The following is a 61525-nucleotide window of genomic DNA, read 5'->3' as shown; positions in this document are numbered from 1 at the left end:
ATCTTCAAGGGTGAGTATGCAAGTACTCAAGGATGTATTTGCATTTCCAAAATCAAGAGACCACACCCTCTTCACGTTTGGGAGCCATCCCATCACCCAAACCAAGCACATCCCATGACAAGCAGGTTCGTTTTCAGAGGTGGCAGGTATGGTCTTCTGATGTCCCCGAGAAGGTTCCAGCCTTACCACCATCCACCACAGAGCCAGCGTGAGGGGGAGGAGGGAAGTATGAAGTTGTACTTTGAGGTAAATATTGAAAGAGTTGGCTTAAATTAAGATAATAAAAATCCTCTGGGGCGTGGGGGGCTCTAGGAGCAGGACGTCAAGAGCCTTCAGTCCTGTCCACTGCGGTCCATCCTCCCTACCCGCCTGTGACCAGGGCTCAGCTCTCCCTGCTCAAAACCCTCCCGCGGTTGCCCAGCACCCACAGAATAAAGCTGGCCCACAAAGTTGAAATCCTCGCTGCAAGCTGCCTCGCTCGGGAAGAGGCAGGAGAGTGTTCAAATGACCTGCTCTCTCTGGAGTCTCAGTTTCTCTATGAGATGAAGTGGGGAACGCAGGGCTTTCCCCATGTTTAAGGTGAACGCTTAACCCCACCCAGATATTCACTGGCAGGTGCTGAGGCAAGAAGGGCACTGACGGGTGCTCAGCCAGCGTCTAAGTCTCTGCAGCCTCCGTGCCGGGTCCCGGCTGTCAGGACTCCGGCCCGCGGCCTGGCGGCTTGGCCGCCGCCATCAGCCCAGACCCTGCCCCGCACGTTCTCCTCCCTCGACCCCGCCCGAGCCCCCTCTTTTCTTGGTCCCCTGCCCTCTAAGTTCCGCATCCAAGCCCCGCCCAAGCCAGTTCCACCTCATCCTCGGATCCGATTCTTGAAACCGTCACCCCAGGGCCCGCCCCGCTCAGTTTCTGGTTGGCCCTTGCTCCGCCCACAGCTCCTCAGGCGCCCTGAGGCGCGAGGACCCACAGGGGCTGGCCGCGGCATTGCCTGAGGATCCTGCCCCCCCTTTCCCCCGCCCCCCCAACCCAGGGCGGAAGCGACGGTACAACCGGAGTCCCCGCCGCGGCCCCTGGGTGCGCAAGGCGGGGCGGCTGCGGGCCCTCGGCGTCCCCGCGGGGCGGCCTTCCCCCGGCTGGCTCAGGCGCGGGCCGGGCAGCACGGCGCGCGCCGCGATGGGGAAGGCCCCCGGCGCAGGCCCCGGATGTCGTGTGCGCCGCCGTCCCCGCCGATGGGTCGGGACACACGCTCGCGCTCGCGGTCCGCGGGTCGCAGAGGCAGGAGGCAGAGGAGCCGGAGCGGGAGCCGGAGTCGAAGTCGGAGCGGGAGTCATGGGCGGCGAAGCCGGCGGCGCCGGGACGACGAGGGGCGGCGCAGGCGGAGGCGGCGGAGCCGGGAGCGCAGGTGGGTCCCTGCGTGCGCGGCGCCGGGCCGCGGCTTCTGCCGTCGAGCAGCGGGGAGGCGCCGCGGTAGCCAGGGAGGTCCGCCCGGGCGAGGAGACGTCCGGCCGCGGGCCGAGGCGAGGCGTCCCGGCAGGGCGCCTGCTGCTTGGAGGAACACCGGCGAGCTCGGGGGCGAGGCGGAGGGGAGCAGGAGATGAGGTCGGAGGAGTAACGGGAGGCTGGACGGTGCGGCCTCGTGTGCGGTAGTGAGGGGTTTGCGGTTATTCGGGGAGAGAGAGGTGTGCGAGGATTTTGAGCAATGGGGTGATGTGGTCCGACTGGCTTACAGAACTCCCTTTAGTGGAGAGAAGGGACTGGGGGCGGGCGCGGCGGACGTGACACCAGGGAGGAGGAGGATGGTCCAGCGCTGCAGACGAAAGGTGGTGGCGGCCTTCACGAGAGGAAGGCTGTGGGGAACTGGTTAGATTTAAGAGGGGTTTCAGAATAGAGTTGACAACACTTGCTGGTGGGCTGTTAACGGGGGGTGGGGGGTGTAAAAAGGAAGAACTGTTGATTGCAAGTAGAAGGATTCGACTCGGAGCCTTGGGTCCGAGTCCCCCCTGTCTGTTTGCAGTTCTTTTTTTCTGAAGATGGGGCAAGACTTGGCTTGAGTCTTCTCCACCCTGAAGGAACCAGCATGGTGATGGGGACTCCCAGACCTGGGTCCCAGTGCTGGCTCAACCCAGGAGTGACACCCAGGCGGGTCCCTGCCCCACCTTTTGCACATCTGTGCCCTCAGGGTCTCCGCCGCCCCTCCCTAGGCATGCTTTGTCCCTGTCCCCAGAGCGTGCTGTCCACACCAGTCAGTGACTGGAGGCAGGCACAGCTCATCGTCCTCTCGGTTTGACAAGGTGGCTTTTCATTTTAAAGGTATGGAATATCGTTGCCACCCAGGAATCTTAGAAGATACAAGCAGCAGGAGAGAAATTATGAATAAATTGTTTAACCAGGGATTGGCAAACTACAGCCTATGAACCAGTAATAAAAAACCAGTAATAGTTTTTTACACTTTTAAATGATGAAGGGGAAGGGGGGGTGAGGAGAGTATTCCGTGATATGTGAAAATTACATGAAACTCAATTTTTTTTAAGATTTATTTATTTACACAAGCACTGGGTACAGTCGGAAGCGCGGGAGGGTGAGAGAATTCACCAGAGCCAGAGCAGGGAACAGAACAGGCAGACTGATGAAACACACTGCTGAGGGGAGCAGCGGGCAGTAGCAGAGGTCTGCGTGCCATGCGGGACCCTCCTCCGGTGGCCGGGGAACAGCCGGGGATCGAACCGGCGCTGCAGAGGCTGCGGGCAGCTTCACAACCCAGCGCTCAACCGCTGTGCCACCGGGGAGGCCCGAAACTCAAATTTTGGTGTCCAGAAAATTTTACTTCCCCCTTATGTACAACTTTATTTTCAGTCATCCACATTAACCGCGATCCGAAAATACTGAGAATAAGATGTTTTGGGAGACATAATGTTTATGGATATATTGTTATCATTTTATGAGTTTATTCATTATTTAATATTATTATATCGTAGATTTTGTTGTTAATCTCTTACTGTGCCTAACTTACAAGTTAAACTATCATAAATGTGTATGATGTAAACATGGTAGGGTCTGATACTATCCTTGCTTTCAGACACCAACTGGGAGTCGTGGAAGGTATTGCCACGGAGAAGGGGGGACTATTGTAGTGGAACACGGCGGTGCCCCTTTGTTTACATGCTCTTTCTGGCTGCCTTGAACATAACATCTCTACTGTTGTAGCGCATAGGCTGGCCCTTTCTAGAAAAAGCTTGCTGACTTTGGGTTAAGCCTCTGATGTTGATGTTCTTAGCACTGATTCATGTGTAGCATTAAATCTGTTATTGTCATCTTTGTAATTTTTTGCCTACTGCTTTCTAGTATTTGAATTATCCACAAGAATCAGTCATCCTAGATTCATAATTAATCAATGTTGTTAAGGAAAATTTGATGAAATTTATTCTGTATTTAAGAACTCCAAAATAATTGGGTTTTGTTGCTTAGTTTTGATGTCGCTTAGTTGTGTTTAACAGAATACTTCAGACTCAGCTGTTCTTCTCCACATTCGGAAGGTCTCCAGCATTAAGAAATCCACCCGTAGGAACTCAGCATTCCATTCCCTGTTTTCACTGTCCTTCACTTCGGTGTCTGTCTTAGCCCAGTTCACTCCTGCCTATCCTATAGGACCAGTTTAAACACTACCTTCTGGTAAGACTGCCCTTGGCATAGACCTGTCAGGCCCTCGGGTTCCTGTGCTTACAGCACCTGGGCCATCCATGCCAGCCGCCCCTGCCCTCCCCTCTGCCTCCCTTTGTCCTCCTCATTCACAACTCTTCAGCCACTCAGACCCTCTCGCACATCAGACACAATCCTGCCCCAGGGTCTTTGTGCTTGCTGTGCTAGGAGTGTTCTTTCTCCAGCTCTCCCTGTAGCTTCCTCCCTACTTTCTCCAGAATGACCCACTCGGAAATCCTGAGACTGATCTCTCCATCCCTTAACTCTGTATCACTGTTCTTTGTGGCTGTTGGCACTGTCTGCTATTATGTGGTGTGTCAGTGTGCTGACATGAGCCCCCAGAGGGCAGGAACTGTCACTGTCAATGCTGTGTTCCAGAATCTAGAACCCTGCCTGGCACTTACAGAGGTGTTTAACAAAGGCCTGTCAGATAAATGACTGACCCGCAAACAGTAAGCAGACCTTTTCGGATTCCTTCTGCAGGTCAGATTCAGAGGAAGAGCGATGGAAGCGGCGAGGGAGGCAGAGCCGGAGTCCCCCACCACCCCGCTGTCACTCACAGGACCGGTCCTCTCGGTCCAACTCAGGTGATGAGCGGAGGCAGCAGCAACGTGGCAGATGGGTCCGCCGGCGACGGACACGCTCTTGGTCTCCAGGCTCCTCCGGATCCAGCTCAGCATCCCCAGACCACTCCCAGAGTCCTCAGGAGGCAGCAGCCGCCCTGAGCCAGCAGCAAAGCTTGCAGGAGCGGCTGCGCCTGCGCGAGGAGCGGAAGCAGCAGGAGGAGCTGATGAAGGCCTTCGAGACGCCAGAGGAAAAGCGGGCTCGGCGGCTGGCCAAGAAGGAGGCAAAAGAGAGGAAGAAGCGGGAGAAGATGGGCTGGGGGGAGGAGTACATGGGCTACACCAACACTGACAACCCCTTCGGCGACAACAATCTCCTGGGCACCTTCATTTGGAACAAGGTGAGCCCGCTGTCCCCGTGCGGCGCATGCTGCTTCCTCCTGAGTCTGCACCATTGGCCGCCCTTCCTGCCTTTCCAAAGGCTTTTGCTTTGTACGCTTTTTACAACTTGTTTCAAGAGGTGTGACTTAGCTCTCCCAGCAAACATTCCAAGGCGACACTTTGCCTTTTAGTTTATCTTCTACGTAACTTCTGCGCCTCATTTTCTGCCGCTTTCATTCCATTAACTGTCCTGCTGTGTAGAACCTTTGCCCAAACCTGGCCAGACCTCAAACAGCGTGGACAACAAGTGGGGTTTCCCAGTCATTGCTGCTCTGTTGGCTCAGAGTTTATCACTGTCATTTCACTTGAAAGATGAAAATTAAACACCGATCCTTCACCTGCCAGCCATAGCCTCAGGTGCGTGGCTTGAAGCAACACTTTCTCTCTCCCAGTTCTAGAGGCCAGGGACCTGAAATCAGGGTGTCACTGGTCATGCTCCCTCGGCAGCCTCTGGCGGAGAGTCCTGTCCCGCCTCTCCCAGCTCCTGCTGGGTGCTTTCTAGCCTCGACCTAGAGCTGCATCACTCCATGCCCGCCCCTGTTGTCACACAGCTTCTCCCCTCTGTCCCTGCATCCAGATGTCTGTCTTCTGAGGACACCAGTCATTGCATTAGGGCCCAGCCTGCTCCAATCTGATCTCAACTAATTACAACTGCAAAGACCCTCTCTCCAAATAAAGTCCCATTCACCATTTCCAGGGGCGGGATGGGGACATCATGGTGGGGAGAGGGGAGCACACAAATCAAGCCAACACAGCACCTGAGCGGGGTGGGGGGGGGCCACAGTCAGAAGCTGGTACCCCCGTTCACCACATGCCTCCAGGCAGCTCTCCACGGCTGTCTGGACATAGGAGCCCATCCCGCCTTGGAACCTGTGCGCTTAGCCCCCTCTGCTGGGACCCGCTGCCTCTCCCATGACTGCTCTTGCTCATCCTTCAGGTCTCAGCTGGTGTGTGTCCTCTTCTGGGAGGTCTTCCTGGCCCCTTTGGGCTCCCTGATACTCTTTCTCGCTCCCTAGTACTTTACTAACAGATAAGATGCGTGTCTGCCAGGTGTGGGCCTGTGTGAACCCTCACAGGGGGTCAGGCTATGGAGAACCAGACTAGCCGAGTCCACCAAAGACAGGGCAGGCAGGTGGCAGCTGCTGTTTACAGTGAGCAGTCCAGAAAGGTGTCCCAGAGACATCCAGACACGGCCAGGCTTACAGTTCCTGCCGGTCTGTAGGTTCCACTGGGCCGCTCTGCTCGCACTCGTGGTGGGCTCTGGGTAAGTGCGGAGTGAGGGCCTTGCAGGCGTGTGTGTTCAGTGTTTCCTCCACAAGCCTTTCTGGGAGCCTGGCCTGGCCCCAGGGAGCGCACCCTGCATTGAGGGCTTTGTTGGCCCCTCCAGTGATGAGCACACAGGGTGTAAACCCCCTGCTCAGCCTCAGGCCTCCAGTGCAGGAAGGGCACCGGACAGGTCAGCAGTCCAGGCAACGTCACATCTCTTGTGCTTGGATCCACCAGAGTGGGCGGTGACAGTGGACCCAGTGCCGGGCGTCATTTGAGGAACTTTGCACATGTCTGTGTCAGCTCTCACTGAGGCCTTCTCAGGGTGGAGTCGCTTGCCCAAGGTCACCCTGCTCTTGAATGACTGGGTCGTCTGGCCCCCTCACCCAGGCCCTCAGCTCTACACTGTGCAGCACGGGGTAGAAAGTGCCCGTACCGTGAGCCCACCTCAGTGGCCAGAGCAGCACCGGTGTCACGAGGAGGTCCTAAGCCAGGCAGCCCTATGTCCCCTTGGAGGCACATTTTCCAGGTACCAGGGGGTCCTTGAATCCTGGGAGCCTGGGGGAGATGACGGGAAGTGCAGAGCTCAACCCTGCTCAGTCAGCAGTTGCGACGTCATGTCGGGGGACGTGGGTCTCCAAGCCTTTTACATAAGCACCCTCTTAGGTGGGGCAGACAGGGAAGAGCCACTGACTGTGTTCGTGGCACTCCCAGGGGCCTAAGTGTGGAGAACCATTTATCCCCATGCTCTGGTGATCTGAGGCTCATGTGCTTTCAGCCTCTCATTCCCTCACTGTTCCTGCCTCCCTGAGCAGTTGCTGGACTCTGAATAGTGCGGGCACCGCGTAGCCAGTACAGCTAGGCCTCAGCATGAAATCAGAGAGTGGGCCTCAGCGAGGTTCTCCCATGAGTCCCCCAGAGTTGGGGTGGCCGCCTTTCCTATGTCTTGGCGCACGTCTCATTCATGGGCTGGGGTGCTCTGTAATGTTGGGCTGTGTCAGATTGACTTTGGTGCCTCTGAGGAGGCGCTGTCTCTGAGCGCAAGTCTGGGCGGTGTGACCATGGGTAGGTTACTGCTCTCTCAGCCTTGCTCTCCTGTCTTCAGAGCAAATGCTTTGGCCTGATTCATCTCATAGACGGTGTGTCCCAGGCTCCCTGGGGGTGGTGCCAAGGAGAGCAATGGGGAAGGCATCACTGCTCAGTGGGAATGTGGTTGGCCCCTCCAGGCACTGGAGAAGAAGGGAATCAGTCACCTGGAGGAGAAGGAGCTGAAGGAGCGGAACAAGAGAATCCAGGAGGACAATCGGCTGGAGCTGCAGAAGGTGGGGGTGCCCCCTGTTGCCCACATGAGGTCCTTCCCTCAAGGGGACTCAAGGCCCACTCACTCTGGCTTAAGTCAAGCAGGACTTGACTGACTTACATGAAAAATCCAACTGAAGTGGCTTAGGCCCGGATCCAAGGGCTCAGTGTCTCCAGCAAGCTGTTCCCCTCCATCTCTCAGCTTCACTCTGAACGCTGCCGTCAGAGCGGCTGAAAGAGGGCCCCGTCAGCCCCAAGGTCTGACCAAAGCCTCGGGCATCTGTGTGTCCATGGCCAATGGATCAGGGCCAGACCCGAGTCATAGTTTGATCCTTGACCCCAGGAGACCCCATGGCCCAAAAAGGCACTGGACAGACCCAACGGGACCCCCATTATGCAGTTTTCAGACCCCGGCCCCCACCCTGCCCGTGCACCCTCAGGTGAAGCAGCTGCGGCTGGAGCGGGAGCGGGAGAAGGCCATGCGCGAGCAGGAGCTGGAGATGCTGCAGCGGGAGAAGGAGGCGGAGCACTTCAAGACATGGGAGGAGCAGGAGGACAACTTCCACCTCCAGCAGGCCAAGCTGCGGTGTGGGGCCACCCTGGGGAGAGGGGGCACCCTTCCCCACCCTCCGTCCCCTCACTCTGCCACCCTTCTGGATCCAAGCACCTGTGTCTGCCCTGGGCCTTTTTACTTGCTGGCCCCACTGCCTAGAACCTGCTGCTTCCTTTGGGTTCCCCTGGTCACTCTTTCAGGGGCCAGGGGGCCCCTCTGGAGGGTGTGTTGCACCCTCCAGTCTCCCGTCAGCCTGTGTGGTGAGGAGGCATCTGACTGCCCCTCCGTCCGCATTGCGGAGCTGCATCTGCCGAGGAGCTTGTGCTGGATCCTAAAGTGCTGACCACCTGAGCCCTTTTGCCACACCCAGCCCATGCCAGTGGTTCACCCACTAGCGCCGTTTACGGGCCAGGAAAAAGAGGCTCCTCGGGCCCATGAGTTGCCCAAGGCTGCACAGTGGGTGTTTGAGTCCCAGCCTCAGTGTGTGTGCACAGGAGCCCATGTTTAGTGTCTCCCCCACCCCCGCCCCCTGGCCCTGCTGCCTGTAAGCCACACTGGTCCTGTGCAGGGACCAGGCCTGCTGGCCCAGGGCTCCCACGGGTGGGACCAGGAGCAGCCTCTGACCCATGGCCTCACAGGACTCAGGCGCCATCCACAGGGGGGAGGTGGTCCCGTCTGCCTCGTGCCCCTGCCCTGCTCCCACTCTCCTGACCTTACGTGTGCTCCTGTCTCTGCCCTCTCTGGTCTGTGGCTTCTGAGCCTGTCTTGCTCCTCCACCCAGCACCCCCTTTTACAGGATGCCTTCCTTTACCCTCTATCCAAACTCCCCCCATCTCCTGCACTGGTGTCCCCAGAGGCAGGGTCCTGAGGAAGAAGGACATAGCTGCCTCTGACCTCGCCCCTGCCCCCTGGCAGCTCCAAGATCCGCATCCGCGATGGCCGAGCCAAGCCCATTGACCTGCTCGCCAAGTACATCAGTGCTGAGGATGACGACCTGGCCGTGGAGATGCATGAGCCCTACACCTTCCTCAACGGGCTCACTGTGGCTGACATGGAAGACCTGCTTGAGGACATCCAGGTACCATCAACCCCCGGACCCCCACCCAGGCCCCCAGCACCTCCAGGACAAGCCTTCACCATCCCCTCTGCGCCCCCAGGTATACATGGAGCTCGAGCAAGGCAAGAATGCAGACTTCTGGCGGGACATGACCATTATCACGGAGGATGAAATCTCCAAGCTCCGCAAACTGGAGGCCTCGGGCAAGGGGCCAGGTAACCTAAAGCAGCGCGTGTCCAAGTTGGGGTGCCCAGAGAGATGCTAGGGGGTGTGCCCTTGGGGGCGCATATCCAGATCTGATGGGAGCGCTAAAGGCCAGGTCACTCCTCGGGAAGCCTTGGGCTCACCAAAGGGCCTGTCCTCACCTGCAGGTTGTTTGCCCTCTTGGCTCTCCCTCTCGGGGCCTCTGACCAGCAGCATCAGCCTAGGGCGGGGCTCGCTTCCTGATGGTGGGGGACTCTGTCAACTCCCCAGGTCTTGGAGTCTCAGAATGCTGAGACATCCAGACCTAGCTTCCTTCGAATGGTCGTTTAGTGGCATGGTGAAGAGCCGGTGACAGTCACATCTTTTTTGTTGGGCTTCAAGATTTCCTGGGAGCTCCGTCTCAGAGCAGGACCCAGCGCCACTTGGCCAGGAACCCACGCCGCCCATCTATTCAACATGACAGTCTTTTCTAACTGACATTTCCTTCCCTCAGATGAGTGTGTGCATGTAGTGCTGAGGGGAAGGAGCACTAAGCCAGCTCTCCCGCTGCCATCCGGTCTGGGTCACTCTGAGGCTTTGTTTTTTTTGTTTTTTGTTTTTTGTTTTTAAGATTTTTTATTTATACAAGTACTGGGTACAGTCAGAAGCGCGGGAGGGCGAGAGAATTCACCAGAGCCAGAGCGGGGAGCAGAGCAGGCAGAAGGACCGAAGTACACTGCTGAGGGGAGCAGCGGGCGGCAGGAGAGGTCTGCGCGCCCTGTGGGACCCTCCTCCGGTGGCCGGGGAGCAGCCGGGGATCGAACTGGCGCTGCAGAGGCTGCGGGCAGCTTTGCAACCCAGCGCTCAACTGCTGCGCCACCGGGGAGGTCCTCTGATGCTTTGTTCCCGGCAGCATCCCTGGCCCCACAGACCACCTGGCGTCCTCGGGGGCAGAGCCCACCGTAGCAGTCCTGCCCTCCCTCTCCCTTAATCCAGCTCCCTGAGCCCCCAGCTTTCATGACATCAGCTCCTGAGAGCCCCGAGTCTCACTTCCCGGCCCATGTGCCATGGCAGGGGCCTGCTCTCCCCTCCCAGAGCCTGTCTGCCTGTCACTGGCGGCGGGGGCCGGTGATCTGGAGACCTTGCTTGCTTTTAGGGAAAGGAGAAATTATTTCCTGTCTTTGAAATGGAGTCAGTTTCCCTCAGTGCTTCTGGGGTGCTGGGGACCACCCTTTGGTCAGGACATGTCTCCTTTGGTGGCTGCGAGGCTGATCTAGAGTTCTAGCTGGAGGGGTGCTGTGGGGCCACTGGCAGAGTGGTAGCTGTGAACATGGCTGGGGTACAGGTCTGGGCCACCAAGCAGTGGGGAACCTTGCCTGGTTGGCACCTCCTCGGGGACCAGCCCCAGCCCCTTTGTTGGTTGTGGCCAGGGGAGGGGTGATAAGCAGGACCAGAGGAGTGTGGGGTGGGCCGGTGCAGCTGTCAGGTGCCTCCGGTGGGGCTGACGTGTCCACCACCAACCGGCCTCCAGCTGGACGCTGCAGGTGGTCGGACTCAAAGTGCCCATCAAGCCTCCTCTCCCCACCCGGTACCCTGGTGTCTCCCGCCCCCGCTGAGGGCAGGCTGGCCCCAGCTGTTGCCCAGCCACCATCCTGCGCCTTCCCTGCGCTGTGTGGGACCTCTCTCCGGGACTGCACATCTCCCTTGTCCGTGGTTTGAGGCCTCCTCTCAGCAGGGTGTGTCCACTGGTAATCTCTGAGGAGAAGCAGGAAATCCTCTTATGTCCTCTGGCTCTCCTGGAGCTGGCGACGCCTGGCTGGGTACAGGACTCCGAGGGCAGGACTAGACCTTTTCCTTCAGAGGTCGAGGCCCCAGCAGCTGTCTGGGGAAGTCTGAGGGACGTGCTGCCGCCGCTCCCTTTTCCAGAGTTCTCAGTGCGTAAAGTCCACGGTCATCTCAAGTCCACTGGGGCCTGGTAGCTGTGGCCCCTCCCTCCCCTTTCTCCGACGCGTCCTTACTTGTGGCGGGGCGGGTCCCAGGTCACTCCAGGTGTCCTCAAAGATGAGTTCCCGTTTCTCCCTTCGGATTGATTTTCAAAACAGGAACCGAAACCCATCTGGCGCTGTCCTTTTTTCTTTTTAAATTAAGTTGGGCTGTTTCCTTTTCTTTTTCTTTTTCCTGTTGCTGTAACTGGGAAATTCTCACCGTTCAGTGGGCTGTGCAGCAGAAAGCGGGTCCCAGCTGCCTCTGTGCCCTCTCCATTGGGCCTGCTTGCGGGTCCTCCCCGCAGTAACACCTCTCCCAAACGTGGTCCCTCACATGGACCCCCGGGCCTTGTTGCTGGGTGCTCAGGCGGCATCCCCGGCACAGCCACCTGCGGACCTAGGCCTCCTCAAACGGGGTTCCGCAGCACTTGGCTCTCACGGGAGCAGCTGACTGGCTGGCTGGGTTTTTCTTTTTCCCCAGCAACTGTCGCTTTGAACAAGCATAGATCCAGTTTCTGTTTTTGTGTGCACAGGATGTGGCTCTGCTTAGATGGGCCTGGGGGTTGTTGCCGAATTCAGTTTTGGTTACGAAATGTATCTGTACCTATTAAGAGACCTACGTCAGCCTGCCAGCCCGGTGGGCCTGCTGCTGAGTCCATTGCTACCCAGGACTGCTCAGGTGCCCGGCATGGGACAGAATCTCTGATTCTAGTGTCCCAGGTTGGTGTCTGGAGGGACTCAGGTCCATCTCAACCTGACCCCCGGAAGCATTGGAAAAGCCAGCTGGGAGCAAGAGCTGGCTACCTATCCTCCATTTACTCACAACTGCGTACACTCAGCTGCCTGTGGGCCCAGCACAGAGCTGGGGAAACCACAGCCGGAAGCCTAAGGACATCCAGGCCAAGGGGATAATGTGGTGGTTAGGGAGGACTTCCTGGTACAGGGGACATTCTCACTGATCGTCAGTGATGGGTGGGATCCAGGGAGCAAACTGGATGGAGAGGAAAGTTATTGGTAACAAGTACTGCATGTGCAAAGGCCCTGGAGCAGGGTTTGGTGTCTCGTGAGCAACAAGGAGGCTGGTATACTGGAGCATGGAGGGGCATCTTGCCCCTATTCTCAGGGGCCTCACAGTCCGGAGGGGAGAGAAAGGTCCCTGAGCCCCCAGCCTTGAGAGAATCCATGAGAGTCTCCTGTAGGACATAGGGGGCCTGTTTGTCCTGGGGGTAGCATCAGGACTTCCCAAGAGACACAATGGCAGGCACAGTGCCTGGGAGCAGCATCCTTCACGCTGTACACAGCAAGTGCTACATGTGTTCTCTCTCGTGTCTACAGAGGGGAAATTGAGGCCAAGAGAGGGTGAACCACTTGCCCAGGCTCACAGATGGGACTGGCAGAGCAGGATTTGAAGTTTGGATAGCTGGCTACTGAGTGAACCATCCAGTCCCCTACCGTGTGGTTCAGACCCAGCAGAGAGTGGAAGGTGTACTGGGCCAAGGCACTCAAACTTGAACCTGGATGCTAAGGTTCCCAGACCCCCAGGTCAGGCCCAGAAATATATGCCCAGCCTCCCTCAGACTTAGGGGCCAGGGTCCAAGGCCTGATGCCAACTTAGTGCATTCGAATAATGCAGCCAGGGTCATGGGTGAGTCAGAAGCCAGGGACAAGGCAGGACCCTGGGAAGTCGGTGAGGAGGCAAGGTGGAGGGCTAGGCCAGCGCTGAGCACCCCTGTTCCATGCAGGTGAGAGGCGGGAAGGCGTCAACGCCTCGGTCAGCTCTGATGTGCAGTCAGTCTTCAAGGGGAAAACGTACAGCCAGCTGCAGGTCATCTTCCAGGGCATCGAGGGCAAGATCCGGGCCGGGGGTCCCAACCTGGACATGGGCTACTGGGAGAGCCTGCTGCAGCAGCTGCGGGCCCACATGGCTCGAGCCAGGTGAGCAAGTGGGCAGCTCTTAGCCCCTCTTGGGAGCTCACCCGGGAGCCAGGAGCCATGTCACCGGGAGCTGCCCCTGACTAACCCTAGAGTCCCACAGATTTTTGTCCTCCCTAAAGCCCCTACCATGTTCCCATGCTCCCTACCAGGAGTCAGGGGCCAGGTGGAGCTGGCCATTAGCAGTTGTCCTTTTCTCCTAGCCAGGCCTTTGTTTCCCTGTCAGCAGGCATCACAGGAAGTCCAGGGCCGCTGGCCCCCACTCTGTGTACACATTCTCAGCATGCTTGGCACCACTGTGTAAACACGGGGCCTGTGTAAATGCCTCTGAATTTCTCCCCTCCTTGCCAGCCCTGCATCTGGCTTGGCCTGCCCCGTAGGCCTCAGCCGCTTAGGGATACCCGTGTACAGCCAGGGGCCATTTGAGTCCATGACCCCATGTCTCCAAGTCAGTTTCCTTGTGACCAGAATCTTGACCTTGGACTAGCTGCAGCTGGGCAGCAACCCCAGCTAGCGCCATGGCTTGCTGCCCTTCTACCTCACAGCAAAAGGAGGGTCTTGTGAAGCCAAAGAGGGTGTGGGGTGATGGTGGCAGGGCCCCCATCTGAGTGTCGCCTGTGGAAGTGACTCCTGCGCTTTGATCCAGGCTTCGGGAGCGGCACCAGGACGTGCTGCGGCAGAAGCTGTATAAGCTGAAACAGGAGCAGGGGGTGGAGAGTGAGCCACTGTTCCCCATTCTCAAGCAGGAGCCCCAGTCTCCTGGACACAGGTAAGCCATGCCCTGGCCCACTCCCACCCCGTCCGGGTTCCCCAGCCTCTGCAGGGGCCCCCGGCAGCCACCCACCCTTCCTCTGGTCTGCAGCCTGGAGCCTGAGGAGCCAGCCCCAACCCCACCCGGGCCCTCAGAGGGCGGCCCCCCAGAGCCAGAGGCAGAAGGAACAGCCCCAGCTGAGGGCGAGGCGGACGGGGAGGCCGTGCTCATGGAGGAGGACCTGATCCAGCAGAGCCTGGACGACTACGACGCAGGCAAATACAGCCCCCGGCTGCTCACGGCCCACGAGCTGCCACTGGACGCCCACGTGCTGGAGCCAGATGAGGACCTGCAGCGCCTGCACCTGTCGCGGCAGCAGCTCCAGGTCACAGGTATTGGGTGGGCCCTGGGCGAAGGGGGCATGATGAGCCGGCCCCCATCATCCCCCTCGGGTCCCCTGCGCCTCCATGCAGTCACCTGCACACCCACGTATTCATTTAGGGGTTGGCCCCCAAGACGCGGGTGTGACCGTCTTGCCCACTGTAGAGTGGGCGGTGGGGTCCTGCGGGGCCAGGCCCAGGCTGATGCATACCCCGGCCCACAGGTGACGCCAGCGAGAGCGCTGAGGACATCTTCTTCCGGCGGGCCAAGGAGGGCATGGGCCAGGACGAGGCGCAGTTCAGCGTGGAGATGCCGCTGACGGGCAAGGCCTACCTGTGGGCAGACAAGTACCGGCCGCGCAAGCCACGATTCTTCAACCGTGTACACACGGGCTTCGAGTGGAACAAGTACAACCAGACGCACTACGACTTCGACAACCCGCCACCCAAGATCGTGCAGGGCTACAAGTTCAACATCTTCTACCCCGATCTCATCGACAAGCGCTCCACGCCCGAGTACTTCCTGGAGGCCTGCGCCGACAACAAGGACTTCGCCACGCTGCGCTTCCACGCCGGGCCGCCCTACGAGGACATCGCTTTCAAGATCGTCAACCGTGAGTGGGAGTACTCCCACCGCCACGGCTTCCGCTGCCAGTTCGCCAATGGCATCTTCCAGTTGTGGTTCCACTTCAAACGCTACCGCTACCGCCGGTGACCTGCGAGGGTGTGGCTGGTTCACGCCACACCTGGGGCTCCCCTTAGGGCCTCCTGTTTGCCAGCATGGAAAGGTCGTCACCATCGAACCCAAGGGGATGCATGACCCCGGGTCCTGCCCTATGGGAGGGGCCGAAGGTGGGGTTTTCAGAGCTCAGAAACCGAGCATCCCCGGCCTCTGTCCAGATGGGTGAGCTGAGGCCTCCTCCCCCTCCACTCCCAGCCTTGTGGTTTCTGTGCTGCGGGGCTGCCTTCATTGGCTGGAGAGGGCACAGGGTACAGATATGGGGCCGCTAGGCTTGCAGGGGGCATGAAGCCCAAGTCCAGGATGTTGACCAGCCCTTAGATGTGACCACTGGCCACAGAACCCAGACTCTGGGCCCTTCACGAATACGCAACCACGGGCCCTGGATCCTTTCCTGTGCCCTTCCAGAAGGTTCCAACTAGGGGATATCTGAGTTCTGTGGTTCCCTAGTTGCCCCTGGTGCTGGCCAAGGGGTTGGCTCCCTCAGGTGGGGGGTGGGGGCACATCGTCATACACCTTCAGGTCCAGGACCCAAGGGTCACAAGACAACATCCTGTGGCCACCCAGCATCAGCACTCCTGGGGGTCTGGCCTCCGGGTGAGGCTGCAGTACCCCACCTGGACCACTTCCAGAGCTGCGGGGTGTCTGCCCGCATCCTGCGTCAGCACAGCCACATTCCTCAGGCTGCCTCCCGGCCACCATGGAGCTGCCCCCTCATCTCAGCTAGACAGTCAGCCAGACAGGCAGAGCCACTGTCATGGACTGTCAGCCACCCCTCGGGCAGGACAACCCCAGAAACAAACTTCTAACATTTTATTACAGAGACAATTCCAACCAAAAGTGGGAAGAATCCTACGTCAGACCTGAAGTGCCGCCTCCCAGACAGCCCAGCCCGGAACCCAGATTTCATCTGGGAATATTTTAGGTTGTTTCTCTAAAAAGACTTTTTTAGGTGGGGTGGGAAATCATATTTTCATTTAATTGGCCTACTGGTGAGTGCATGTTTTTTTAATAAACACTTTATTTTAGAGTAATTTCAGATTTTCAGAAATGGCACACAGCGAGGCTTCCCACACCCAGCGTCCCCGCTGTCTGCATCGTGTGTGACCACAGCGCACATGTGGCTGAGCGCTGAACTGAACCGAGAAGAACTTCTGAAGACAAACACCACACCTAAAAATACCTAGCAGTGGTTTCGTTAGAAAGTCGTTTGCCACCATGACTTTCTCGCTCTTTGCCCCTCCTTGGTCTCACCTCCCCCACAGAGAGCACCGTCTGCTCCTGATACGGATAACGGCTGGGCGCCAAGGAGCTGCACACCTGGGCCAAGGGTCACCCACAGACTACACTGGGATATTTCTCACTGTTGCACCTGGAGGTGCTGTGGGCACCCGGTGGGTAAGGTCAGGGGTGCTGCTGCACACCCCCACAGTGCGAGTCTAGTTTCTGTGTTAGCAGTGCTGAGAGGGACCCCGTAGGCCGCTGGTCGCCTCCCAGCCCTGACCTGAGGCATCCCAGGTTTCCCTGCTACAGCTTAGGCCTCCATTTTGCCCTGCCCCACCTCTCACAAGGAAGTGGCCCTATTCTAGACGACAGGGCTTGGCCAGGGGCAGCTCTCCACACTGCAGACCCGGGCCAACTTGATCCAGGATTAAGAAAGTACATAATGGGGCCTCCCCTGGTGGCGCAGCAGTTGAGCACTGGGTTGTGAGGCTGCCCGCAGCCTCTGCAGCGCCGGTTCGTTCCCGGCCGCCAGCAAGAGTCCCACCAAAAAAAAAAAAAAAAAGTGCATAATGGCAACACAGACATAATCTTGCCCTTTGGCCCCTGTGACAAACATCACTCATCAATTGCTGGTCGCCAGCACACTCAATCCCCAGGTCTCTCTGGGACAGGCCTGGGAGGCACTTTGGAGCCAGCCTGGTGCTTGGTCACGAGATGGGTGTGGCAGTGGTCTGTTCACAGCACGGATAGATAAAACGTTCATACCCATTTCCTGAGGTTCACAGTGAATCTCACAGGCCCACACTTTGAAGCCTGTAGAGTAGCGATCAGGTTAGGACCCAGGTTTCTCCATCATGGAGATGACCTCCCAGGCCACCATGTCCCAGCTTCTGTTCCCCCCCTTGCCCCAGGGGAGTCTTCCTAGCGCCTCTGCATCCCCTCTGCAGTCCAGCAGGGCATCTACCCAAAGGAGGCGGCTGTCCTGAATTGCTGGGTGCATGTTTAGCCAGGAGCCCCCAGTCTCAAGGGAGGAGAGCTGCAGCAAGAGGTCAGGCTGGGGTAGGGGAGGCACTGGGTCTGGGGGATCTCAGAAGAACTGGGAAGTTTCCCTGGAAAAGGGCCTGGAAGGATGGGGGTGCTGGGCAGAAATGCAGAGGGGAGCCTGCCTTGGAACAGAAGGCGGCAGGTGTCCCAGGGCAGGCGTCCAGGGGCCTAACTGTGCAGAGCCCTGGGGAGCCACAGAGGATGAGTGAAGCAGACAGGGAAACCCCGCAGACAGACTAGAGATGGAACAGGACCACCAGCTGCTCCATGAGCCCACCCTGGCCTGAGGCCCACCCAGTGTCTCTTAAGCTGCCCCCAACCCCCACGCAACCTCTTCCAAACCCCACCCCATCCTCTTCCTGCCCTTGGCTATGTCCCAAGCTAAGAATAGATGCTCCCTGCATGGCCCCCACAGGAAACCACAGCCACGGGGGGTACATCCTGAGAGTGGCCTCTGTTCCCACCATCTGGCCCCCCAGACCATCTCAACCCCTCCCAAGCTTTCTATGCACCCATTAAGCAAGGGGGGCGGGGTGAGGAATAGAGTCCAGAAGGTGGTGACCACCGGGAGCTCATGTTCAAGGTCTTGGCCTTGGTCATCATGTCTTCCCTCTGGACCTCAGTTTCCCTGTATACAGAGTATCTACATGACCTGCATTTGCAGAATTGTGGTGAGACCAAGACAAAATGCAAGTCAAGAGAACTCTCTGACCCCTGCCCTGGCTGTTTCCCAAAACAAACACTGTCCCCCTTATCTATGGGCAGAGGAAGTGGGAAGTTTCCCTCTAGCTCTCACCATCCCCAACTGGAGCCCAAACCTACATCCTCTTCCCACCGCATCTGCCCTCCTTAAATATTGTTCCCCAAAGCCTCATGCTCTCTTGCCTCCAACATTTTGCATATGTAATTTCTGCCACAACCATGTCGCTTGGACTTGGGGAACTCCTACTCATCCCACAAAGCCCTAGTTTCCATGAGCCTCCCCACAGAACAGCTGCCTGGCTTACCTTCTGGGCTTCACTCAGCCCTGTCATTTCCTCAAACCTGGTTTCCAGTCCTATCTAGGGCTCAGAATTGTCCTGCCACATACACAGAGCTGCAGTTGAGGAGGTATTAGTGGGGAATAAGACTGCCTGGGAGATCAAGGCCAGTGCTCTGTTGTATGCATAGGAGTTGGGGAGATACTTTGGCAAGGAAAGAGGAGATAGGGTTAAACAGTTGGGAAACTCCCAACAATGGGATGGAATGGGGGAGGGGCCATTTAAAGCAGTCGGAAGGATGGTGGGTGTGGAAGCCAGAGAAGGGGCTTCCTGAGAAGCACAGGGCCAGGGCAAGAATTCACCTTCCTCCCTCAGAGCCTGGGCTCCTGGCCCATCCTGGGCCCCAAGGGCCGTGGGCAGGAAGGACCCTTTAAGAAGCTTCTCACTTTCTGTAGCACCATAGAGCCTCCTGCCTTTGCTCTGGCCTTGCTCAAGTCCATCACCCTCGGCTGGCACGGCTTTGGGCTGATAAGACTGACCCAGAGCCCGGAGTGAGTCTGGGGGCTTTCAAGGAAACCCACCTCTCTGGGAGCTCAGCCCCCGTTTTCAGCACCCAGGCCCGAATCTCTGAATCACCCCTGGCTGACAGGCTCTGGGCACCCTTCCCTGTGCTGAGGCAAGGAGGCGGGCGCGTCCCCACCCCGCCGCAGGCTTCAGCTAGGGGCTTTTCCTCCCTGTCCCCTAAGCCACCTCAGAGTCTTAGTCCACGCCCGGGGCCCAGGCAGAAGGAGGAGCAGGACCCTTCCCGGGCCGGAGGTGGGAGTGGTGGGGATCCCCACCGGAGCCCGATGGCTCCTCCCCTTTAAATACCTCTGCACCCCCCTCTCCCCAGCTCACACGCGGGTCTCACACAGACCCTATGTGATTAAGCACCTCCTGGTGCCGGCTCCGAGCCCTGAGCCCCTATGCCAAGGGCTGGACACCCCTAGGGAGCTGACGCTGCCAGTCCCCTCTGGCCTTGGGTGCTGCCCAGACGGTGAATAATGCGAGGCCTGGCGGCGAGTCACAGGGGGCCGTCAGCGGGGTAAGGGGGGGGGGGTCTCCCAGCCACCAAACCCCTGTCCCCGGCGGCCGACGGGCGTCCCCTACCCCAGGGGCCGCGGGGCCTCCCCTGAGGACTGGGGGACCCCCACCCACAGACCCTGGCGGGTTAGACCCCGGGCTGAGGGGCGTGGCCGGCGCGGCGGGGCGGAGCTGATAAGAAACCGAGGGAGACGGACAGACAAGGACAGACCAACGGCAGGACAGACCAACGGCAGGGCCGCCGAGCGGAGCCCTCTCCCCAAGCGGTTCCCAGCCCCCGCGGGGCCCCCGGGGCCGGGCAGGGTCCTGCCCCTCCTTCCGCCGCGCCGCGGCCCGGGGCTTCCTGTGCCGCATCCTCCCTCCGGCGCCCGCGACGTGGCCGCGCGGGGGGCTCCCGAGCGCCGCCCCTGCGTGACCCGCCCCGGGGGCGCCGGGGCCCGGCAGCTCGGCCCGGCTCCCGACTCGCGCCCCGCGCGCGGGTCCCCACGCAGCCGTCGGCTCAGGTGAGGGCGCGCCGGCTCGGGGCGGGGCTGCCGGCGCAGGTACCGGGGGCGTGTCCTGCGGGAGCGGGCGCGGCAGCCGGAAGCCGGTGCCCCGGGCCGTGGTGCCACCAGCGGGGGCCCGGGGCGAGCCGAGCGCGGGGCTGTGAGCAGGTGTGTCTGATTGGTTGTGAGTCCGCGAGGCAGCCTCCCCCCGATCTGTGTGTGTCTAAGCGTGTCTGATTTTCTGCGAGTCTGTGTGCGTGATTGGTCGTGTTCTGTGTGTCTGTGTCTCCGGCTGTGTGTCTGATTTTCGGTCTGTGTCCCGCCGGGTGTCTGTGCGTGCACTCTCAATGCTGAGCCTTGGCCTGTGTGGTCTCTGTAACCGTGTCCATCACGCCAGCAACACGGCCTGGCCTCACACCTGCCTGTTGGTGCAGCCCTCCCTGCAGACCTCAGCTGCGAACCCTGGGAGGGCACCCCGAGGACAGTTGGGAAAACTGAGGCTCAGAAAACGGGCTACGTGGGTGTGGGGGGGCATGAGGCTCCACCTGACTCTGGCTGACTCTTGAACCCCTGCTCAGCACCATCTGAGATGGGGCCCTGGTGATGTCACAAACAGGAAAAGTTCCCGGAAATTGAGCCCTACTTTGGAGGCCTGGAGACCCACTGTGGCCCTGTGTGTGTGTGTGTGTGTGTGTGTGTGCGCGCGCGCGTGCATGTGTGGGAGTGGGTATCTGTGCCCACACAGGGGTGTGGGGCCTCATGCCTGTGGGCCCGTGGCTCTGCACTGGTGTGGGCCAGTCCGGGCTTGATCCCTCTGTTCCTGCCAGTGTCTTCTTTGGCTGCCTGGACAGCAGTCAAAGAACTCAGGAAACACGGGAGCACACTGGGGTCACCAGGGCATCGGGCTCCTGTGAGCCCAGCCAGAGGCAGGAAGGGCACCGCGGGCAGTAGGTTCGGCCGAGGCACGGCCCCGGGGGGCAGGTTGGGCTCCCAGCATGCAGGGGCGGAGCGGGGATCCCAGCCTGGGTCTGAGGCCAGGGCCCCTCCTCCCGTTGCCAGCTGGGTGGGCTCAGGATGAAGGCCCCGGGAGCCAGGGAGCCGGGGTGGTGTGTTGAGTGGCAGAGGGACGTGGTGAGACTTGGATGCTCATGCTGGCGGGAGGAGGCACGTCTGGCCGCGACAGCTGACGAGGCCAGAGGAGGGGGCTGGGGTTTGAGAACCAAGGATCACGCTCCATCACCGTGTGGGTGGGGCTCCGGCCCTCTGCCCCGGTGGGCCCGGACTCCATCCTCCAGAGAGGAGTCCGGGCCCTAGATGGAGATTTCTGGAACCCCAGCCCCTGGGAATTCTATAGGTCTTCTTGCTTCTAGAGCCAGAGCTCATTAGGATTCCAGAAACTTGGGCCCTCAAAGTTCAAACGTCCCCACTCCTGGGTCACAGAATTCTGGGTTTGTCCCGTGAGGGAGACAGAGAGGTGGGTTGCCAAGGACACGACGCTGCTTCTGGACCCCAGGCTGGGGTGAGGATGGTCCCCCCCCCCGACCCCTGTGAGAGGGAAAAGGAGCTTTGCCACCTGGCTGGTCTGCCTGGGAACCTGAGACCTCGGCTATCACCTGAAGCCATGGTGGGGGGACTGGAGGGCTGAGCTATGGCCAGAGGGAGTCTTGCCTGTTTCCCGTCCCCTCAGGCCAAGGGCTCTACGTCACTGGGTTTTCCCCAGACATGTGAGGTCAGGGGCATGTCTCTGGGCGGCTGAGGGGTGCATGAGGCAGGCCAACAAGGGATGGAGAGACCCAGAGGGGCAGGGGTCGCTCCAGGCTGAGGCCCAGGTTGTGGCGGTGGCCGCAGGAACAGCCCGAGTCCCCAGGAATGCTCAGAAACAGCACACGCCAGGTCCCCGGGGAGGGCACGCCTGGCCCCTGGAGGAGCCCAAGCACGCTAAGCTGAAGTGGCTCGAGGGGAGCACAGCGGTCCTGTCACCCAGGACCAAGGAAAGCCCCCCACCTCCCCCGGCCTCGGTTTCCCCCCTCCATGCCCCACCCCCACCCAGGTGACAGTGGCCTGGGGAGAATCCGGAGCCGCTGTTCGGAGCTGGGTCATTTATGAGGCTCACTGAGGAGCCAAGGGACCTGGGCAAGGCGCCGAGTACCAAGATTAGGGGCAAGGGTGGCAGTCACCCCCACGTCCACGGCAGGGGCAGGGCCACAGCATCCCCCGTGCCAGAGCCACGAGCACCACCCCGAGCCACACAGGAAGACACCGAGGCAAAGAGCAGGGACGCGCTGTGCCAGGTCACATGGCAAAGTCAGGACTTAACTCTGGTCTGACCTTTTAGCAAATTCTCTCCTTCTTTAAAGAAAATTCCAAAGACTGCTATGCTCCTCGCTGGCCGGCGGGCTTCTGCATGTGACAAGGCCTGAGTTTAAATCTCAGATCAGCTCTGGCTGGCGGCGTGACCTCGGGCGAGTCATTTAACATCCCTGGGCCTTTTTCTCCCCCTCAGCAAAATGGGGGCCCTATAGGACTTTCATGGGCTTTAGGTACCTGGTGCCTTTGTGTCCCCACAGCCCTGCCTTCCCACCCTGCCCGTCCTGATGCCCCTCACTGCCACGCGGGACGCTGGTGGGCTGGGGTGCTGGCACCAGCCCTTGTGGCCTCTCGTCCTGCCGTGTCCTTTTTGGGAGCTGGGCTGGCCTGTGACTGGTCTCGCTCCTTTCAACAGGCACATCTGGGTGCAGCTTACCCAGGGTGGAGCATCCCCTCCCAGGGCACCCAGGCCGAGCTGTCCCTCCAGATTTCTCCCCTAGCCCAGCGCTCCGCTCCGGGCAGCAGTTGCCCCCGCTGCTGTTTATAGCCTGTCCCCTGGGGACCTGTCACTCCAAAGGAGCTGTTTTTGGTTTCCAGAGAGGCGCTGGGTTTCTGGGTTTATTTCTTGTTAGAGAAGTGATGCCATGGAAATGGGAGCAAGGGGTTCTGCGTGATGCCTGCCTGTGTGAAGGATACAGATGTCTCCCATGTAGGACCCCCCCAAACACCAATGGGCTCTGCCCCCACCCCCCACACACACACAAATTAAAAGAAATGTGACTTCTGAGGTTGACCTTGGAGCAGGCCCAGAGCCGCAACCTCTGCCGACAGCCAGCTGCCCCCACCACACAGGCCCGCCCTGTCACGGTGCGGGCTGCGCCCTGCAGTCTGCTGTCTGCAGGGTCTGGGGGTGCCAACAGGAACCAGGAAGTCAGAGAACAGGAATCACTTGCCTGGGGCCACACGGTGTACACCAGCACTGGACTTCAAACCCAGGGCTTCGCTCCCTTCTCTGTCATCTGACAAATAGCTCTTGGTGTCCTCCAGGGCTCAGCGGGGAGACAGCCCTTGTCTTTGCCCATAAAGGGCACTGGTTCTGGGGTGGGACACAGCTGGAGGCCGTGATCGTATTGCTTCTAAGTACTAAGTGGCAAGTGCCTATCAGGAAAGGTCTCCTCAAGGAGAGGGCAATTTTGCTGGGACTCTGAAGGTTGAGCTGGAGTTCACCAGACCCACTCAGACCTCACTGCGGAACAAATTACCAGCAAGTCTTCTCTCTGCCCTCCCCGCTCCAGGTGCATCTGTGCTGTTGCCACTGCCGGCAGCCCCACTGCCTGCAGCCTCCGCCTGATGGGGTGGTGACCACCCCGCCCCCAGTTTGTCGCCAGAGCCATGGGGTCCAATGACAGTAATCAGGCGTCCTGTTTCCAGCTGATGAACATCACCGAGGAGGAGCGGAGCCTGATTGCCTCTCCCTGGTTCGCCGCCTCCTTCTGCGTGGTGGGCCTGGCCTCCAACCTGCTGGCCTTGAACGTCCTGGTCAGAGCACGGCAAGGCAGCTCGTACACGCGTTCCTCCTTCCTCACCTTCCTCTGTGGCTTGGTCCTCACCGATTTCCTGGGGCTGCTGATCACCGGGGCCATCGTGGTGTCCCAGCACGCTGTGCTCCTCGAATGGAAAGCTGGCTGCAGCCTCTGCCACTTCATGGGCGTCGTCATGGTCTTCTTTGGCCTGTCCCCGCTCTTGTTAGGAGCCACCATGGCCTCGGAGCGCTACCTGGGCATCACCCAGCCTTTCTCCCGCCCTGTGGCCAGCTCACAGCGCCGGGCCTGGGCCACAGTGGGGCTGGTGTGGGCCGTGGCCCTGGCGCTGGGCCTGCTGCCGCTGCTGGGTGTAGGCCGCTACACTGTGCAGTACCCAGGCTCTTGGTGCTTCCTCACACTCGGCTCTGAGTCAGGAGACATCGTCTTTGGGCTGTTGTTTGCATTCCTGGGCAGCCTCTCGGTAGGCCTGTCCTTCATGCTCAACACCATCAGTGTGGCCACCCTGTGCCATGTCTACCACGGGCAGGAGGCCGCCCAGCAACGCCCACGGGACTGCGAGGTTGAGATGATGGCTCAGCTTATGGGCATCATGGTGGTGGCCAGCATCTGTTGGATGCCATTGCTGGTGAGTGGCTAGTAGGGGGTGAGTTGGGGATTCCTGCCACCCTTGGCAACTGGTTCTTGGTTCACCCAATATGAATTTAAATACCCAGGTTCTCATAAGGTAAGCAGACACCACATATTCAAGTGTCCTTCCTTGAGTTCATGGGCAAGACACAAGCTCAAAATGTTGGGTTCAGGACGGAGGCAGAGGCAGTGTCCTGGGAGTGGGTGATTCAGAAATGGACACCAAAGCTCCATCTGGGTATGTGGAAGCTTTTCCAGAGGAGGGGCATTGAAGCTGAGGCTTTGCAGGATGAATAGGAGTTTGCTTGCTGGCCAAAACCAGTGAAGGCATTCTAGGTAGAAACACTGATTTATTAAAAAGCTCCTGAATCCCTATTGTGCTTAGTCTGTCTGGACTGGACCCCTAGCCCTGGCTAGATTTTCCCTTATTAAAGGGTACTTAGCATGTTTGCTTTTTTTCATTTTTGATTGGGTGGGGATGAGTATGGAATTGGACACTTCATGCCAAACAAGGACTTGTTGTGTTACTGTGCCTGCGATGAGTTCCCCTCCTCTATCCTCTCTGATTACAGGGATTTAAAAGGGTTTTGTCTCTCAGCATAGTTTTAAGAAAGAAATGAACTTGTTTATTCATTTGTTCCTTCAACAAACTTCGAATGACTGCTGTGTTCCAAACCTGGTCTAGACACTGAGGACACAGCACAGGAACAAAACTGACTAAAATGTTTCACTTCCTGGAATTCCTAGGCAGTGGGGAAGCCAGTCAATAAATAGAGGAAATGGTAGATACTAGAAAGCAACAGGGCTGGGACAAAAACTAAACCCGTGGGATGGGAAGGCTGCAAATTCTGTTTTACTTTGTTTTGCTGAGAATGTTTTAACATGTATAAATGGTCAGAGAAGTAGAAGCATATTTTGTGACATATGAAAATGGCTTGAAATTCAAATTTCCTCATCCAAAAATTAAGTCCTCTTAGCACACAACTACTCCTACTAGTTCACATGTAGCTTCCGCTACCAAGGTAGTGTTGGGCAGTTATGATGGGCTATTAAAATATTTACTGTGTGTCTCTTTGAGAAAAATTTTCCCACCAAAGGAGACTCAGGAATCATTTAATCATTCAGCGATTCTAGCTAGGATGCTTTCCCCATTTTGTCTAGCAGTTAAACTCCTATTCATGTCTTAAAGCTCCAACTCCAAGAGTTTAAGGCAAAAGAGGACCTATTCTTGATGCTCCAGAGGACGCTGGGGCAGATCCCAATCAGGGACTGCCAAACTGAGGGGACATTTGAGCAAAGACGTGGAGGAAGTGAGGCGGTAAAGCATGCGGAGATCTGAAAGAACAGCAGTCCAGGCAGAGGGAGCAGCCAGTGCAAAGGCCCTGAGGTAGGCCTGTGCTGGAGTGTGGGAGGAACAGTGAGAAGGTCCGTGTGGCTGAAGCAGAGTGAGTGAGGGGGAAAGGGAGGACGTGGGGGCAGAAAGGTCATAGGGGCAGGTCATGATGGGTCTTGTGGGCCTCAGGAAGGCCTTAGGCTTTGATCTTAGGAAGGTGGGAGCCCTGGAGGACTGTGGCAGGGCATTGGTGGGACCTGGTGCTTGTGCTCAGAGGTGCCCTCTAGTGGCTGCCAGATGATGATGGTGATGATGATGATGATGGTGGTGGTGGTGGTGATGGAGAAGAAGAATATAGAAATGTTCTTGACTCTACAAGACTAGGTCTGGGAGGACACCCTAGGGACAGGACAGGAACACTTTCCTCAGAAGCACCATCCCATCCCTACAGCTGGGACCCACCCCAGGCTCTGGTTCCTTGCCTGCTTCCTGGTGGGGCTTCACACTCATGCCACCTTGGAAGGCCTCTGCCCCCAGCACTCACACCGAGCACATAGACACTGTCCAGCCTGCTCCCCTCACTGCTCCCCGGGCCTTGGAGTACCCAGAATGGGCCCTGCCTGCCCTCCAAACCATGGCAGCTGGGGCTTCGAAGTTTAAGAGTCGATCTGCTTGACAAAAGCAGGGAAGCTGTCCCTGGTGGAATCATTGAATGCTGGATGTTTTGAGTCCCCTTTGTGCACAAACTTATTCTTATCAGGCCAAAAAGTAAACATTTAAAAGTCTTTGTTACAGCTGTTCCGCTCTGCAGTTGATTGTGAAAGCTGCAATGGGCGTGTCTGGCCCCAACAGAATTTTATTTATGGATACTGAGATTTGAATTTCCTGCCACTTTCATGTGTCACAAAATATGCCCTTTCCATTTTTTCTACAACCATTTCACATTTAAAAATATTCTTAGCAACACAGGAAAAACAAAACCAACAAAATAAAAATTGGTTAAGTAAACATTTGGCCAGTGTTCTACGTCCCATGGTTCCCTACTGCCCCGGAAGGAAGGCCACAGACACCCTTCCAGGCGGTTGGGAGCCTCCACTACTCCCCCAGGCCACGGCAGGGCTTCCTCTGAACCCCATTATTGCCCATGCACCCTCATCACAGATCTGTTGTCCCCAGCCCCGCTGCAGCCACCTGGTCATGTGTCCCAGCCAAGCCCTGAGCAGACTTGCGTGGGACCAGGGTCTCTCTTGGCCAAACAGTGTCCCCAGGGTGGTCAGCACACAGGAGTGCTCAGGAAACAAGTTTAACATAATTTTAATGTAATATTTAATTTTCATATAATAGTATTTTAACATGCTACATTTAGTATAATGAGTTTCAATTATATTTAACACATTTAAAAAGATAATACACATTATATATAATATATTTTTACCATGTTGTTTTCAATATTTAATAATCGTATCAAGTGTATAATATAGTCCATATAATTGACATTAATTCACATAGCTAATTAATATATTGCATTATATTATATAGTGGTCAATATACTGTACATAATTATAATTTCACATATTATAACTAACAATTCTATTAATTATTATAGAAGTAATAATGTTATATACTATAAAATAATTTGTAAATAATATTTTACTCATCTAATATTAAGTATGAACCCAATATTTAATAAATATATTAAAAAATTAATACAGGAATTATTCAGTATGTTTGTCATAAAATTTATAAAATATAAAACTTAATTAAATATTTTATAAACTAGAAGACAAATTTTAATATCATAAATCTTTAAATATTTATATTATACAATATTAATTGTAGATACAATGTATTTATAGTATACAATCACATTATTCAATGTAATTTACTGTAATATTATATTAAACTTTTCTAAAATTGGATATGTTTAATAGAATGATAGTGATGGCAGTATCATCTGCCAGTAACCTCTGATACCTGCAAGTTTTCTTTTCCACCATATTTAACGATGCCCAGGAAAGAGGCAGGAAACATCATCGGAAGTTCAGAGAGGTCAGGCAGCTCTCCCAAGGTCACACAGCAAAGCAGTGATGGAAGTGACCGTGGGTCTCAGGGAACCACAGGTGACCTGGGCCGGTGCTGGTGGAGGGGGCAGGCCTGCCTGGCCCCATCTAACGCTCTGGGTCCCCACAGGTCTTCATCGCCCAGACTGTGCTGCGGAGCCCGCCCGCCATGAGCCCGACCGGGCAGCTGCCCCGATCCGTCGAGCGGCAGCTCCTCATCTACCTGCGCGTGGCCACCTGGAACCAGATCCTGGACCCCTGGGTGTACATCCTGTTTCGCCGGGCGGTCATCCGGCGCCTCCATCCTCGCCTCAGCACCCGGCCCAGGTCTCTCTCCCTCCAGCCTCAGCTCACCAGGATGTCCATGTGCCAGCCTAGCCCCGATTAGCCCTTGTTCCTCCCTAACGGTCACATCAGCTGGTTCTGAAGTTCCAGGAATGACTGGACCGATGGACAAAGACTTTAAGAAGCAAGATCGTGGGCTGTCTTCCAGCAGCCCTGAGGACTCCCCAGATCTTCCCTTACCCCCTTTCCAAAGCCCTTCCTCCTCTCAGCCCCCCAACCCCAGGTAGAGTATGTGGGGGTGTTGGGAGGGTGTCTGGAGGAAATCAGCCTTGGGAGCTCCGAGGCAACAGCCTCCCCTTCTAGAAATCTTCCAGAAATGGGGGGACTTTGACTTGTAAATATTGCTCCCCAACCCAAGAAGGCTGTCTTGAGACCGGACATGCATGGGCAGGACACTGCCTTTCTTGCCAAAATCTCTCTCCACCCGGCTTGATTTTCCTTTGGGCTGATCGCTGACATTTGGGGTGTCAGGTTGCTGTCTAATTGGCTGCAGTGATGAGCAGGGCTGGGCTGTTGGGGTGTGTGTTGGGGGGGCGGGCGGTACTTGGTTGCAGTCCCTCCCCACCTCCCTTGCGGGCTTTACCAAGCCCTTCACAGTGTGATCACGCGGAATTCTCCCTACATCCCCACGGGAAGGGTTCTGGCAGTAAACCCATTTTGTTGTAAAGGAATAAATACCAAGGAGAGCCCTCGTAAGCCTTTCCTTCACTCAACAGCACTTGCTACTCCCCACTAAATGGGACAGCGTCTGTCTGAGCCGAGTAGGTGCTCAATAAAGATTGAAGACCAGATGGACCCCCGAGATTCCGTGTAGCCCCGCAGAGCTGCAGAGTGTGAGTGCCAGCACTGTTAGCACTTAATGAAGTGGCTGACACATAGTAGGAGCTTAATTGGCACTTAGTGTGTCCAAGTCAGCCCCCAGGCCCCATGCCCGCCCTGTCCTTTGCTCTCTCCCAAACTCCCCACCAAATGACAACAAGCTGCGAGTGTAGAAGATGCTTTTATTCCCCATGAGCCCTGGAGGTACCTGAGGAGCAAACCATCTCCTGCCCCCTCCCCCTCCACAGACCTGGGATCTGCTTACACCTCCCAGAGCCAGGCCCCATGAAACTGAAGCCACTGTTTCCACCCCCCTCCCACCTGGGGGGAATAAAGTCACATGATGCTTCTAGGGCACCCAGGTTGGGGGGGGCAAGACGGGATGGGGACCACAGGGTCAGAACTACATCAGCCCCAAGCTACAGCCTGCACCCATGGTGGGGGAGGGGCTCTGACTCCCTGAGGAGGAGGAGGGAGCTGTCTGCCTCCCAAAGTCTGGCTCAGTACCAGAGCTATCAGGTCCCTGAGCTGGGGGTTCAGGCATCTGGGAACACAAGAGGGACACCCTGGGTGCAAAACTAGGGATGACAGAAATGGTGGGCTGGCTGGACTTCTGGGGTCCCAGCTGGGTCCCAGCTGGCTTCTGGGGGGCTGCAGGGGCCTGTCTTTGGGGTCAGGTGGCAAGCCAGTTGGATTCCCCCGATTCAGGACTAGGCAAGGTTCCATGTACCAGATCTTGGGGCTGGGGTTGAGGTCCAGAGATTTTGCTGGAAACTGGGGTTGAAGCTCTGGGTGGAGGACCTGGGTTCTGAGGTTGGCTTGGGAGAGTGGGATCAGATTGGGTTCTAGGGTCAAAGGGGTCTGTGGGTGGAGTCCATTTTTAGAGCTGAGCTGGATTCTGGAGCTGGTCTGTGTTCTGGAGCTGGATTGCGCTCCAGAAGCAGGCTGAATTCATGAGCTAAAGTGAGTTCCAGAGCTGAGCTGAGTTTTTACACTGGTCTGTGTTCCAGAGTCAGGCTGAGTCTCAGAGCTAAGTTGGGTCTCAGAGCTGGACTGGTTTCTAGAGCTAAGATGCACTACAGAGATGGGTTGAGACACAAAGCTTAACTGAATTCTGTTACTGGCCTGCATTCTGGAGCTAGGCTGAGTCTCAGAGCCCAGCTGAATCCTGGGACTGGACTGGGTTCTAGAACTCAGCTGAGTCTCAGAGCTAGACTGGATTCTGGAGCTAACCTGGGCTCCAGGGCTGGGTTGGATTCTTGTACTGGTCTGGGTCTCAGAGCTGGGCTGGACTCTAGAGATGAGCTGAGTTCCAGAGCTGCTCTGCTTCCCAAAGTCTGGCTCAATACCAGACCTATCTCGGGCTGTGACCAGGAGCTGATCTCTAGAACTTGGCATGGTTTTTGAGATGATCCAAGTCCCAGAGGTGGGCTGAGTTTCTGAGCATGGTTGGGTCTCAAAGCTGAGCCTGCTCTCAAGTCTAGACACAATTGTGGATCTTAAGCCTTTTGTTGCCTGGGTCCGAGTTCCAGGACTAGATTGGATTCCAGAGTTCAGTTGTGTTCTAGAACTCAACTGGGCCTCAGCAACTGATGGTGTTTTGGAGCTGGTTGGGATTTCAGAGTCAGTCTGTGCTCCAGAATTGAGCTGAGTCCTGGAGCTGGGTGGGGTGCTTGAGCTGGACTGAGCTCTAGAACTTGGCCAATCCTTATTGTTGGTCTGGGTGCCAGAGCTAGTCTGTGTTCTAGAGAGGTAATGAGGTTCAGCATCAAGCTGAGCTCTAGAGGCAGGTCTTACTTCAGAGATGGATGGAATTTCAGGATGTGTCTGAATTCTGGAGATAGTTCTGGCTGTAGCATTAGACCTAGATGTAGTGCTGGACTCAGATTCTGAGCTAGGATCATCACTTGAGCTGGAGTGAACCTCATGATGGGGTTGGGTACTTGAATGCAACTGGGTTTTAGAGCAAGGCTGGGATCTGGGTCTGGAGTGGGGAACAGCATGCACCTGGGCTCCTGAGCTGTTCTGGGTTTGTGGACAGGCTTTGGGTTGTGAGTCCTTTTTGGATGCTGAGCTGGTTTGATTTCTGTAACTGGGCTGCTGCTTGAGTGTCGCTTGGACTCCAGAGCTAACTGGCATTCCTAAACTGGGCTGGGTGTCTGGGGATGGCCATGTCATGGAGCTGTCTTGAGTTCCAGAGTCAGGTTGAGTTTTAAGGCAGGACTTGGTTATAGATTGTGTCTGGGTTCCAGAACTTGACTTGATATCAGAATTTGGCTTAGCCTCAGAGATTTTCTGGGTTTTAGGGGAGGTCTGGAGTTGGGAACTGGGCTGGGTTCTAGAACTCAGTTGGGTCTCAGGACTAGAGTGGGGTCTAGAGATAAACTTAGTGTCAGGGCTGGCCTGGATTCTAGAACAGGGCTTGGTCTCAGCACTGAGCTGAGATTTAGAACAGGACTTGGTCTCAGAGTTGGGCTTGGTTTCAGAGCTAAGCTGGGCTCCAGGCTTGGTCTCAGAGCTGGGCTGGGTTCGAGAATCAGACTTGACCTCAGAGCCAGGCTTGGACTGGGAACTAGAGGTGAATTCGATCTCAGAGCTGGTCTGAGCTCTGGAGCTGGACTTAGCCTCAGAGGGGTCCAGGATTCTAGAGGATGGCTGGGTTTGGGGGCTGGCTTGGGACTCAGAACTGGACGGGGTTCTAGAGGTGAGCTTGGCCTTAGAGCTATCCTGAGCTCTAGAAGGACTCTGGGTTTGGGAACTGGATGGGGTTCCTGGGGAGGCCTGGCTCTCAGATCTGAGCGGGGCTCTGGAGCAGAGCTGGGCTTCTGGAACTAGCCGGAAGGGCTGGGGCAGAGGGCTGGGCTCTGGGCTGGGGCTGCGTTCAGCTCCGGGGCAGACTAGCCACAGGCCTCCCTGGCCTCGCCGATGGCGGCCCACACTTCCACCACAAACTCGTCCGGGAAGGCAAACTCGCCCAAGACGGAGTCTAAGTGATGCGCAAACTCCTGGACGCTGACCGTCTTCTTGGACGTCTCCACCATGGTGGACGCTGCAGGCCGAGCGGGAGAAGTGGGTGAGGGTGCTCCCCAGGGTCCAGCTTCCCCTGGGGCCCCTATCTCCACCCTGTGGCTGCCCTCCCCCTGGGGTCCACCCAGCTTACCCTGGCCCCTTACCCAGCTCTGGGTCCCGAATGCCCATGTAACTCTCCAGCAAGTCGTCCACCCTCCTGGATGCCTCCTCTTCAAATTCACTGGGCTGGGAGCACAGGGGAGCAAAGTGGGAGGTCAGGGGCCTTGGATCTCTCCAGCCTCCTCCAAACCCCCCTCTTCTCCCTACCCCTTAGGGAAGAGCAGGTTGGAGCCTCACGTGAGTCAATACTTCTTCAGCTGGCACCCTATCACCCTGCCTCACAAGGGCGCCCACTGGGCGGGTGGGGGGCTGGGACCAGAAGGGGATCTTACCCAAGGCGACTCTGAAGCAGCAGCGTGCGCCAGACGCAGGCGCCCCGAACAGGCCCCCCCTTCACTCACCACTTCCTCCACCGTGGCAGCCCCTCCAGGACGAAGCCGCAGGGTCTCCCTCCCACTGGTCACTTTTGTGTCCACGGGACCTTTGCTGCTCCTGCTCCTCTGGCCAATCATGTCTGGAAAGGACAGCGGGGGGAGGGCACATGTTCTGGGCAGAGCCACATCTTCGTAAACACTCAGAAGCCACCAGCTGAGCCTTTTTGAACTTTCGTACCTTTCAAAGGCCTCCATGTGTCTGTGGAGTGAATCTTCAGAGACCCCTTTCTACCTTGCCAGGACAGGAATAAGCCGATATAACAGGTCTAGGCCCACCATCCCGATCCCGTCCCAGCCAGAATGCATCTCAAGTCTTCCTCCTCTGAAGATTTATTTATTTTTATTTATTTATGCATGCAAGAATTGCGGTGTAGGCCAAAGGTGCAGGGGGTGAGAGGATTCACCAGACAGCGCGGGGAGCAGAACAGGTGGATCTACTGAAACACTGCTGAGGGGAGCAGCGGGGAGACAGGAGAGGTCTGCTGTGCCATGTGGGTCAGCTCCCTGGCCGGGGATCAAACTCGTGCTGCAGTGGCTGGCGATTGCTTCATAGTGCTGAGACTTAAACCCTGTGCCACCAGGGAGGCCCAAGATGACTCTTTCTAGAAGAGACTACTGAAGACCCTCCTTGGAGTCAGAGGAGCAGTTTAGAAAAATTCTTTCTCTCCAACTGGTTCTCCCTAACTTACAGCCACAGCTCTTGTCCACCGCTGTGACATAGGCCACCCCCATGCTGTCCACTCTCTCTGGGAACTCTCTCCTGATGTGCCAGGGCAGCTCTAGACCCTCCTGCTCTAGAACAGTTTCACCAGTGCCCCAGCCCACGCTAAGATAAGGGGCTCATGCCAGAGTGTAAATTAACATGCTGCTCCCTTCCCCGAGAAAGTCTGGTCATATAAAAAAAAAATTCCCACTGATTCACCCAGGGTGATCTAGTGCCGAGATTTTCAACCTGTGTATAAGTTGGGGGGGGGGGGCGGATGGTGACTTTGTCCCCCAGGGGACAGTGATAAAATTTAGAGACATGTTTGGGGACGTGACTGGCACCTGTTGGGTGGAGGCCAGGAATGCTGCTCAACACCCCTCCGTACTCAGGTGCCCCTGCCCCACGACAAAGAAACATCCACCCTCAAACGTCACCAGTGAGGAATGTGCATCCAGGGCAAGTTCCTGTCTCATCCAGAAATCAGTCACAGATTCTTTGAAAAGTGTCATTCCAGAACTAACCATAGCCTCAAAATCAACTCACAAGATAGCTCGAGTCGCATCCTCATTCTATTCTGACATTCGTGAACTTTCCTCTGCTGCTCAGACTTAATCTAACAGCTGTGTTACGGATGCAGTGCCAGAAACTCCCTGGCATGTCATCAAAAGCATCTAGAAACTTCCATTCTTTCCCATCCCCCCACCCTCCACTTGGTCAGGCCTCCACAGAACCTACTTCTGCTGGAGCTCCCCACCTGCTTGGGCCCCCGGACTCTCACCGAAGGCTCTCTTGGGCTGCACCAGGCGCAGGGTGAAGGGCTGGGCCTTGGGCAGCTCCCGGAGCATCTTGGCCACCTCGTAGTGGCGGCAGCCCACGATCGAGTGGTCGTTGATGGCTTCGATGCTGTCACCCACGCACACGGCTTCGATTCTGTTAATGATGCTGCCCTCCTTGATCCTCTGCGGGGGACCCAGAGTCACTCACTGGGCCACGCCAGCCACCCCAGACCCTTCTTAGAGCAGAGAAGGTGCAGAGACTTGCCCCAAGTCACCAGGCACCTGGGAAGCCGCCTGTCCCCCATGGGCACCTTGATGAAGGCGTAGCCAGCCCCGTTGTCTGTGATGGTCAGTCCCAGAGCGTCCTCTGTCTTAGTGACCTCCACCTCCTTGGTCTCGCCGCGCACGTGGGCAAAGATAAAGTCCTCCAACCCTATCTGGCCTCCCAGGAGTTTCTGCATGTCCACTTTGTGACTGTTTAGGGTGCAGAATAAGATCTGTCCCCAGGGGAGGGGGAACCCAGAATTAACAAGTGCTCATCCCCACGTCTGCACAGGACAACCAGGGTGACGGGCTAAGGGGGTGGACAGGGGAGCCAAAACCCACAGGGGCAGAAGGCGGCCAGCTCCCTGGCACCAGCCTGTCAGAAGCGGGAGGCTGTGGGACCTCAGAATGGGATGGGGAGCAAAAAGGGAGACTGGGGCCCCCAGAATAGGGGAGCAGGGTGAGACGGAAGCTGTGGGCAGGAGGAGACCCCCCTCTCGCCTCCCCCAGACTCCCACATTTAACCCTTTGGGGACTTGACGCCCCGATCATCTTTTTAAAGCAGATTTGAGTCAGCTGGCGCCCCCTGGAGGCCGTGCGGCGCGGCCCCGCAGCCCAGCCCTGCCCCTGCGCGTCCTCACCTGGCAGGTACCGCCACCCCCAGCCCCGCGCGCGCCCGGGACGCAGGGCTCATCCCCGATGGCCGGACCCACTCCCACCTGGGTCGGCGCAGAAGGTTCTTGGACGGTCTAAGGACCCACTAACCCTAGGGGCTGCTCGCCCGTCTCATGCGCCGGCCACGCGAAGGGGGTGCTCTGGGCGCCGACATCCCCGCATCCCAGAGGCTGTTCTCTGAGGCCCGGGGATCCGGGCCCCTCCGTCCGGGGATCGGGGATGCCGAGGCCCCCAGGCCAGGGAGTCCAGGCCCCACCCTGGCCCCGGGTCAGCTGGGTGGGCCCGGGCGCTGGGGTCGGGGTCTCACCTCGGTGGGAGCGATCCCGAAGGCCTCGGCGATCTTGGCGTAGAGCTCGCGGACGTTGGTGAAACCCTCGATCTTGCCCGTGGGGCTCCCGTGTGCGAGCTGCGTGCGGAATACGAGGCGCGGACGGACTCGGGGCGCGGGCGGGGCGGGGGGCGCAGCCCGGGGCTCGGCGGGGGAGGGAGGGGGCGCGGGCGGGCGCGGGACCTCGGCCCCCCGGGCCTCGCGGGCGCCTGCGCTCTCCATGACCCGAGGAGCTGCGCCGCCCGACCACCGCCGCGCCGGATCTGCCGCTTCCTGCGGCCTCCCCTCCCCCGGCCGAGGGCCCGACAGCCGAGCCGCCCGGGTAAGGGGATCCGGGAACCCGAGCCGCCCGGGAAGGCGACACCGCCGGGCACCCAGGGGCGCGGGCCCAGGTGTCACGGCCCTGCCAGGACCAGCTGCGCGCTCCCGGGAGACACCTGGCGCGCCTTGCGGCCCGAGCTGCGGGCCCGGGAATAACGAGGGTCCCGAGCAAGAAGGGGGCCAGCGGGGCGTCCCTGGGCACACCCGCCCGCGAGGCCGTGCGCCTCGATCTTCTCTTCGCCACCCTGGGAGGTGGGCAGGAGGGTCACCCTAGCAGGGCCGGGCCTCGTCCAGCCCACGCTCAGCCACAGCCCTCCAGGCCTCCCCGGCTACCCCGGCCTGCCTCGGGCCTCTCCACGGCTGGTCCCTCCACCCCCCGCACCTTCTCCCAGATTCCCACGTGAGGCCCCGGCTGCGGTGTGCTCCCTGCCAGGGCAACACAGGGCGCCGGGAAACTCTGGGCACCGGCAGGGGTGAGGCCCCTTTCCTTGCTCAAATGTCACATCCTCTGGCCACCTCCCAGGCTCTCTTCCCAGCTTCTCCTCTCTAGCACTTAGTGCAATCCCAGGTGGATATTTCACTTATTTATCTTGTGTCCCCATCTGTCTTCCATCTGAAATGCCAGCTCCAGGAGGGGCCCCCACCACACCCTGAGTTCCGAGGCTCCCTATCCACAGGCAGCTAGCACATGGTAGCCCTGGGGCCTGGCCCAGCACCTGGCCCCCATGCTCAGGCAACCTTTGGTGAAAGAATGAATGGAGGCCAAAGACACAAATGATGGGGAAGGTTCTGGACACCAGTAGGTGGTGGTAGGAGTCCCCTGGGAACACAACACTGGGCTTGCCCCAACAGGAACCTGGGTTCACAGAAAACATCAGTGGGGAGCCAGACACAGCGAAACAGAGGGCCCTCCCAGCTCGGAAGAACCTCAGACACCAAACGTTGATGGGAAAGGTGAGTGCAGATGGTTTTGAAAAGTGTAAGAAAGTTGATGTCAAGTTTAAAAACCCACAACATGGAAGGACCTGGAAAGTGCACTGTGGGACAGCCAGGAGCACGGCCTGGGCCCCCACCCATGTGGAAGGTCCAGAACTAGAGTAAATCCGTGAGAGCCAGGGGCTGGGGTGACTGCTAGTGTGGACAGGGAGTCAGGGAATGTTCTGGAATTAGAGTAAGCTGATGACTATGAATCAGAGTAACCTGACAGAGGTTGCCCTTCTTTGTGAATTAATGCTAGAAACCAAGGAACTGTATACTTTATTTTATTTTATTTTAAAGTGTTATTTATTTTTTTGAAGAGATTTATTTTATTTATGCATACAAGAACTGGGGTGTAGGCCAGAGGTGCAGGGGTGAGAGAACTTACCAGAGACAAAGCGGGGAACAGAACAGGCAGATCGGCTGAAATACACTGCCTAGGGGAGCAGCGGGCTAGACAGGAGAGGTCTGCTACGCCATGTGGGTTGCTCCCTGGCTGGGGATTGAAGTGCTGCAGTGGCTGCGGACAGCTTCATAGGTTGCATCTTAACCTCTTGCGCCACCAGGGAGGCCCTATTTTAAAGTTTTATTTTTATTTATTTATGCATACAAAAGCTGGGGTGCAGGCCAGAGGTGCAGGGGGTGAGGATTCACCAGAGACAGAGCGGGGAGCAGAACAGGCGGATTGACTGAACTACACTGCTGAGAGGAGCAGCGGGCGAGACAAGCAAGGTCTGCTGTGCCATGTGGGTCAGCTCCCTGGCTGGGGATTGAACTCAGGCCGCAGGGGTGATAACACTGAAACTTAATCCCTGTGCTACTAGGGAGGCCCCCACATTTGTATTTTTTAGGAAGACATATGTATGTGGTAAAATAGATGAAGACCTGCCTGGGGCTGCTCTGCTCCACGTGTGGCATGAGGTGCCTGCACCAGAGTAGGGCACACACTAGGGGGGGTTGATATTCATTGTGTGACTCTCTCAGGGCTGTCACGACAAAGTGCCACAAGCTGGGGGGTTTTTATAAAAAGAGGGATTTGTTTCCTTCCATCAGCCCGAAGTCTGATATCAGTTTATCAGCAAGACTGCTCCCTCTGACATCCTGGGTAGGGGCCTCCCAGCCTCTCCCCGGAGGTGGCCGTCAACGCTTGGTGTCCCTTGGCAACGCGCATTATTCCAGCATCTGCCTGTGATCACATGGCTGTCTCTTCTGTGTCCAAATCCCTATCTTATAAGGACACCAGTCATATTGGATTAGGGGCCCACCCTACTTCAGGATGACCTCATCTTAACTAATTATATCTGCAATGACCCTATTTCCAAATAAGGTCACATTCTGAGGTTCTGGAAGTTAGGACTTCCACAGATCTTGTGAGGGGACATTACTCAACCTGTAACACTGGTGTTTGTCAAGCTCTTCTCCAAAATTTTTAGGATGTTTCAATATTCCATTAAACACAGACATCTCTGAGGGGCCTCCTCTTGAGTGAAGCATAGAATGATCCCGAAGTTCCACTCCTGGTATATACCCGAGAACTGACAATGTTCAAACAAAAACCTGCACACACAGTGATTCACAGCAGATTAAAGGTGGAAGCAGCCCGTGTCCATCAGCAGATAAATGGACACACACGAAGTGTCCACCCACACACCAGAACATGCTTCAGTCACGTAAAGGAGGGCAGCTCTGACACTCGCTACCACAGGGAGTGGCCCTGAACATACAACGCCCAAGGAGAGAAGCCAGACACAGGAGGCCACGTGGTGTAAGTGCACTGACAAGAAATGTCCAGCACAGGCAGGACGACAGATGGATATTGGGTGTGTGACTGCCAGGGGACAGGGAAGGCAGGCCTAGGACCCCAAGAAAGGGAGATGGGCCCTGACACATCCTCTGATTTAACCCTCCTGCCCCCAAACATTCACAAGTTTGATATTCAAGTTTCACTTTTTTAATTTAAAAAGTCCAGATTGAACAGTGGTTAAAGCGCCACCTCCATCAGGGTCCCTCAGCAGACAAGGGTGGGATGGCCAGTACCAGTCAGTCCCTCCATTCTGCGCTGCAGGAGACAGGCAGGCAGAGCCTCCTCCCCATGTGGGAGCATGTCATGGCAGCTTGCCTGCTTGTGGGAACACATGAGCACCTGCTGGGAATCCCAGGGGGTCTGGGGCCCATTCTGGGGAACTGGTGTGCAGCCTGCCCCCACCTGCCGGGGAAGCGTAAGCTGCTGTGGGTCCAACCCTGTGACATTTCCACATCCCTGTAGTGTGTGATGAGGCCTGTGAGGCGAGCGGCCCTTGCTGGGGGCCCGACCATGGGGTCCCGTGGGTGTTGTGCTTGGTGGGGATTTTTCTGGTTTTGGGGACTGGAGGTTGAAAGCTAGAGGGTTGTTGTAGAAATTTAATTTTAGGGGAGCTGGAGCCCCCAAGGTGCAGGATCAGGCCTGGCCCCAAGGTGGACCCCCAGCCCTTCTTCCATGGGGCGGGGGCAGGGAAAGGGCCATGACCAGAGCGTGGTCTCCTCGGGATCTGTGGGCCGGCCAACACCCTCATAGGTGCTCGCTGTGACAGGAGAGAGGAGGCTTGTGAGGGGGGACCCATCATCTCTCAGCACCCGCCCCGATTCTGGGGGATCCTAAGGGCGGCCCCCTCAGTTCCTCCAAACGGATCTTGGGAGGGAAGCCTGGAATTGACTGCACCTAACCTGGGCGTCTGGGATCCACCCAGGAAAAACCCACCAAGCTTTAGAGAAATTCTGGCTCCCCCAAATGGCTTCCCATAGCCAAGAGGGGGGCGGGCAGATCCCACCCCGCGTCGTTAATATAGCAGGGGCTTGACCAGCGCCCCAGTGAGGTCCTCAGCCGCCCCGGGCCGAATGACCCCTCAGGGCAGAGCCCCTTGGGGCGGCGGCTCCGAGCGAGACCCCGGCAGCGGGACCCCACCGAGGAGGGCCACGGACCCCGCCCCCGCGGGGGCGCGAACCCAGTGCTCTCCGCGGGCAGCCCGGGCAGGTCTAGCCTGGGGCCGGCCCCGCGCAGGACCGCCCCGCTCGGCCGAGCGCCACGGGGCGGCACCTCTGCCCGGCACACACCTGGCGACCTGGGCCAGGATCTCCTTGATGCGGACGATGAGCTTCTCGTGCTGGGCGGGGTCGCGCTCGATGGCGCCGTGCAGCCGCGCCATGTACAGGTCCAGGGTGCCGAGCGTGGGCGTCTCGCCGGTGCCTGCGGAGGGCGGGGCGTCAGCCGAGCCGGGCGGGGAGCGCCCAGTCGGGGCTCCGCGGATCGGAGGTCAGAGGTCAGGGGGGTGCAAGGGCGCGGGCCAGGGGAGGGGCGCTGGCGAGTCAGAGGGGTGAGGTGGCGTCGGGGCGCCCGGGCCCGGGCAGTCAGTCAGCGGCGGGCGGGGCAGGGCGCGGCGCTGGCGGCTGGAGGGCGGCCGAGGTCGGGGGCACAGCCGCGGCCCAGGGACGGCGGGGCCGACAAAGGTGGGGTCAGCGGGGTGGGGTTGGTAAGGAAGACTCGGGGTTCAGCGAGGGCGGGGCCGGGGTGAGCGGGGCGGTCCGGGGAGAGGCTGGGGCTGTTGGGGGCGGAGACAGAGTCTGGGAAGAGGGTCCCCGGCGGGGCAGAGGCAACCGGAGACGCCGGCCGGGGCGGGGGCGGGAGGAGGCGGAGCCGTCGGGGCGGGGCGGGGCGGGGCCTCCGCACCCGGCACCGGCAGCGACGCGAAGCTGGCCGTGAGCGCCTGGCGCACCGCCTGGAGCTGCTGCTGCAGGGCCAGCGTGCGCCGCTCCTCCAGCGCCAGCTCCTGCTCCAGGCGCTCGCGCGCGCTGCTCATGCTCTGCGTGTGCCTCTGCAGCACCGCGTTCTGCTCCTCGAAGGCCACGTTCATCTTCCGCAGGCGCCGCAGCTCCGCCTCCCGCGCTGCAGCCAAGGAGCCGGGTCAGACCCGGCCGCTTCCTCCCCTTTCCTCTGCAGGCTGAGCTGCGACAACCCCCGCCCCCCTCCACGCCACCCCACGAAGAAGGCACCGCAGCTTTTAGTGGTAAATTCCCCCATCCCTGGCTCTCAGAGGAGCCCTTGGGGCCCGTCCTCTCGCACCAGGAACCTCAGGTCAGCGCTCACCTTTATTTTGGTCCAAGAACTCTTCAGTGAAGATGGGGACATCGAAGGTGGAGAAGCCCTCGCAGTCCCCACCCTGGGACAACAGGATGAGGTGGCAGTGTTTTTCGGGGCGGGGGAGGCCGACAACCCCCTCCGGGACGTTCCCTAGGCTTGGAGGGACTCTCTGGACTACTGGGACGGAGCCCATTTATCAACACTCCTAAGGTGTTCTTGCATACACCGGAGGATGGTGCTCGCGTCCTCCCGGGAGCCCTGGTCCTGGGTCAGCCAAGGCTCTAAAGACCTGCAGACCAGATCTGTCTTGCCCGTGGGCTCTCCTTGGAGAAGGGATGCTTACCTTGTGTCCATTCAAGAGGGTATTCATGAGCCCAGAGCCCGAGTCCTCTGGTGGTGGGGGGAGAAGAGGACAGGCTCAGCCTCCCAGTGTCCTCTGACCCCAGCTCACACACACTGTCTGCCTGGAACACCCTCCTGACCTCCCTCCAGGTCAGCCCTACTCATCCCGGAGTAGGCTTCTGCCTCGACTCCGCCTCATCTCAGCACCGCTCAGTCCTGCTCACTTACAACTGGCTGGTTGCATATCTCTCATCCCCACTGAACTGAGAACCCCATGGTGGGGGTGGCCAATCTGCCTGGGTCACCAGTCTCAGAACAGCCACTCAACTGTCATCCTACCTTTCTTGATCTTCTTTTCTTGGATCTTTTCCGTACACATCTTGTAGGCTTCTGACTGCTGGTACGCCCGCAGCTCCTTCATGTACTGCTGCTTCTCCCGCTCCGCCTCATCCAAGTACCGCTGGCAGGGCAGCAGAAGGCTTGGCCCAGCAGGGGGCAGAGGAGGCCTCCAAGGGCAGGACCCCATCTCCATCACCCAGGTGGCTATGCGAACCTTCCCAAGCTCCCTACTGCCCTTCGGTGAACCCCATCCCTCAGCCTGCACTCAGGCCACCTCCCAGTTCCCTCACCACAACTCTAGCCTTTACAAACTGCGCCCTGGTGCCTGATGACCACATAGTCCCACCTCCAGCACCCAATTTGCTTATTGAAAGCTGACTTGGTGCAAACTGGTGGTGTTTTGTTACATTTCTTTGTTGCTTTTGTAATGTTTAAATTACCAGGATTTGAAAATCAAGTTTGTACATAAAAATCCAGCCTCCATCCCTACTGGTTTAGACAGTTACTTTTCTATTTTTGCTTATTGCTACCCTCCCTTCAATAGGCTGGGGAGGGCTCATGGGTGGCCAACTCTCCAGGCAAGAGAGGACCCCACATTAGATCCTTTGGGGAATTTGGCCGCCAGGGGTTATCCAAGTTAGCGGGAGGACAACGGTCCCAGGCTGTCCCACCTGCTTCTCTGCGGGCTGCAGCTTGCTCCACTCAGCGCCCAGCATCTTGGTGATCTCGGGGAAGGGCAGGTCCGGGTGGCGCGTGCGAATCTGCTCTCGCCGCTCATTCAGGAAGCGCACGTAGCCGGTGACCGGAGCCTTGGGTCCATTTGGCAGGATCTTCTTCCGCTTCTTGCCCTTAGGCCACCCGCGCTTCTTCACCGGCTGCACAACGCGGCCGCCATTGGGAGGAGTCAGGAGGGGGGCGGGGCCCAGAGGGGGCATGGGGAGGCTTGGGTGGGGTCTAGCCCGGAGATAGAACCCGAAAGGCCTGGAGATCTGGCCGGGTCAGCCGTCGAGGCTGGGAGAGGGGTGGGCCCTGGCTAGGGATGGAGGGATCGGCGCTGCTGGGGCAGAGGGCAGGCCCGGGCTGCCACGGGCTCGCGCTGTGGGCGTGGCCTCTGGGCGTGGGCGTGGCCTCTGGGCGTGGGCGTGGCCTCTTGCGGGGGAACCCGGGGACCACCCGAGGGTGCCTGGAGCCGGGGGAGCCCCGGCAGTGGGCGGAACTGGCACCCGCGGGGCGGGGTCTGAGCCCAGGGAGGCGGGCAACCTCCGGGAGAGGCGTCCGCAGGGAAAGGCGGCTGTGGGCGGGGCCACGGCAACTTCAAATCCAGACTGGGCGGGGCCTCAAGGCGAGGGGCGCGATCCAGGGCCTCCCGCCCCCGCGCGGGCGCTCACCTCCTCCTCTTGGGACCCCTTCTCGCCGGCCCGCGGGCCCTCGCCTCGCTCTTGCTTGACAGCCACCACGAAGCCCCCATGCTGGCCCGGAGCCTTGCCGCCCGCCGTCCTGGAGCCACGGGGCGCCACGGTCACCCCACCCTAAGCCCGACCTCCAGGCTGGAAGTACGGCGCCCGGGCCCCGGCAGGGGGGTCGGTACCGGGGCGCTCGTGGGGGCAGCAGGGACCCCTGGGAGGAGCCGAGGCCCCGGGACGCTGGGTTCACCGCCCTCGCCTCGACGGACGCGTGGCCACGAGGGACTCGGGTCCCGGGAGGCGGGGTCGGGGCAGAGGTGCTGGGGCCAGCAGAAGACCGGGGGACTGGGTCGGGGTTGGAGGAAAGCGGTGGGGGGCAGCAGAGGGGGGCCCGTCCCGGGTCGGGGGGCCGGGCCCCGGGCGGGACCGAGGCGCTCGGGGAGGCGGCGGGGGCCGGGCCGCGGCCCCGCGCGGGGGGAGGGGACGTCGCACTCACGCTGCGGCCGCGCCGGGCTGCTTGGGGCCGTGGGACATGGCACTCCGGGCCGCGCCTGGAACGCAGACGCGTGGCGAGAGACGGTACCCGAGCGGGGGCTTCAGAGTCGCCGACGGCGGGACCCGCTGCGGAGCCGGGCCCCGGGCGCAGGGGGGGCCGGATCCGGGGGCGGGGAGGCCCTCGAGGGCGGGCGCCCCAGGGATCCTTTGTTGGGCGATCGCCTCCCGGAGGGCCCGGTTCCTCACCCCCCCGCCCGGGAGGGGCCCCGTCCCGATCCCGGGATGCCCGCGCCCCCGCCCCCCTGCAGCGCCCCGAGTTCCGCGGCTGTTTTCACCTCCAAAGAAACTTTCCGGGACCTCTCGGCTGCTGCGACGCTCCAACCAACCGCCCCGAGCCCGCCCCCGCCGCCCGCCCCGCCCCGCCCCGCCCCCGGCATGCTAATAACGACCCCTGCGAGTGGTCGGATTGGGTGTGACCTTCCCCAGGGGCGTGAACATGCAGATGAGGGTCGGCGCGCCGGTTGGCGATTGGCTGAGGGTGCCGCGGAGCCGCGTGGGAGGTGGGTCGGTAGGGAGGCGGGCGGTGCGTCAAGTTCGGCTGCGCTCGACCACCCTCGGGACCAATCACGGCGCTTTGAGACCTCGACGGGCGGAGCCTCTTAAAGGGCCAGCAGGCGCGGTGCGGCGGCGTCCCGGACTGTAGGCTGGATACCCGGCTCCTGCCTGCTCCGCGGAGCTCGGGGCCCGCCCCAGTTGTCATAGCAACGGCGGAAGGATGCCTGGGAAGGGACTATTGTCCGTGCCGACGGCCGCCTACCTGCCCCAGAGCGAAGTAGGGCTTCCTGACACCCTTTTGGGGAAGTTTCCTTTTTATTTATTCACTGGACTTAGGGCCCCCGGCGTCCCTCTGGCCGGGCCTTAATTTGAGTCCAGGGCTCCTAGACGCGGGGCTGCTCTACCCCTAGGGCCGCCGCTTCCCTGGTGCGAAATGAGGCGGCCGGCAATGCCCAGGACCAGGAGGCCGGCAATGCCCAGGACCTGGGATACTGCCCAGGTGAGGCCAGGCCTGGGTCGGAGGCATTTGGGAAGTGTAGTGGGTAGGCAGGCTGGACGGTGGGATCCCGGGGACCCGGGTCAGCAGGCTGGTCTCAGGGCCTGGGCCGGGACTTCCCCTGCTGCGTGTTCACGATGCCCCAACTGACCCCAAACAATCTGCCCTAATTTCCCTGCACAAGGCGCCTCTCCTTTACCTCACGCTGGCCAACCTGATGTTCCGCAAATGAGTTCGTTTCATTCATCCCTATTTTGCACCCTCTTCCCTCCACCTTGAATGTCTCTCCCCGGATTATCTCCCTGGTTCACTGCTTAATGTCCTCCACGTCTTTGCACAAATGTCACCTCCATGAGGCTGTCCCACACTTATTTTTTCTCTCCACATGTCCCTCTCCATTTGACCTGCCTTTTTGCTGATTGCTATATTCCTAGCACCTAGGCGATGCAGCATCTTAGGTGGCTAAATAAATGTGGAGTTGGGGTCTCCCCTGGTGGCGCAGCGGTTGAGCGCTGGGCTGCGAGGCTGCCCGCAGCCTCTGCAGCGCCGGTTTGTTCCCCGGCCTCCCGCGAGGGTCCCACAAAAAAATAAATAAATGTGGATTTACCTTGCAATCCAGCAATTCCACTCCTCGGAATACACTGTAGAGAACTGAAAACATGTCCACATAGAAACTTGAGCACAAATGTTCACAGCAGCATGATTCACAACAGCCAAACAGTAAAAACTGCCCAAATGGTCACCAATTCATTGATGGATAAACAAATGTGGTCCACGCATCCAGTAGAATATTATTGGTCATAAAAGGGAATAAATTGGGCCTCCCTGGTGGCGCACGGGGTTAAGTCTCAGTACTATCAAGCTATCAGCACCCACAGCAGCATGAGTTTGATCCGGGTCTGGCAAGAGAGCTACCCACATGACGGATAGACCTCTCCTGTCCGCCTGCTGCTCTCCTCAGCAGTGTATTTCAGTCAGTCCTCTTGTTCTGCTCCCCACTCTGTCTCTGGAGAATCATCTCAGACCCTGTGCCTCTGGCCTACACCCCAGCTCTTGTATGCATAAATAAATCTTTAAAATTACTTATTTATGCATATAAGAACTGGGTGTAAGCCAGAGATGTGGGGGGTGAGAGGATTCACCAGAGACAGATTGGGGAGCAGAACAGGCGGGTTGACTAAAATACACTGCTGAGGGGAGCAGTGGGCAAAGCAGGAGAGTTCTGCTTCTCCATGTGGGTTGCTCCCTGGCCAGCTGGGGATCGAACTCTTGCTGCAGTGGCTGGTAGCTTGATAGCATTGTCTTCTATCCCCTGCGCCACCAGGGAGGCCCAATAAATCTTTTTTGAAAAAGGAATAAATTGCTTATTCATCTTACAACAGATGAGCCTTGAAACATGACCACACAGTGTGTAATTCCATTGATGGTAAATGTCCAGAACAGGCCACCCACACAGTCAGAAAGTGGGGTCATGGTTGGCTGGGGAATTAGCAGGAAGTGGAAGTGCCTGCTGACAAGCATGGGTTTTGTTTTTTTTTTTTTCCCTGGATAATCAAAGTGTCCTAAAATTAGATTTCAGAACTCTGTAAATATACTAAAAACCACGGAGTTGTACACTCTAAATGGGTACATTATGTGATAGGTTAATTAAATCTCAGTAAGTCTGTTTTCCTAAGAGGTCAGTCGGGGTGAGGAAGTCAGCAATGTCCCGAAAACTTGACAGACCAAGATTCCAGACTCGGCTCTGTTGCTTTATCTGCTTTTAGCTATGATCCTCACCTTCCATTCCTCTCTCAGCTTGGTTGAAAACAATCTAGGTGGGCCTCCCCAGTGGCGCAGCAGATGACCGCTGGGTTGCGAAGCTGCCCGCAGCCTCTGCAGCGCCGGTTCGATCCCCGGCTACTCCCCGGCCACCAGCAAGGGTCCCACCTGGCGCACAGACCTCTCCTGCCGCCCGCTGCTCCCCTCAGCAGTGTACTTTGGTCCTTCTGCCTGCTCTGCTCCCTGCTCTGGCTCTGGTGAATTCTCTCACCCTCCCGCGCTTCTGACTGTACCCAGTGCTTGTATAAATAAATAGATGGATCTTTAAAAAAAAAAAAGAAAAGAAAACAATCTAGGTGAGACTTCCAAGCTGGAAATCAGGGAAGACCCATCCTCTCATCCCTTCTATGGCTTGATTGATGAGCTGGTGTTGCCATAGAAACTGTCCTTCCACTCCCCAGGGAACCACACAAGGAGTTCAGGGGTCTTCTTACACATGAAAAAGGAAATGAAAGGCTTTGAAGCTGATTTTGAAATAGCTTGGCATCAGATGCCTTGCTGCATGAATATCTTCTAGGAAAAAAAAGTGCCTTCAATACAAATGGCACTGCGTCCAGTCCAATTCAAGCTGTACATAAGTTGTTTCACTTCGCATCTTTCATACTTTTATCTAAAACTGGATCCGGGGGCCTCCCTGGCGGCACAAGGGGTTAAGTTTCAGCACTATGAAGCTATCTGCAGCCACTGCAACACGAGTTCGATCCCTGGCCAGGGAGGTGACCCACATGGCATAGCAGACCTCTCCTCTCTCGCCCGCTGCTTCCCTCAGCAGTGTATTTCAGTGGATCCATCTGTTCTGCTCCCCGCTCTGTCTCTGGTGAGTCCTCTCACCCCCGCACTTCTGGCCTACACCCCACCTCTTGTATGCATAAATAAATCAATCTTTAAAAAAATAAAACTGGATTCTTTTGTCCCAAAATCATGAATCAGCTTTTTTTTAAATTTATTTTGTTTGTTTCTGCATACAAGAGTTGGGGTGTAGTGCAGAAGTGCTGAGGGTGAGAGGATTCACTAGAGAGAGTGGGGGGGGGAGCAGAACAGATGGAGCCACTGAAATACACTGCTAAGGGGAGCAGCTGGTGAGACAGGAGAAATCTGCTGTGCCATGTGGGCTAGCAGGGAGCAGGCAACTCTAAGTTCCAGTAGGGAGCTGGCTCACAAAGCGCATAGCAGGGAGCCTACAACTACAGGCCCAGGAGGAATCGGAACCCTATAGAACCCAGCAGGTAGTGCAAAATTACAGTGCCCAACATCGGCAACTAAAGGCCAAGCAGAGTCTGTGCTGGCAGGGAGTCAGCATCTGAGGGCACAGCAGGGAGCTGCCATCTGTGGTGTCCAGCTGGGAGCCGATACCGATAGAGCCCAGCGGAGAGCTGGCACCTATAGGACCCCCACCATTAGGGCCCAGCAGGGAGCTGGACAAGAATGGGCCCAGCTGGAAGCCTGCACCTATAGGGCTCAGTAGGGAACCAACACCTAGAGAACCGAGAAAGGGACTGTAAGTCTGGGTCCCAGCTGGAGCCGGCACCACTAGCCCAGCAGGGCGCCAGCAGCTTTAGGGCTCAGCAGGGAATCTGCATCTGCAGACCCAAGCAGAGACCTGGCAATTTCAGTGCTCAGCAGGAGGTGACACCCACATGGCTCAGCAGGGAGCCCGCAATTACAGTTCTTAGCCAGGCACTGGCAAGGCTAGAGCCCAGCAGGGAGTCTGAACACGCAGATAGCCTCACAGTGCTGAGACTTAGCCCCTTGTGCCACCAGGGAGGCCCCTGAATCAGCTTTTCTTAACATAAAGCTTTTTGAATTCCTAGCTCTCCGTAAAACCAGTAATCGTAACTGCCCAAAGTTACATAATCTTGTGTTGTTTCATTGCATTCAGTTTTATGTTTGATTCTGAAACTTTTACAGTAAGGAAGCCGGGAACAGCATCCAGATTTGTAGCCCTAGAAATACTTGTTCATTTAGGATGGCTTGAATGTTTGTTTTTGAAATTAAATTTTATTATGCAAATAATGTGTCATGTGTCAATCCATTTCATTTGTATACAATTAGAGTGTAGCTAAGGCCAGCACATTGCTAACATCGTTCTCATTCCTGGCTTGTTAGATTGTTTACTAACACTTCCACACACACACACACACACACACACGCGCGCGCGCGCGCGCGCACGTGCACACACCACATGCACACACTTTGCACACACTTCCCGGGTTGTGAGGGGGCTTCGGGCCCATGCTCCCTGTCAGCTCCCCGGGGTGGGGCGCGGGTGGATCCGGCCTCCGTGGGCCTCATTCCTTTTTTTTTTTTTTTAAGATTTATTTATGCGCGCAAGAGCCGGGGTACAGGCGGAGCATCGCCCCTCGGAGCCCCAGCCCCGGGCCGCGCCCGCAGCTCCTCCCGCGCCTGCTCTGGCCGTGCAGCTTCTCCTGGCTCAGCCCCGCCGTCCCGCACCGGCCGGCCCCCGAGGCCCCCGCCGGGGCCTCCACACGGGGGACCCCATCGCCGCGCTGCCAAGGGCGCGGCGGGACGGGGCCGCGGAAGGAGCGGCGGGCGCGCCGAGCGCGGGAGCGCAGCGCCCCCTGGTGGCGCCGCAGGGGGAGCGGCCGGGAGGGACGGGGGCCCGCGGGGTCCGGGCCCAACGAGGGGGCGGGCGGCTCCCGCCGCCGCTGTGCTCGCTGCTCGGGGCCCCGACGTGACCCCGCGTCCACAGCCCGGGGCCCGCGCGGACGCCGCGGGAGGTCGCGGGCACGGGCGCGGCTGGCGGAGAAAGCCAGGGCTGCGCGGGCGGCGCCTCGGTGCCCGGAGGGAGCCCCGCGGCCCGGCCCGCTCAGTCGCCCTAACGCCGACGGGCGCCCCCGACCCGCCTCGCACCGCGCTGAGCAGGCGCCACAGCCTCGCGGGGCCTTCTGGGGGTCCCCAGACCGCGGGGCTCGCCGAGGGGGCGGGTGCCCTCTGCCCAGCGCCCTGGTGGCCAGTCCCGTGTCCGCCCCGGCCCCAGGCCCCCGCGGTCACAGCGACATTGAGCGTGTGTTGGGATAATGTCCACGCTCAGTTCCCCGGTTACTAGAATGTGCGTCCTCACAAATACTGCAGCAGTTTATGGTGAACCCATAGCGAGGGCCTCCCTGGTGGCGCAGCGGGTTGAGCGCAGCGCTGTGAGGCCGTTCGCAGCCTCTGCAGCGCAGGTTCGATCCCCGCCAGCTGCAGAGATGCCCACTTGGCGCAGCAGACCTCTCCTGTCTCCCCGCTGCTCCCCTCAGCAGTGTGTTTCAGTCAGTCTGCCTGCTCTGTTCCCCACTCTGTCTCTGGTGAATCTTCTCACCACCCCCCACCTCTGGCCTGTACCCCAGCTCTTGTATGCATAAATAAATAAATCTTTAAAAAAAAAAAAAAAGAGGGCCTCCCTGGTGGCGCAGCGGTTGAGCGCTGGCTGCGAAGCTCCCCGCAGCCTCTGCAGCGCGGGTTCGATCCCCGGCCGCCGGCAAGGGTCCCACATGGCGCGCAGAGCTCTCCTGCCGTGCCCGCTGCTCCCCTCAGCAGTGTACTTCGTCAGTCTGCCTGTTCTGCTCCCCGCTCTGTCTCTGGTGAATCCTCTCACCCTCCTGCGCTTTTGACTGTACCCAGTGCTTGTATAAATAAATAAATAAATCTTTTAAAAAAAAATTTAAAAAAGGAACCTACAGTGAGACTTAAATAGTGTTGAGGTCATTGTATTCAGGTTATAGGGAAAATAAAACAACTGTAAGATGAAAAAAATACTTCAGAGAAAATATTGTATACGAGTTTACACAGCTGGGTTCTCCTAAGCACTAGGGCTCATGAAGAGGCCAGTGAGTTCACCGAGAGGTCGAATCTAATTACTTGGGGTCATGAAGAGGTCAGTGAGTTCACCGAGAGGTCAAATCTAATTACTTGGGGTCATGCAGAGGTCAGTAAGTTCATGAAGAGGTCAGTGAGCTTGGTGTAGACTTCAGTGAATTCAGATTTGGGTTTTCCTAGTCACTGGGGTCAGTGAGTTCACAGAGAGGTCAATCTTAATTACTTGGGGTCATGCTTCCCTCTCTATTTTCTTCTGGAAAATTTAAAACAATGAAAAACTCGAAAGAGGAGAATGTCAAATACGTGATCTGTAGAATACACTTTTTTGTGATCTGTAGTGTTTATATTTTGTACGTTAACAAGAAAACCATAATTGCCAGCCAGGGAGCTACCCACATGGTGCAGCAGAAGTCTCCTGACTCTCCCGCTGCTCCCCACAGCAGTGTATTTCAGTGGATCCGACTGTTCTGTTCCCCACTCTGTCTCTGGTGATTCCTCTCACCACCCTCCCCACCTCTGGCCTGTACCCCGGTTCTTGTATAAATAAATAAATAAATAAATAAATCTTTTTTTTTTTTTTTATCTTTTTTTTTTTTTTTTTTAAAGAGGCATGTATTTTTTATTTATTTATTTATTTGTTTGTTTGTTTGTTCGTTTACACATGCACTGGGTACAGTCAGAAGCGCGGGAGGGTGAGAGAATTCACCAGAGCCAGAGCGGGGAGCAGAGCAGGCAGAAGGACCAAAGTACACTGCTGAGGGGAGCAGCGGGCGGCAGGAGAGGTCTGCTCGCCATGTGGGACCCTCCTCCGGTGGCCGGGGAGCAGCCCGGGATCGAACTGGTGCTGCAGAGGCTGCGGGCAGCTTCGCAACCCAGCGCTCTACCGCTGCGCCACTGGGGAGGCCCAAATAAATCTTTTTAAGGGACTCTCCTGGTGGCGCAGTGGTTGAGCGCTGGGCTGCGAAGCTGCCCGCAGCCTCTTCAGCGCCAGTTCGATCCCTGGCTGCCGGTTAGGGTCCCACATTGCGCACAGACCTCTCCTGCCGCCCGCTGCTCCCCTCAGCAGTGTACTTCGGTCCTTCTGCCTGCTCTGCCTCCCGCTCTGGCTCTGGTGAATTCTCTCACCCTCCCGCGCTTCTGACTGTACCCGGTGCTTGTATAAATAAATAAATAAATCTTTTTTTAAAAGTTTTTAAAAAAATAAATAAAAATAAAAAATGCTATTTCTTAGAAATCTAACAATGACAAAAATTATACTTTGGATTTCTTATTTTAGATAGGAAATTAGTTAAGATGTTTTCAACATCAATGACACCATGATAGGACTATATCAGGAAGTAGTTTAGAGTTTGTCTTAAATCCCATTAAGCTTATGTGCTAGTTACTAGATTGTTTAAAAAACAAAAATTAGGGCCTCTCCTGGTGGCACAGGTGGTTGAGCGCTGCGCTGTGAAGCTGTCTATAGGGTAAGGAAAAATGTCAGGCTTATCTGCCCTCCTGCCATCAGGATAGATGACGGAACCCTGCGGTCCTGAATGCATGCCTGATGGCGGGCACCTGGAGTAGGGTGTGGGCATCGGTAGATGAAATTCACCTGGGCTGAGACTGCTTTTTAAGGGCGGCGTCATGGGGACGCCAGCAGAAGCCGAGGAGAAGCTGAAAGAGAAGCCAAGAGCAGAGAAGCAGAGAGAAGGCCGGAGAGCCCAGAGATAGAGTGAAGCCTTGCTGGGGGCTGGGAGGCCTGCCAGCCTCCCGGCCCCCCAGCACCCCTGCCTGCCGTGTACCGGGTAAATCCCAATGAAAGCCTACAAAAAACTACTGAGGACTCTGACTCCTCCTTTACCAGGTCTGCTGGATCAGAAAATCTTGCACTGTGCCCAGTCCTGCCTTTATACTGTCCCCTGCCTCTGCAGCGCCAGTTCGATCCCGGCCAGCAGGAGAGGGTCCCACATGGCGCAGCAGACCTCTCCTGTCTCGCCCGCTGCTTCCCTCAGCAATATATTTCCTCAGTCTGCCGGTTCTGTTCCCCGCTTTGTCTCTGGTGAATCTTCTCACCCTCCCATGCATCTGGCCTGTACCCCGGTTCTTGTATAAATAAATAAATAAATCTTTTAAAAAAATTAGTATTTGCAGAAATATGTGTAGGAAAATTTTATAAGTATCAAACAGGTTAAATTATAGATAAGAAGTTCAAATTCCTGCTTTATTTTAAAAGAAAGTAATATGTAATTTTTGAGTGTAGAAACCTAGCTTTTATGACTAATCTTAAGTGACTTTAGCAGTCTGGGCCATTAATTGTTAAAAAAAAGTTAAACTCTCTTTAATATTTTATTAAAGATTGCTATTTTATTTTATTTTTTTAAGATTTATTTATTTATTTATTTATTTATTTATTTATTTATTTATTTATTTATTTATTTATTTATACAAGCACTGGGTACAGTCAGAAGCGCGGGAGGGTGAGAGAATTCACCAGAGCCAGAGCGGGGAGCAGAGCAGGCAGAAGGACCGAAGTACACTGCTGGGGGGAGCAGCGGGCGGCAGGAGAGGTCTGCGCGCCATGTGGGACCCTCCTCCGGTGGCCGGGGAGCAGCAGGAGATCGAACCGGCGCTGCAGAGGCCACGGGCAGCTTCGCAACCCAGAGCTCAACCGCTGCGCCACTGGGGAGGCCCATTATTGTATTTTATTTTAATGTAAACACTATATTGGGGTGAACATATCATGTTTATGTAATCTTTAGCCTCCATCTTTAAGAGTTAATGTCTGACTGAATTTTGACTTTTTAAAGAATTATACAGATTCACTTTGGGGTAACATTTTTTTATTTATAATTTTTTTATTATGGAAAATACATAAAAATACATAAACAATCTATTTAGTATAGTTCAATAGTGCTAATTAAGTACATTTACCTAATGGTGTAACCAATCTCCAGAGTTTTCATCTGCAAAACTGAAGCTCTACCCCCACTAAACAGCTCCTCACTTTCCCTTCTCAGTAACTGGCAGCCACCATTTTATTTCCTGCTTCAGTGAATTTGACTATTCTAAACATTTCATCTAAGTGTAATAATATAGTTTTGGGTGTTTTATGCTTAGCTTATTTTACTTAGAATAATATCCTCAGGTTTCATCCTTATTGTAGCATATGGCAGGATCTCCTTTTTTAAGGCTGAATACTATTCCATTGCATGTATATACCATTTTCTTTATCCATTTGTCTGTCAAGGGACATTGACATAGCCTCCATCTTTTGACTCTTGTGAATTATGTTGCTATGAACATGTACAACAAATATCTTTGGGATTCTGCTTTCTTTTGTGAATTGCTGTATCATAGTTTAATATTTGAGAAACTGTTATAGTGTCTATGGGTAATACACTTTTTAAAAAGATGAATATCCTGTTTTAGCCTCTCATCATCTCACCTAGGCTATGATCTCATGCTTTAGGTGGGGCTCAGTGGTGACATTCTGTGACTGTCACCAACATATAAAACACATTTTTTAGGTTTGCCGTACTGCTTTGCCACTCCATTTTCATTTAATTATTTTTTTCTCTTAAATGTGAAGTTTTTTTCTGTATACTTTTTGGACTCATTTTTTAAAAAATTTATCTTATGTTTGTAATTATTATCAGAAAACAGGAGAATGTGACCATGCCACAACATCTGTCTTTGCTACATTTCTTTCAATGTTCATTTTTTCTGTTGTCATTTTCACAAGCAGAGCAAAGCCATATTTCTATTAAAAAAACTATTTTTGTTGTTTACTTGTAGTTCTTTTTGGTTTTTGCAAATATGTATTTTTTTATGGCCATGTGTAAGTTGGTATCAATTGTCTCTTTGATGTTAATGAGGCCTAAGAACCTCTTCTTAATTACTTAGAAGTAATTATTTGTTATTTTCAACATATAGTGTTATTTGCAACATATAGTGTTATTGTATTGGCTACAGTTTTCTCATTATACACTAGAGAAATATTTAAAAAACTCAACTGTTTCTTAACAATAGGCAACATCTCAGTCTTCATTACTACTTCTATGAATTTATCTACTTTTTACAGCATCAATTCATGGTTATGTAATTTGGAACCTTTTCTCCTTTATTTTTAAATTATTTAACAATAGGAAACATCAGTCATCATTGACTGGACACCTCCACCCTTACTCCCAGCCACTCTCCACATGCACTCTGTTCCCCTCTCATAACCTCAGTTCTGTTGACATCCATTGGCTTATTTTTATTTTGTTTTGTTCATTAATTTGTTTTGTCTCCTTATTAATTTCCTTCAGTTCCTTACACTTGCTGTACTCTATTGTATGTATACATCACTTCTTTGTCCACAATTCGGTCAGTGGGTTGTTTCCATATCTTAGCAACTGTAAACGATGCTACAACAAATACTGTGGTGCATCAGCTAACTCTTGCAAGTTAATACATTCACCTTTTAAAATATATATCCAGAAGTGGGATTGCTCTATTATGTGGTTTTCTCTTTCATTTTTTGAGAACGTTACACACTTGGTCATACCAAGTTACCTTCCTACCAACAGTGTTTGAGGTTCCTTTTTCTCTACATTCTCATCTGCACTCATTGGCACTAGTCTTTTTTTTTTTTTAAGATTTATTTATTTATGCATACAAGAACTGGGGTACAGGCCAGAGGTGAGGGGATGGTCAGAGGAGTCACCAGAGACAGAGTGGGGGAGCAGAACAGGTAGATTGACTGAAGTACACTGCTGAGGAGAGCAGCAGGTGAGGCAGGAGAGGTCTGCTGTGTCATCTGGGTAGCTCCCTGGCCGGGGATAGAATTCGTGCTGCAGTGGCTGCGGATTGCCTCATAGGTTGTGTCTTAACCCCTTGCACCACCAGGGAGGCCCTGTTACTAGTCTTTTTTATGTAAGTCAGTGTCACAAGTCTGAGATGATATCTGATTGCGGTTTTGATTTGTAGTTCCCTAATAATAAGGGATGATGAGAATTTTCTCATGTTCCTGGTGGCCATCTGTGTGTCCTCATTGGAAAATTATCTATTCAGATCTTCTGTCCGTTAAAAAAAGTTACAGTTGAGTTGTAAGAATTATTTACATACCTTCAATATTAACTCTTTGACAAACGTATGCTGTAGAAATATCCTCTCCCATGTCTTTATTATGCATGTGTTGATATTTTCTTTTGCTGTGTAAAAAGCTTTTTAATGAGATATAGTCCCAATTCATGGTGTTTTCACATCCTGCCTCATCTCTACAAATTCCTACTTGTTGGTTTGATCAGACAGTCCCAAATGAAGGACAAAGCAGTAGCTTTACACATCATTGATAACTAGTAAAAGAACAAAGGGTAGTTTGCCACTTATTTTCCAATTGACCTTTAAGCCCTGTGGGACCACTTAGCACTGGGCATAGGGGGTGGGTCCTGGAAATGGGGCATCTAAGTGGATCCCATCCCTGGCACCATGCCCTATAGTTGGTCATATGGGCCAATTCTTGTGTGTGGCACTCTCCTTTGGATATGGGGACAAGAGATGTCTGCTGCTTCCAGGTCTGTGTTGTCTCCCTTGGATCACCCCCCACCCCTTAATTCAGCCACTGGATAAAATGGAGAGTGCCCATAAGATACTGAGGTGGACAGAACTATAAGATATTCCTGGATCTTGGAGATATTGTATAGACCATCCGTCAAAAACCAGCACTATTATGTAAATTAGAAAAAAACTATTGTGATAACTCATATTTTCAGACTCACTGTTAACCTAACTAAAATGAGAATTTGATGAGAATTAGATCATTAGTAAAACCATCTACTAATCTACAACAGTCATCTCCTAGGGGGGAGCAGAAAACTCTTTTGAGGATGGGCCTTACTGGTGGCACAGCGGGTGGAGCGCCGTGCTGTGAAGCTGTCCACAGCCTCCACAGTGCTGGTTCCATTCCGGCCGGCCAGGGAGACTCCCACATGGTGAGGCAGACCTCTCCTGTCCTGCCTGCTGCTCCCCTCAGCAGTGTATTTCAGTCAGTCTGCCTGTTCTGCTCCCTGCTCTGTCTCTGGTGAATCCTCTCACCCTCTTGTGACTCTGGCCTGTACCCCAGCTCTTGTATAAATAAAACCAAATCTTTTCTAAAAAAGTTACAGCTGCCTGGTGTGTTTAGTCTGGCTTGGAATTTTGCTGTGATTGTGTGAATGGAGTTGAGTAGAGAGGTGCTCAATGTTCCTTCCAAAAAGGAGTACAGAGATTAGCATCCTGATGAGGGTGTCCACGGGTGATACAATGGTCCATTATTTTTGAGGCTGACAGATTAAGCCTAAGGAATTCAGCCAAGATTTCCATGAGATGGAGGGAGCCAGATAGGAAGGCAAAGAGAACAGAGACTTGGATCACACTTGTCTGTGACAACCACAGTGCCTGCCCCCAGGCCTTGGACAGCGCCTGCTGAGTCCTCTCTGCAAGTGCCCCCCACCAGAGGGCTGCGGGAGGGAGAGGAAAATCCCTGACCTGCAATCAGGTTCTTGAGTAATTTTAGGGGACTTGCTTTCCAGAGTCTCAGCCGCCTTGTGTATTTGTTCTAAAACTGATCTGCCTGAAAAAGTGCCTGAGCTACAAGGAACCTACTGTCCTACCTCCCTGCCTCTTTTTCAGTCGTCTCCCATGTTACAAGGTGATTACTGGGCTCACGATGGGGACATCTCCACATCTCCGCAGGTACAAACGTGTGTCCAAGAGGGCCGGCTTCTGAGCAGGAATCTCCAGCTCGCCCAGCTGGGAGGCTTCCATGAGAAATACGGAGAGGGGAAGAACATGCCAGCAGGCCACAGTCTGTGCACCCCCCTCCGCCCACCCATCTGCCTGTAAGGGAGCAGGATATGCCTCCCAGAAACATGCCACCTTGGCATGTTGATTCTTTTGGCATACTTGGCATACTGATTCTTTTCAGTATGGAACTTGAGAAAAAGCTGGCGCAAGAACACCCACCCTCTTTATCCCCCTGAAAGGGGAGAAACATCTTCCCCCGACCCAGGACTAGAAGCGAAGGGAGCTGAGAGTCACAGGCGGGGTCTGCAGCATCCGTCTCGCCGGCCCTGGTACGAGGCTCCTTTCCTTTTCCCGCCGCTGCTCCTAAATCCCAGAGCCTCACCCTCGCCTAAGGGCTGGCGCCAATTTTGGTCGGAGGATCGACCCTAAATCTACTAGTCTTTTCCTAAAGAGTGATTTGCATGGAGACAGGAGACCCAACACCACGGATTGTTAAAAATTTCTTCCAGTTTCTTGTTGCGCATCCCAGTTTTGGGTGGGGGGCTCTTCGGGACTTTACCAATTTCTTTCCAACAAGATTTTCTTCTAATGCCACAGGGATCAGGGAAAGGGAAGACCTGCGCCATCTTCTGGCCAAGACGGTGAATAGCTTTTATATTTTTTAAAGGGCAGTAAGAGATCAAAAATTTTCCAGTTAAAAGAACTCACTGAATAGCTGTCTTAAGACCCACTGTTCCTTACCAGTGTACGCAGGTTTCTCTACGTTTGCCTGGTTGCTAAATCTGAGGTGTATCGAACTTCAGCGTGAATTTGGTGAAGAGTCACTTGAGGAGTGAGGTTGAAAGTGCAGTTCTGACTTTTTTTTTTATAAATAGATTTTTTTTTAATAGAGGCATGTTTTATTTATTTATTTGTTTGTTTGTTTGTTTGTTTTGTTTATACATGCACTGGGTACAGTCAGAAGCGCGGGAGGGCGAGAGAATTCACCAGAGCCAGAGCGGGGAGCAGAGCAGGCAGAAGGACCGAAGGACACTGCTGAGGGGAGCAGCGGGCGGCAGGAGAGGTCTGCGCGCCATGTGGGACCCTCCTCCGGTGGCCGGGGAGCAGCCGGGGATCGAACCGGCGCCGCAGAGGCCGCGGGCAGCTTCGCAACCCAGCGCTCAACCGCTGCGCCACCGGGGAGGCCCCAGTTCTGACTTTTAAGTGTGCCCCTTCCTATACCCAGGATTCTGATGTAAACTGTTATTTATTTATTTATTTGTTTGTTTGTTTGTTTGTTTGTTTGTTTGTTTGTTTGCTTGCTTGTTTATTTATTTATTTATTCATGCATAAAAGAGCTGGGGTACAGGCCAGAGATGCAAGGGGGTGAGAGGATTCACCAGAGACAGAGCAGGGAGCAGAACAGGCAGACTGACCGAAGTGCACTGCTGAGCGGAGCAGCGGGCGAGGCATTTGAGGTCTGCTGCGCCATGTGAGCAGCTCCCTGGCTGGGGATGGAACCCATGCTGCAGTGGCTGTGGCTGGCCTCATAGGCTGCACCTTAACCCCTAGCGCCACCAGGGAGGCCCTTGATGTAAGCTGTTTTTGAGCCGCAAATCTTGGAAAGGGTAAGAATGATGGGATGAAGGCCTAAGTCGAAAACTGTCTTTAAAAATCGTTTTATGATAAAAAAAATACTTTTTCATTAATGTGTAAAAGTTTGGAAAGTACAGAAATGTTAAAAAGGGAATTAAAGTCACATACAATCACAGAGAAAAGCGCCGTTTTGTGGTCTCGATTCTATGCTGCTTTGGTTTTGTGTCCCAGGCACACAAATGTTTTTGTTAAAAAAGAAAAAAAATGATTTGTAGTACTGCACTTTCTCCACTAGGTGGCGCCCCTGGCGGATCACTGGAGGACACCCAGGCTGTTTCCAGTGTGGTATCAATGTGGCCAGCCATTAACCTTCATCTTTGTGTAGGATTTTGATTATTTTCATGGAATATAGCCTGGGAATGACTATTGCACAAATTGAGTGTGGATAATATTCCCAGGCCACTGTTTCCTATTTTAATACATCAGCCAGAACTTCCAAAACTGGAATGGCATAGAGGAAAGGCCTAATTAATTCCTTTACAAAGATAAGTCTCTAATTAGAATGATAAAGATTATCCTTCCAATTGCTCAGTGGAAATTTTTTCTCCAGGTATTTCCTACTTCTGTTCTTTGATTTCTCTTTTTTACTTCCCCCAAACAAAAAAAAAAATCGGATTTTGATGATTTGTTATTCATACACTTCCCCCAGCTGACCACTATGTAATAGACCAAGTTCAGTTGATTTTACTTAGTGTTAGAGTGAAGTGATGATCTGATGCATGGTCTGGAGAGGGACAGAGGCATGAAAATAATTATAAAAAGTGTTAGGGGGAAATGATGTCCTGAGTTAATCCCATACAGGCTTTGTGGACCCCACCCCCACTCCAGACTAAAGCCATCAAGACATTGGGAAAGATAAATCCCATCACCACCAAAGGGAGGGTGGCTGGGACCTGAGGGTGGAGTTGGGCAGCCAGGTTGGATATAAAAATCAGACACGTGGGCTTTGGGCTCGCTGGCTCGCGATCACTTGCCTCCTGGCTTTATCGCTCCTGGCTGGCGGCGAACTCTGAGAGCGCCATTTTGGGATTCCTGATTGGCGGATTGGGTAGGACTCATTTAAAACTTTGTCTCCCACTTTTTTCCCAGAGCTGTACATTTCCTCATTTCCCCTTTTCTTGTAAATAAACCTTTTTTATTAACCTTTTACGTGTGCCTGCAGTAGAGCATTGATAAGTCCTTTTAAGCGCGGGGGTGAGGACCCACAGTCAGGCACCCCGTTTTGTATCGGGGTTGCTCTACAACAAAAGGAGTGATGTATGAACTAATGAAACAATTACAGATATAGTAAAGATAGCCAATGTGCTATGTATCAGGCATTTGTTTTGCAGATACATTGATTAATCATCCTCTGCTATCCTCTAGAGTAAGTATTATTCCTATTATTAGCATCTCCATTTTACAGGTAAAATTCTCAGGCATAGAGTAACTTGCCCAAAGTCCTAAGAGCCAGGATCTGAATCTCAGGGTTCCTGTTGAGTCCATGCACACAGCCAAGGAAACCAGTCTCCCTCTGTAATACCTAGCAGGGAAGGATTATCACCCTGGAGGGGCAAGGAGGGATTTTATAACGTAATGCCTTCAAGTGATGTTAACTGAGCATCTACTACATGGCAAGCAACATGCAAAAAGCTGGATATAAAAAAAAGTGATGCCCCTTGACTGCAGTAAGCTCGCAATCCAGCAGGAGACCTATATGGTCAACAAATAAAAACACAAATACACAGTTACACAGTGTCACAAACATGATGAAGGCAGAGACCTGAGTACTAATACAAAAGTAACATGATGTTATGGTGGCGCCAGGGATGACCTCTCTGAGGAATGATACTGAAGTCTGCAGTGGCAGGAGGAGGGGTTAACCAGGCACAACAATGGAAGGAAGAGCTCCACTGCAGGTTTCCAAGCCAGATCTTGGGGCAGGAGGAGCAGGAAGAGGGGGCACCATTGCCACGAATACACGAGGGAGACAATGGTAAGCGCCAGTCATTCTGGGTCAGGCTAGAGACAGGATTTATTCCAAGGTGAACGAGGAGTTTGAAGCAGGGGTGGGGAGAAAGTTATATGCCGCGGACCAGCACAGCAGTAGACGATGAGGCCATCTCAGGGTTGAGAGAAGCGTGCAGGGTGGTCAGGGAGTCGGCGAAAGAAATGACAAACAGACACACTTCAAGAGAGAGTGTAAATCTGAGTGTAATTTTCTTTGAGTTTGTGACCAGTATATATATATATATATACTGGTATATATATGTTTTCTAAAAGCATAGGAACAATGAATATCAATGAAATCAGCTTGCTCATGGGTTTAGCTTATCACTGACAGGGCAGTGATTTACATCTGGACCTAGCTGCATTCTTAAGTAGATAAACCATTAGTTTTGTTTTTAAACTATATAATCGCATTTTTTGTTTTACAAACTACTTTTCACCTAAACTATATTTTAATTATTACAGGGTTTAGTAATGTTTCATTTGAGTCAGCCTTGTGTTAAGGATTTCACATGATTTTTTAATTAACAACCAATGACCTTTATAGAAGAAAGAAGGAAGTTTAGAAAGACAATAAGGGAATAAAGTTTGTAGTTCTAGAAAGACGAGATAAAGTTTTTTGTAGTAGCATTCTTGTAGTGGTTCCTGGTGGTCATTATCTTTTGATAAGCATCTGTCTTATCTATGTTTTCAGGGAACTTTGCTGTACTCCCCTGCACGCTGGTTCCTTGCCCAGTCGGACCTAGGGACCGTGGCGAAAGCCATTAGCCCTGAAGGTCACTGCAGGGGGAGGTGCAGCAGTTATAAGGTCTTATTAGGGCCTCCGGGGTGGCGCAAGGGGTTAGGACACAGCCTATGAAGAAATCCGCAACCACTGCAGCACGAGCTCAATCCCTGGCCGGCCAGGGAGCAACCCACATGGCGCAGCAGACCTCTCCTGCCTCGCCTGCTGCTCCCCTCAGCAGTATATTTCAGTAGCTCTGCCTATTCTGCTCCCCACTTTCTCTCTGGAGAATCCTCTCGCCTCTCTGCTCCTCTGGGCCTATACCCCAGCTCTTGTATGCATAAATGAATAAATGAATAAAACTTTAAAAGGAAAAAAACAACGATAATGTGAGATACAAAATAAAATAAATCTTTAAAAGAAAGCCAGAATGGAAGATCATGAATAACACAGTAGACATAACAGAAAACGATATTAGAGGCTGCACAAATTGCCCTAACATAAATACAAGGTTTAGATATAAAGAACCAGGCATGCAATATAAGCCATATATATTTAATTTTATGTTGCAAGCAGATTTTATAGGGCTACTAAAAGAAATCAACATAAATACACCTGCACAATTGTAGATATAGGAACTGGCCTAGGAATGGCCAAAGCATATAAAAAAACTAATCAAAGTGCTACTATTACCACATTAAGGCAATGGAGAGCAAATTGCAGAGACCCAACTGTAACT

At 55.3% G+C, this 61525-nt stretch overlaps 4 protein-coding genes across 4 annotated transcripts; 2 read left to right on the top strand and 2 right to left on the bottom strand.

The window, feature by feature from the left end:
• Positions 1–1089: 1089 nt before the first annotated feature.
• On the top strand, positions 1090–15005 carry CACTIN (cactin, spliceosome C complex subunit). Its single transcript, XM_084250292.1, has 10 exons — positions 1090–1399; positions 4177–4657; positions 7190–7285; positions 7703–7848; positions 8731–8893; positions 8973–9087; positions 12783–12975; positions 13619–13741; positions 13835–14115; positions 14328–15005. Exons 1-10 carry the CDS (start codon positions 1200–1202, stop codon positions 14816–14818), a joined length of 2289 nt encoding a protein of 762 aa, XP_084106418.1. The 5' UTR covers positions 1090–1199; the 3' UTR covers positions 14819–15005.
• Positions 15006–23399: 8394 nt separating this feature from the next.
• Positions 23400–27917, top strand: TBXA2R (thromboxane A2 receptor; the record flags this gene model as incomplete). Its single annotated transcript, XM_084248631.1, has 2 exons — positions 23400–24134; positions 27660–27917. The coding sequence occupies 2 exons, from the start codon at positions 23400–23402 to the stop codon at positions 27915–27917; spliced, it is 993 nt and encodes a 330-aa protein (XP_084104757.1).
• Positions 27918–31590: 3673 nt separating this feature from the next.
• On the bottom strand, positions 31591–35307 carry GIPC3 (GIPC PDZ domain containing family member 3; the record flags this gene model as incomplete). Its single annotated transcript, XM_084248943.1, has 6 exons — positions 34985–35307; positions 34050–34235; positions 33741–33921; positions 32224–32336; positions 31867–31948; positions 31591–31742 (listed from the first exon to the last, which is right to left on the bottom strand). Exons 1-6 carry the CDS (start codon positions 35225–35227, stop codon positions 31591–31593), a joined length of 957 nt encoding a protein of 318 aa, XP_084105069.1. The 5' UTR covers positions 35228–35307.
• A 93-nt stretch (positions 35308–35400) lies between these two features.
• HMG20B (high mobility group 20B) lies at positions 35401–43409 on the bottom strand (the record flags this gene model as incomplete). Its single annotated transcript, XM_084248630.1, has 10 exons — positions 43333–43409; positions 42999–43053; positions 42488–42596; positions 41771–41974; positions 41100–41220; positions 40762–40808; positions 40425–40497; positions 40008–40223; positions 39403–39527; positions 35401–35571 (listed from the first exon to the last, which is right to left on the bottom strand). The coding sequence occupies exons 2-10, from the start codon at positions 43034–43036 to the stop codon at positions 35401–35403; spliced, it is 1104 nt and encodes a 367-aa protein (XP_084104756.1). The 5' UTR covers positions 43037–43053; positions 43333–43409.
• Positions 43410–61525: the final 18116 nt, after the last annotated feature.

Source organism: Talpa europaea (assembly GCF_964194135.1).
Source record: "Talpa europaea genome assembly, chromosome: 12".
Lineage (NCBI taxonomy): Eukaryota > Metazoa > Chordata > Mammalia > Eulipotyphla > Talpidae > Talpa > Talpa europaea.
This window is presented reverse-complemented; position numbering and strand designations above follow the sequence as displayed.

What these genes read in the sequence shown, in the direction of transcription:
- CACTIN (XM_084250292.1), top strand. Translation starts at nt 1,200, where the DNA reads ATGTCGTGTGCGCCGCCGTCCCCGCCGATGGGTCGGGACACACGCTCG. An exon ending in ATCGGCTGGAGCTGCAGAAG is followed by an intron (nt 7,286 to 7,702) that starts GTGGGGGTGCCC and finishes GTGCACCCTCAG; the next exon opens with GTGAAGCAGCTGCGGCTGGA. An exon ending in CTCCAGCAGGCCAAGCTGCG is followed by an intron (nt 7,849 to 8,730) that starts GTGTGGGGCCAC and finishes GCCCCCTGGCAG; the next exon opens with CTCCAAGATCCGCATCCGCG.